Source organism: Ammodytes marinus (assembly GCF_949987685.1).
Source record: "Ammodytes marinus genome assembly, chromosome: 10".
Lineage (NCBI taxonomy): Eukaryota > Metazoa > Chordata > Actinopteri > Uranoscopiformes > Ammodytidae > Ammodytes > Ammodytes marinus.
This window is the reverse complement of record NC_137214.1, coordinates 17,660,229-17,719,606: the sequence shown is the minus strand read 5'-3', so window position 1 is coordinate 17,719,606 and position 59,378 is coordinate 17,660,229. Positions and strand designations below refer to the sequence as shown.

Genomic DNA, 59,378 nt, shown 5'->3' with positions numbered 1-59,378 from the left:
TGCACATCCTAATCCGTGAGCATCTTTGATTGGAGGAAAACATATTGTTAGTCATCAATATCACCTTAGGCCATCATCTAATAATTAGTAAGCAACGTCTTGGCTGGAACAAACAATATGCATATCATCTTGGCACTGACTTCCTATTACATCTCACGTCCGTTCACGCATTAACAAATAAAACATTTAACAAAGGGGACCGTTTTTACAGCACACAACACGAGCCCTCATGTGTCACACAACCATTTAGAATTTTCATACACAAAACCCTCTACATACCAGTCCAGCCCAGAAGAATCTCTGCATCAGGTGCTTCTGTCTATAGTGTGACGCAGTGAATGTCTTGCTCTCCTAAGGCCTCGTTGTGGGAAGCTGAACCGTTCCCAAAAGTTTCACGATTGAGCGTAGAGGTTCAAAATCCTGCAGGACAGAGAGTTGAATCCAAGCACACGCTGGAAAAGTGATTAAGCCTTGAACTTGTGTGGTAGGGGAATCCGCCCAACAAAATCCCATACCCAACTCCATAATTCTGCTCCGGTTCCTCGGGAGACATTTAGCATTTTGTGAACATAAACCTGTTTAGTGTGACATGGGACGCAGGCCCCTGAAGTGACAGATGTTTCCCTTTAATGTGATGGGAAGTATATCTTTTCTTAAGAAGGAGGGGGAGGAGGGTGTTACTTTGTTGGGTTGAATGAGAGATGCTCAGGTTGCATCGGGCTGTTTTAAAATCCTGGGTTGAGTCAGTCTTTCTCTCTCTCTTTGTGAAAGGTTTGCATGTAGATATGGAATACACCTTCTCTGTTTCAAATAAACGGCTCCATCTCTTCTTCTTATCTCTTCCCCTTTAGCATGGCGCAAGTCCACAAGTTCTGAAAACATTCACTTGGGGTTATTTCTAATACTTGGTTGGATAAGGAGCCACTGTGGCCTCCAGCAAGGTGTTCTCAAAATGAAATTGTTTCACATACTAAGTTAAAGTGGGACCACTTTCTGCCCCTACAAAAAATAACACTATTATCCATTCTGAAATTGAATGAGTAATTTCATCGTAAACTTAATTGCTTCTGGAATTTGTATACATCTATTATACAGCTTGGGTGGAAAGTGCCTTGCCCTACACGTTTCAGATGATGGTCCATCTTCATTCGCTAACTGTATGAATTGTGTCACAGATTGTCAAACACTGCAGTGTTTGTTAACTTGTAATGGGACCGCTCAAGCATTGTAGAGGAAGTGAACAAAAACAAAGGCCTCTCTCATGAAGCTGCCGGTCTGTTTGTGTGGCTGCTTGAAGAGTCTTGAGACACCAGAGGGAAACCCACCAGACCTTCAAAGGGCCAGCGCAGTGGGGAGTGTTGGCAGAGTGATGGTTTGGACAGTTTGCATACCTTTGAGCACAACCCCAGTCAAGAGACCAGCACACATAAACACAGCATCACCCAACACTATAGAGGAGCAAGCCATCCACAGGCTAACATTTACATTCACATCAGTGATTCCCCAAAAGAGGTAAACCACATGGTCAACCATGCATTTGTCATGGTGCTAAGTGGAAGGAGTCCACAACTTAACACTTCAATGTGATTGAAAGTGCATGAAACTATCAGAAAGCAAGCAGGGATGTCTGAACAGTTTGCTTACAGTAAAAGACTAATGGTTTATATAGTTAGCTAAAAGTGTTGTTAGATAAGCTTAAAATGGTTTAAATATTTAGTCAAAAGGAATAGAAAAAAGCGATTCCTAGCATTCCTAATTTAACACTGATATTCAGCTGTATGAAAAGATTATTGTAACAAATACAATCTAAATATTGGTTGTGCTGATGAGGTGTAGTTGAGATAATCTGATCCAGAAACTACTGATAAACAACACACGCAATGTTGAATATTTGAAAGCAGAGTTTATATAGCGTATGTACAAAAAATATAAATGTATAAGGCAGAGTAGCACCTGTAATAAATGTGTGGACCTTTCCGATTCAAGTATACACTCTCACACAGACAGGAAGCCACTGAATTATAGATGCAGAAACAGGAAATTCCTCCCTTTACCCTCTGTCACTCAGCTCCGACCTTGCACTAAATCAATTAGTAGTGCTGCAGGCAATCAGCAGACCTCCCGAGAGACTCTATGAATGTACCCTTAATTCAGGAGGGCCTCTTGGACCTCTCTCCACAGTGCCTACCTGATGGGTGGCCACGGCTCCTTCATACAAACAGGACAGTCATTTCTGGCTGGCCAAATCAAAGAGCACTGGGGGGTGAGATCATTTTGTTTCTGCTGTGCAGCATCCTGTCTTGTCCATAAAGGCTCCTCTCCTGTGTGGTCAGGATGGTCTCGTTCCACTCTGTGAACACTGTGAAGGTCTCTCACTGTGTCCTTGTGCTCTCTGCCTTCAGGTGGCTTTTATAGTGCTGCTTCAAGGCTGATATAAAAACAATTCATGGGCTGATTATCCTGGCGGAAATGACCAGGTTATATAATGGTTATTATTATTAGAGCCAAACAGAATTAAAGATACCATCCCCATTGTGTTTAATTGATTAGTGCTAAAACGATTGATTGATAAGTATTGACAACACATTATCACTTCATTTATAAAGAAAAAAGCCAATGTTTGCTGGATACACCTGAATAAATGAAAGGATTCAAGCTTTTTTCCTAGGGAGACGGAATATGTTTATTCATCTGTGAATAAATAAATAAAGAATACATTATTGAAAATAATTAATCATAAAAATTATGTTACATAACCACTAAATTGTGAAATTAAAACTCAATAAGGAGCTTTGAGGGAGCAGATTCATATAATACTTTATCTGGGTTCATGGCTACGAACAACCTCTGTCATACAGTGATTTTATACCTTGTTGATTTTCAATTATTAAAGCCAGTTTAATAAATTGTATAAAACTACATTTTACCCAATAGTTGATAGTGTCAATCAATTAATAGTTGACTCAAATATGCATGAAAAAGAAAAGTCCACTTTGTGCAAAACACTAATGACTCTATACTGCACAGTAAATTACACATTGTGAATGTCTGTCACTCATCAAGTATCAATGTTTACATCACATAAACGATTGTATAAATTATTGTCATATAGCACACATTAGTTCTGCTATTTTGTTAATATTGTGGGGCTTATCTGACAGCCTTCCATTGACCGCTCCAAACTTTATCCCGAGCTGTCTTGGCGTTTCCGTTTGGGGAACCTGACACTCACTGGAGCTTCCAGCCATTCAGTGTTTATCAGCAGGATCAATGCAGCATCTGTGTCTCTCTCCCCACGAGACTCTGAGGGATGTAATCCTTCTCCAGCCGAGCGGATCCTGAATCTTCCCATACACTCTCACTCCCCAGAGGACACAGGGGCCCATTTCCCATGGACCCGAATAATGCTGCATGCTATATGCGCAATGTATCGCAGGACCATTGCACCACAAAGAGCCTTATTCAAATGCTTCTGATATACTTTAACGTGAAACAAGGATGTGTTTTCTTGAAATTGGGGTTCCAAAGTATTCACATCTTATCAGTGGTAAAAAACGATCTAGACAGGGAATCTTGCCCTTACACCCCCGATAGCTTTTCATACATTTTTCTTAAAAAGTATGGAAATGCATCAAATAAAATGCCTTGGTTTTCTGCATGTAATAACACACAGTGCATGAGATCAATCATCACCCTAATTCGGGGTTGCTTCCTCCAAATGAGGCATAAGCTCCACTAGAGAAATTATTTGGGAAATTTTGGAAGGTGTGTGTGTGTGTTTACGTGCTTGTGTGTGTTTGCGAGTGTCATTTTTGCCGTTCACTTCTTTTTTTCTGTATCTTCATCATCATGGACCAAGCGTTAACCTAGCCTATTACTGATGTAGGATTTATGTGTGGCTCACTATTCTTGTCCTCACCAACAAAGTGTGGCAGTGCAAAACTTCACCCATTTTATCTGAAAGATCAGCTAAAGATAAACTTTCTCAGTCCCACTCAGTCTGCACGCTGTGTCGGCATCATTCATTTATCTGTTCTATAAGTCAGATATGGAGAAAAAAAACAGGATCACTATTGTTGTAATCCACCCGGTCATCTGTGATGTGTAATCGTTACAGTAGTGTGGAGCTGCGTCTCATCAGTACAGATGTAAACTGTCACATACTGATTATTGTATGTGCCTAGATAAAACAAGCAGGCATACATGCTTCACAGCCTGACAGGCTCCTTTTTAAAGAACATGTATTTGACTGAAAGACAATGCGTTCAAAAGATCAAGGGGCCTGTGATTTTACACAAGGATTGTGTCTGTTTGAGCACTGTGTTGACCTGCTTGACATGATATCCAATGCCCAAACTAGAAAATAACAAAATAAACTTAGACAAGGCAGTGTAATGCAAGACCAGTTTTCATGTGGCAGTTGGATTTTCTTAGTACTTAATTGTGACTCAACCTTCATATACACTCAGCAAATTAACTGAAACGGTTTGTATTCACACATTCACACACACACACACACACACACACACACACACACACACACACACACACACACACACGCGCGAGCGCGCGCACACACACACACACACACACACACACACTCACACACAATTGTTCAACATTTTAGAAAAAACAACTGTGCAACATTTTAGAAAAAGTTCCAAATAGGGGAGAACGGGGGAATCTGAGGCATCGTGTAATGTGAGCCACCCCCTGTATCTAGGCAACGGAAAACTTTTGTGGTCATGTGAGATATATGTTGTCAAGCCCCTCTCATTTCCCCTTGGCCCTGAAAGACAGGACCTCATGGTGCTGTGGTAAGCATGTGTTTTTCACCAAAATAGGTATTTTGCATGTAAAAGTACATTTTCTTGCTGTCAACTTAATCAACTGTTGTGCCAAAGTGAATGTATTCACATAGAAAAACTTCTATCATAAGTGTTGATGAACTACCAACATATAAAAACCATGTGATGATATTAGCTAAAGATTAGCCTGAAATGCTGAGAGAGTTAGTATTTTCTCAAATTGTGGTGGTGGGGGAAAGTGAGCCAAATGCTGTGGGGGAAAGTGAGACAGTCTCACTTTCCCCCACCACAAGGCACAAGTTAAGTTTAGTCTTGAACATATTTTAATGTAATATTACATAACATATGTTTTATCTTAACATCATACACATTGTAGAAAAGCCATCATGCCAAGGAAATACACCAGGAAGACGACCTGGGGCAACCACACGGAAAGAGCACCTTCTCATCTTTCCCTGTTACCTTCAGGGCTGGAAGGCCAAGTTGTAGAGTATGACAGGCTGATGTTATAATCCAGTTGGGTCTTCTCCTGTGTTCTGAGTCCCAGGCTGTTCTCGCTGGTTCTGATTTTCCTATGCTTTGACACCCAGACACAAGCTGGCTCTAAGGGTCCTGTGTTCTGACCCGCAGACTGTGTTCTAATCTAACTGGTTCTATCTTTTCATTTGAATTTCTTAAAACCTTTTGAATTATAATATGTTGTATTTGATTTTGTTCAGAGTTACTTTCAAGTGTTTAGAAAATTTGCTTTGCTTAATTGACCAAACCCCATCATTATTTTACCAGTCCGACATTGGTCCTGGAATGTGTGGCTAGCTTTCAGGATTCTAACTGTTGCAATATGTGTTGTTATGGTAGTTTCAGAGTGGAACAAGTAAGTGGATCAGTTTAACCCCAGCTGGTTCACTTTACCCCATTTATTTTTCTGGTCTGTCTTTGTTTACCCCACAGCTGGGGTAAAGTGAGCCACATGACAACTTTTTTTAAACAATCATATTTTCACTGCCCTTTGTCTTGAAAAAATTCTGCTAATGCCTATTTCTAGGAAACATCCTGAATTAATGGGAAATATGTAAATTTGAGTGATAAATCATTTTAGCTCGCTTAGAGGGGAGCAAATGTAAAAAGTGGCTCAGATTACCCCGTTCTCCCCTATGTAATTTTTGTGAAAAGACTATAAGAGTAAAGGAGGTTATATTGCAAGTGAGTGGGAAGTGTGGGCAGGGCCGCCTTAATGCACGGGCTTACCTGGGCTGAAGCCCCAGGGCCTATGAAGATCAGGGGCCTATCAATTTTTTTTATTGGCTCAATATAGGCCCTTGATCTAAGAAGGCCCCGAACATTGTCATTTAAAACAATACATTATTGACTGGCTCATGATAGGCCCCTAATCTTCGTAGGAGGGGCGTACGGAGATCAGGGGCCCATCATGAGCCAGATCAGGGGCCTATCATGAGCCAGTAAAGAAAAAGGAAAAAAAATCACATTATTTTTGGCCTATCATGAGCCAGTACATTTTTGTTATTGTTTTAAAATAACATTGTTCGGGGCAACACAGATCAAGGGCCTATATTGAGTTGAGCCATTAAAAACAAAACGAAGAATTCAAAGAGAGAAGTAGCTTTGGGATAAGGGATTATTTTTAAAAAAATTGGAAGGCTGACTGACTGGATTTTTTAAACTTTTATATTTTTGTTTCTGCTTTTTGGTATTTCTGTGTCTCCAAATTATTCCAGAAAATAGTTATAAATAGCTCACATAGGACACAGCTGATTTAGCCTTTGTTTTCCTCTCAAAGTGCACCAGATTGATGCATTTTACTTTAAAAGGTTCAAATTTTTCTTCCCTAGAAGGGCCAGGGTCCCCACCGCAGACTCCTCCATTACTTGGAAAAACACTGTAACCAACCATGTGTGTCTGGTTATTAAAAGTCATTAGACCAGGAGGGGGTTTATGTACATGTTACCTTAGTGTTTTGTATTTCATCAATAGAGATATTGTGGTGTAGACAAACATGGCTTTTACGCATCTGTATTGTAAGACCACCGCCCGGGGGGCCTACGAAACCTCTCAGCCCCGGGCCTAGTGGCAGGTTAAGGCAGGCCTGAGTGTGGGCACTATGAGATCTGGAGCCCAGTAGTTAGAGGACTTATTTATTAAAGCAGGATGAGATGACACTTAAAGCAGATTGCCTTATTATTTATAATGCTCACTGCACGTTATGTGAGAGTTTTTACAATGACAGCTTATGAGAGAGTTAAAGGTAAAATCACGATACATCTTGTCAAATTAATTGACAGGACATTCATAACACAACTAATGTTCCTCTTTTATGCATGACATATACAGTATATACTATACAACATCAACACTGAGATTATTGGATCAGTATATCAGTGCTGATAAGTACCTGATTAAACGGATCATAAGGAATCAGCAAGATGTGATTGTTAAGTTGCCTATACATGCTGTTTCTTACACTTTCTTTATGAAACAAATACAATTTTACCAACCTCTCCTAGAAATAAAAGTGAAATTGTCATTAGCCAAAAACAATGACTATGTTTTTGACCATATAGTGAGGCCGAAAGATTTGAAATTATTTAAAAAAGGAACGTTTGTAATTGGTTCTCTGTGTCGACAAGTCCCAGAATCAGTAGCTAGGATGAAAAAGTAATCGTTGAATACCTAATCTGAAACACATTGATTTTTAATGCACCCCTTTGTCATAACTTTCATCTATAATCTATGAAGTAATGAGATACACTGCACACAACATTGAGTTTATCACAACGCATATACAGTATATGCATGGAAACCTCAGGGCAGTATAAGAAAAGCTCTGAAGACTTCAAAAAGCCTTCAGAGCTGAATATTATATGAGTAAAAGGATCACATCTAGTCATCTCAGGCTGAATCACAACAGCCAACACATGCCACCGAGATACATCATACATAGGAATTAAATATGCAATGACCTCCTGCTTGTTTTTGTCTCGTCCGTGCTGTCTTAAATGTGAACACTTAAATGGTCATGTCCCTCACCTAATGTCAAGTATTCCACCTGTCTTGTCCTGTATGGCATCATTTAAATTAAAAATCAAAAATAGTAATACAAATAAATAAATAGGAATTAAACAGCAAAAAATGAATCTGCACATATGGACACATAATCAGTAATTTTAACTCACAAAATAACACTTTGCAATTCCTCCTCGGCTAACAGAAAGCAGCTGCTACACTTGTTTATAGAAATCAACCAGTATCATTAAAATTATAGCAGAAAAAAATAAATAAATAAGGGCTTACAAACAGTTGTGTGAATTTTCACAGTCGCATCCATCTGTACTGCCAAACAGCTAATCTAATTAGGTACTTCTTTGACGGAAGCGGGGCTCATAGCAAATGGCAAATTAATTTTCATGCTGAAGAGAGACACCCCAACATCAACTCATTCTGCAGCCTATTAAAGACAAAAAGGCAAATAGCTACTCCAGCTCGTTTGAAGACAAACAAAAGTGATAATGACTTCAAAGAGTTTCAGATACAATCAATTATGGAAATGATGTGAAATACCCTATCAAAACTCACATACACTGTAGAGTGAAAGAAAAATCTGTATGCTTGTGTGGGTCTTTGACGTTTAAGAAATTAAATGAGGATTAAAAAAAGCGGGTTCATATGAAAGTCAACTAGTCAGAAAAAAAAGTCAAATTAACTGGTTTTCAATTTAGATGCTCAAAAAAACCTATTCTGCTGGGCTGTTTGCTTAACAAACCACATGGAAAACAGCATAGGTTCACCTTTTAACCTTTGACCTCACCAGATTTTGCCTTATTATTAGGCTAATTGTCTTTTCCCCAAGGGGCCGCACACACTACCCGCCATGGACAACATCAATGAAGTGGCGCCCAGGTCAGGTCACTTACAAAACATGGTTCACGACAAAGACGTGTGCTTAAAATGGACTCCATCTCTCACTGTCATCCCAGAAATACATTATTAGGGCTGCATATCTGGGAAATGCTCTTCGCAGTGTTGGCTTTTTCATAACATCAAGGACCTCTAAAGGGAGCAGGAACTGTCTGCATTTCACTCGAGCAGCCAATTTCTTAGAACAGAAACACTTTGTAGGTTAAAAACACATTGTAGCATCTGTATAGTTGTTTGCTCAGGCTCCTTTACTTTCCCGCAGTCAGAAATGTCTGTTTACACTTTGGGTAATTCAGTCAGCGTAGACATAGGTTAAATAAAGTGGAGCGCGGTGAGGTCATACATTTTAGATGGCCACTACAAGTTCAGCCGTCAACATAATGCCACCTACCGTACACCGTTAGAAGGCTGAGGTGGACTGAAGCTCGTACCCAAGCTGAATGATTCAAGACACAGCCATCTCTTATAAATGACAGACAAAATCCAGGCTGAGAAAGTTCAGAGAGAGGACATGAGCAGCCAGCACTGACCAACCTGTCCCATAGGGACACAGTGACATCAACCAGGCAAAGCTCTGAAGTGCCTACAGTGACCAGTAACAACCAGAGCAACAAAGCATAAACCAAAGGAATGTGCTCCTTATTTCAGCTAAAGAAAACACTCCCACTGACAAACAGCAGACCTTGACAATAAGGGACAGTATTGCCATATCATTTAAATCTAAATCGCATTTGAACAATTTTGCTTCCTTCACAAACCCTTTAGAGTTTATTTGACTCATCATGGCATTTTGCTGTTGAGTAAACTCAACATTGAAACAAATTATTATGACTTGTCCCAAGTTTCTAAATGTTGAAAATATTTCAAAGTTTTTACAGGTTGTGCCTGATGCTGTGTTTTTGTAATAGCTGCATTACTTCCAAAATACATTTTAATCGTAGTGTAAGAGAAACAAACTAAATTGTTGTTTGTGAGCAGACAAAAACCTTCACACTGTCACTACTTCAGCCACAATTTAGTTTTTTGTCACTTGTCTGTTCCCATATTAACTCTCTTGTCATTTCAGACCTGGCCACTCCCCCCTGCTCTGCACTCCCTGCTGATTACTTCCACCTGGTCTAACCACACTCACCTGCTCCCCATCAGCTATTAGCCCCACAGTATATATACCGGTTCATTCCCTCAGTTCCCTGCCAGATTGTCTTTGTGTTACATTGCTCTCCAGCCATTCTGAATTCCTGCCTGTTTACCTGCCCGCCTATTCGTGTTTTGACCCAGCCTTTTTGGATTTCGGATTATCCCTTTGCCTGCCCCTCTTGGACTTGTTGCCTCGCTACCACCTGGTTTGATTCCTCATTAAACTTTGTTGCAATACCTGAACTGTTTGTTGTCGTGCTATTGGGTTCTGGCCTGCCATTTTGGTACAATCCTGACAGTACAATCTGGCCATAAGATGAACCCAGCCGACACAAAGGCTCTTAAGGAAGAAGTGGCAGCACAAGGTGCCGCCCTACACCAGCATTCGAGACAGTTCACCGCTATGGAAGTGGCTTTCCAGGAAGCTTCGGAACGCCACAATCAGCATTTTGAGGTTCTGAGCGGCCAGCTCCAGCAGCTCACGCTGGACAGTCAGACCCCAGCGGTTCAACCACCCACCAGCCCTCCTGTCCCTGCTGTCTCCCGTCCAGAGCCCCGCTTAAGTGCTCTAGAGCGCTTTTCTGGAGCTCCAGATACCTGTCGCTCCTTTCTGACTCTGTGCTCATTGACTTTTGAACTACAACCTCTCACATATCCCACGGAGAGGTCGAGAGTGGCTTTCATGATCACCCAGCTTACTGGGCGGGCCCGGAACTGGGGTGCCGCCGAGTGGGAGAAGCAGTCGGCTCTCTGTTCTTCTGTGGCTGCCTTCTCTGAGGGTCTTCGGAAGGTGTTTGATCATGCTACCCCTGGTCGAGAGGCTGCTCGGGGTCTGTTTAACCTGGCTCAGGGGAGCCGGAGAGTGACTGATTATTCCATCGAGTTCCGGACTATCGCTGCAGAGAGTGACTGGAACTCTTCCTCCCTGGCTGACGCCTTTTACAACGGACTTTCTGATGCCATCAAGGACGAGCTGGCGGCCCGGGATCCTCCAGGGGATTTGGACGTTCTCATCGCCACCGCTATCCGCATCGATGGACGTATCCAGGAGAGGAGACGAGAGAAGGTACTGACCAGCACTTCCCGTAGCCTTCCACGTCTTCCAGTTTCACCTTCCACTTCAACGTGTTTTCCTACCGCTGCTGCCTCTAGTGACCCAGTTGAACCCATGCAGCTGGGCAGGACCAGGCTGTCAGCTGCTGAACGACAACGGCGCCAAAGGGAGAACTGTTGCATGTACTGTGGAGAGGGAGGCCATTACGTGTCATCCTGTCCAGTAAAAGACAGGGCTCACCAGGAATCCAGAGGGCGCTGGTGAGCCGCATCAAGAACTTTGAAGGTCCCTCTCGAGCACTACTTCATGCCCAGCTCAACTTTAATGGTCTGTCCCATACTGTCGCTGTCCTCATTGATTCGGGAGCTGACACCAACCTTCTGGATCGGGGCCTTGCCATGCAGCTGGGTGTTAACCAGGAACCCTTGGCCGAGCCTATTGAGGCTACTGCTCTCGATGGGCGCCTCCTCTGCACTGTAACCCATCGCACAGTTCCTATTCATCTGGGCATATCAGGTAACCACACTGAATCACTAACCTTTCACCTGATTAATGCACCTCAGCAGCCAGTTGTCTTGGGGTATCCTTGGTTAATTAAACATAATCCACACATTGACTGGAGAACCGGTTCCATTCTACAATGGAGTGATCAATGTCTTGCGGTCTGTCTGAAATCTGCCTTGTTACCTGCCTGCAGCACCTCTTCTTCTAATGAATTCCCAGATCTCTCAGGTGTCCCGTCGGAGTACTACGACTTAAAGGAGGTGTTTAACAAGGTACGGGCCACCTCTCTTCCCCCACACCGCCCGTATGATTGTGCCATTGACCTCCTCCCTGGCTCATCCCCACCCAGGGGGAGGCTCTACTCTCTGTCAGCCCCGGAAACCAGGACCATGGACGAATACATAAACAACTCACTGGCAGCAGGCCTCATCCGTCCCTCTTCATCACCTGCTGGAGCAGGGTTTTTCTTCGTGGGTAAGAAGGACGGATCCCTCCGGCCCTGCATCGATTACCGCGGTCTGAATGATGTCACCATTAAGAACAGGTACCCCCTCCCACTTGTCTCTTCTGCATTTGAACTTTTGCAAGGGGCCTCTGTGTTTACCAAGCTTGATCTCAGGAATGCCTATCACCTAGTTCGCATTCGGGAGGGGGATGAGTGGAAGACGGCGTTCAATACCCCTAGGGGCCACTACGAGTACCTGGTAATGCCTTTCGGACTCACAAATGCTCCTGCAGTATTCCAAGCCTTAGTGAATGATGTGCTCCGGGATTTTCTCAATGTATTTGTGTTTGTTTATCTTGATGACATCCTCATCTTCTCCAAGTCCGAACAGGACCATGTGCAGCATGTCCGCAGGGTTCTCCAGAGACTCCTAGAGAACCAGCTGTTCGTGAAGGTCGAGAAGTCCGAGTTCCATGCCACTGAGGTGTCGTTCCTGGGATACATAATTTCAGTCGGAAGTATTCACATGGATCCCACCAAGATTAAAGCGGTGGTGGATTGGCCGGTCCCCACCACTCGTAAGAAGCTTCAACAATTTCTGGGGTTTGCCAATTTCTATCGTAGGTTTATCCGCAACTATAGTTCTGTAGCAGCTCCCCTGACAGCCCTCACCTCCCAAAAGGTAGCCTTCCAATGGTCCCCTGCTGCAGGAAGGGTGTTCAGTGAGTTAAGGTCACGGTTCTCTTCTGCTCCCATCCTCATCCTACCAGATCCAGAACGCCAGTTTGTCGTTGAGGTGGATGCGTCAGACTCCGGGGTGGGGGCAGTCCTGTCTCAGCGGTCAGGTAAAGACCAAAAGTTACATCCATGTGCCTTTTTCTCCCGCAAATTGTCCCCAGCGGAGAGAAATTATGACGTTGGTAACCGGGAGCTATTGGCGGTTAAGATGGCTCTCGAGGAGTGGAGGCACTGGTTGGAGGGGGCGAAGAATCCGTTTGTGGTGTGGACGGACCACAAAAACCTGGAGTACATCCGGTCAGCCAAACGGTTGAACTCCCGTCAGGCCAGGTGGGCGTTGTTCTTTAATCGTTTTGATTTTACCCTGTCTTATCGCCCAGGTTCTAGGAACGTCAAACCAGATGCCCTGTCCCGTCAGTTCCAATCCGAACATGTTCCCACACATCCTGAGAGCATCCTCCCCACTAAGATGGTCATCGGCGCAGTTACCTGGGACATTGTGGACAAGGTAAAACGGGCCCAGGCCGACCACCCGGCCCCCAGTGCTTGCCCTGATAATCGTCTGTATGTGCCTGTGAATCTCCGCTCTCAGGTCCTCCAGTGGGGACATTCTTCTCGCCTTGCCTGTCATCCAGGGGTTAGGCGCACTCTAGCCCTGCTGAAGCAACGGTTCTGGTGGGCTACCATGGAAGAGGACGCCAAGGAGTTCATCGCTGCTTGCTGTGTTTGCTCCCAGCACAAGATCGCTCGCCATGCCCCTGCGGGCCTTCTTCAGCCACTGCCTGTTCCTCATCGTCCGTGGTCCCACATCTCGATCGACTTCGTCACCGGACTGCCTCCCTCCGAGGGTAACACCACTATTCTTACTATTGTGGACAGATTTTCTAAATCTGCTCAGTTTGTTCCGTTGCCCAAGTTACCATCTGCCAAGGAAACAGCTGAAATTATGTTGCATCATGTTTTCCGTCTGCACGGCCTTCCCTGTGACATTGTCTCCGACCGGGGGCCGCAGTTCACTTCTCGTTTCTGGACAGAGTTTTGTCAGCTGTTGGGGGCCACGGTCAGCTTATCCTCGGGTTTCCATCCTCAATCCAACGGCCAGACTGAGCGGATGAACCAGGAGATGGAGACTGCCTTGCGCTGCATCACATCCCAGAACCCGTCCTCCTGGTCCAAGCAGCTCCTATGGGTGGAGTATGCTCACAACACACTTCCAAGTTCAGCAACAGGTCTTTCCCCCTTCCAGTGCTCTCGAGGATATCAACCTCCATTGTTCCCTGAGCAGGAGCGAGAGGCCAGTGTCCCGTCTGTCCAGGCGTTCGTCCAGCGATGTCGGCGCACCTGGGTGCGGGCCCGTGCTGCTCTCCTGCGCTCGTCCGACCGATACCAGAGATATGCCAATCGCCGTCGGACCCCTGCACCCGGTTACACTCCGGGTCAGAAGGTTTGGTTGTCTACACGGGACCTTCCGCTCCGGGTGGAGTCTAGGAAGTTGGCTCCCAGGTTTGTGGGTCCGTTCTCCATCAATAAAGTCATCAATCCTGCTGCAGTCCGTCTCCGTCTTCCTCGCTCCATGAGGATCCATCCCACCTTCCATGTATCCAAGATCAAACCCGTTAAAGAGTCCCAGCTCCAGCCCTCCTCCAGACCCCCGCCGCCCCCCCAGCTCATTGATGGAGGGCCTGCCTACTCGGTTCATCGTCTCATCAGGTCGCGACGACGGGGAAGGGGTTTCCAATACTTGGTTGATTGGGAGGGTTATGGCCCTGAGGAGCGCTCGTGGGTCCCGGCTCGCCACATCCTGGACCCCGACCTCATCACCACATTCCATAGGGACCATCCTGATCAGCCTGGTGGGACGTCAGGAGCCGTCCCTAGAGGGGGGGGTTCTGTCACTACTTCAGCCACAATTTAGTTTTTTGTCACTTGTCTGTTCCCATATTAACTCTCTTGTCATTTCAGACCCGGCCACTCCCCCCTGCTCTGCACTCCCTGCTGATTACTTCCACCTGGTCTAACCACACTCACCTGCTCCCCATCAGCTATTAGCCCCACAGTATATATACCGGTTCATTCCCTCAGTTCCCTGCCAGATTGTCTTTGTGTTACATTGCTCTCCAGCCATTCTGAATTCCTGCCTGTTTACCTGCCCGCCTATTCGTGTTTTGACCCAGCCTTTTTGGATTTCGGATTATCCCTTTGCCTGCCCCTCTTGGACTTGTTGCCTCGCTACCACCTGGTTTGATTCCTCATTAAACTTTGTTGCAATAGGGGAGAACGGGGTAAGTAGGCACACTTTTTACTCTAGTGAGAATTGCTCATCACCAAAACATCTGTCAATAGCCAATCCTACATTAAATTGAAGCGTAAGGTGTTGGCTAGAAATGTGTGTCTCTCTTTTTTTCCAACTTATTGTAATGAAGAAGTAATTTACCATCAAAGACACTCTGACACATTGTGACAACCAACCCCATCAAGGGGTCGGTTGTCACACACTATGGGGTTGTTTGTCACAATGTTATCTTAATGGGAAAAATCTTAAAAAGAAGGCAAGGAGGCAGAACCAAATTTGAATGTTTAATTGCATTGTCAAGTTGACAAATAGGCCTACATAACGTTCTGTAGCCTTGGCAGCTGGTCTAGTTTGGGATGCACTGGGTTGTTTTGATTTTGTTGCCCTTTTTTCTTTTGCTTGCTAGCTGCCTTTTCCTGCTCTATTCCTTCCTTCTCTGGGGTGTCAGTGAGGATACAGCTTGACAATTTATTTCGTTATTGGGTTCCTTTTCTGGCTGCAGCCTTGAGATAACATGTGACAACCAACCCCCCAAAAAATTTGACGACCAACCCCAACTTGAATTTCTTGCTAGCATCAAGGTCAACAACCATCTGACAACTAATTAGCTTGCTAACCACAATCTAAACTATAGTTTACCCTTCACACTTTCTGAGGGTAACAAGTGTTTTGTTATAAACCCATTGTGTAAAAGCCTAGAAGAAAAATACTGAGAAGCAAAATATTTTGAATTTGACATGAAAAACACAAAACATCCTCTCACCTGAAATGCAGCTGTCTTCCTCCAAGGAAGTCTATGTATGTGACCTCTGATCCCAATTCTGGACCTTTTTTATATCAACATTTCAGAGCTAGCGCGCTCTGGTGACGAGATATAACGAATGTGACATCCAACCCATGTGACAAATTACCCCGTTCTCCCCTACCTGAACTGTTTGTTGTCGTGCTATTGGGTTCTGGCCTGCCATTTTGGTACAATCCTGACACACACACTCTTTCACTCATCCGCACACATTTCCGTGTGTGCACTCCACATTTACAAGTCCCAGGAGATGAGTTATGCATCTTAAAACACAGAGCTGTTGATCCAGGTGCCATGTGATTATTTTTGGCCACCAGGAGTGTCAGGGATTCAGTGATAGATGTTCCGGGATAACCTTATCACCCCCTTAAACCTACACCACAGAGGTAGATAGCCCTCGCTGGGGGAGAAAAAAAGAGTCATGAATTTAACATCTGTCAAGGGCAGCGTAACCTGATCTTTTGTCTCTTTTTCTAAGTCCTACACATTTTTAATTGCATGAGTGATAATGACTGAACCATGCGGTGGCAGAAAGGCAAAGTGCTTAAAAATAACTGGTATGGTCTTTTGATTACGTAGTGTTTGATATGTTTAGCAGTGCCTCCTATGTTTTTGTCTTTTCATGAATGTGTGTGTGTGTGTGTGTGTGTGTGTGTCTGTGTGGTCCAAATTAGGTTAAGGGCACAACTACAAAATAACATAACCGTCCGCACAGTATGCATGAGACACACCATCTGCCATATTAGCGAGAGGTAACAGAGTAGCAGTCTGGCACTATTCAAGCACGGCTCTATTTGGCATGGCATTTTGCTGTGAAACACCATGCTAAGATTGCTGTGACTACACGCACCCAAACGCCCATGCATGTTTGACAAGGTGGATTTTCTCTCCCCTGGTATCTGAAATAGACTCTTCTGCCAATAATGACTGATGCTTTATTAAAACACATTAAGTCTCTTTAAATATTCAAGAGCGAACGACACCATATGACATGTCTGTGTAAAGGAGGTTCTTGTAAGTTGTTTCAAGGCCGTCCCATATTGACCCACTGAGCTGTTAGAGAGGGGAAGGCAGAGAAAGAGGAAACGTCCCAGGGGTTCCACACAGAACAACTACCACTTTGTTCGCAATCAAGTGCAGTCTTGACGTCACTACTATCCTGGGAGCAGTTTGTACCGCCCTGCTTCTTTTACCAACCCTGTGAACACTTGGAAGGTGTAGAGTGAAGTCCAGTAACACATGTCACCAGACTCATTATTTCTCACGGAAACATTAAACTCTCATCTCAACATTCAATCCAGTTACGTCCCGTAAAAGGAGTGTTATGTCCTCATTCATTTGTGTTTTTCTGTCACGCGGTCAAACGTAGATGTCAGAAATACAATGGTGTGGACAAGAGAATACAATCCAAGAATTGACACACTCTTAAGGTATCATTTCTTTGCTGTATAGACTTTCAATTTCCTCCTGCGGATGTCGCATGATTGACAGCAGTTGGAATGTAACATAATACGCAAATCCTTCCAGTTTACTGCGAGTGACAATCCAACCCCAGAAAGTAGCCTATGGAAAAATTGTTTATCATACTGCACACGAATGAATGGCAGCTAACGCATTCTTCCAGGGGAAAGCAAGCTCTGTGATATCCAATTATATTAATTAACTAAAGATAAAAAGCAATTAAGACAACATAATTAAAAAAGCAAACTGGAGGTTTCAGTATAGAGCATGCAATATAAGGCAACGTCAGTATTTGTACAGTAGTCCACACAGAGTTTTTTTTAAACTTCTTTTCACCTCCCAGGTTTCAGTAGGTGTGTACAGATTGCTTTATTCCCCTGACTATTATGTTCTGCGCAACTGCCAAAGCACGGCAGCTTACACCAATTTGCTGCCACAGCTCACTGGGACACTTTACTGGAACAGAGCCATGGTTTGTGTTGTAAGTTGCACCTGTGCCATTTAATGGCCTCGCGTAAATCCCAGCTGGGCTAAATCCCATCCGGGCTCAGTCCAACTTCAACCAGAAAGAAGTCTAATCAGGCTAGATAAGTAAAAACACACGTGTAGCTGTGCCAGGAGGGCTGCAGGAGCTTTAAAACATCCCGAAACAAATCAAAAAATAGGTATGCATCGAATGGGACGCTCTACTTTGAAGCAAAGGGAAATGAGGCCATTGTGCTTTGCTTCATCATGCAGAAGTTAGAAGTCTGCATTTGGCAGTGAGTGTGTGCGGCTGTTACAGAGCCTCTCCTCAAGCCTCTTCATTAGCCAATCCTGGCCCTTTAACATGGCTATGATTATAGTTACAATAACTAATCCCTCGTTAATGTTGTACCTACACCGCTCCGGCTTTCAAGGATAGGAAATCAATGTACCTCTGCCTGCAGCAGGAACTGTGGGCTGTCTATCCCCCATGTTCAAACAGTGCCCGTTCTCCATATTGACATATTGTTAGGAACGTAAGAGATTCCTGGACCCAATAACATTAGCTGAGTATCCCTGAGATAAAATAATTATGATTTATAAGAAGGGCATTTGGTTTCAGAGACTTATCTATGCTGCATTTCTTTTTTTAAATATATTTTTTGGGCATTTTTATGCTTTATTTGATAGTGCAGAGAGACAGAGTTGAAATGGGGCAGAGAGGGGAATGACATGCAGAGAACGACCGCAGGCGGGAATCGAACCCGGGTCTGCTGCTGGGCCCGGCCCGGGGGGGACGCCCTACCAACTGAGCTAAGGGCGCCCCCCTATGCTGCATTTCTACTGTAGAGAAGGTGTTATAGATCATGTTAGATTGTTGTTTGTTCATTTGAGGTTCTAAATCCATTGGGAGGGAGCCAAAGACTCTAATTGTTTAGAAATAAAATATTTTCCCTCTAATTCTTCCTAAACCGTTGACAGGGGCTTATTCATTCTTGCGGAACTTAATGTTGATCTGAATTACAAATGCGGACGCATATTGAAAATATGTACTTCACCAAAAGATCCCCATGGCACAGAGTCGCTCTTTAAAGATTCAGTAAGCATTTTTCCGAGCCAATCTCCCAGCGTTTAAGTACTCTAACTCTCAACAGACATGGTAATGCATTGTTCCAAGTATTCTCACTACAAGCTTGTTTGAGAGTTAAAATTACAATCGTTGAGGCGTAAAGACACTCTTTTCGTTTTCATACAGTGAGTCTTTCCAATCAGAGGCTTTTGCAAAAAAATACAACTAAACTAAAAACTGAAAAGGCTTTAATCAATGCTGCCAGCTCATGCAATTCCAGTGAAGCAGTAGTAGCGCAGCCATGAAGGGCAGTGTAAGATAACACCAGAAGGCTTAAACGGCTCTTCAGAGGTCTTCATTGTGTCTTTGCTACACAACTGGATCATCCTCTTGGACCCCCGGTTTGCTTGACAGAAGCTGACACACACACGCTCACACATACATTAAAGCACACAGACTGAGTCTGGCTGATCCAACATGGTGACCCTTTGTTATCTGCGCCTCGCCAGCTTTGTTTGCATGAATCATCTGGAAACTCCATTTGTTTTTTGCCGTTTTGGAGACGCAGTAAAGGGGTGAGTCAACAAACTCCAAATGCACATCCTGACTGCACTGATGTTCCCTTCAAATGAAAAAAGGGTCTTTGAACCATAAAATGAACAGATGGTGCGAAAGTTGAATTCTTAACACCAAAGAATCAATAACTGTCTGTTTCAAAACAGTGAACAGCCCTGAAAATGGAGCCATGCTGCTTTAGTAGTCTGTAGTGACCACAAACTGGATCTGCTTCTCTGCGGGGGAGAAGTGTTTTTTGCTTTTGTGTGGGACACAGGAAAAAACCTTTGCCCACACACAAGCTCTACAGGTGACTTTCTGGTGTTCCTAACATACACTTTTTTTTGGAAAATGTTTAATTCTTTTAATTTTACAGCTGCTGAGAGTAAATTTGGCCTTAAACTCACCGCCTAAAACTATTTGACTTGGGAGGTAGACTTCTAGAAGCAGCTGCCTGCCTATTTGTATATTATTGAATGACCATTAATGGTGCGCTGTCGACATGAATTTGGGGTAAGAGCACTCAAACTTTGTGCACAGGAAACTAAAAATGAAATAGGTTTCTGGTTGAGGGTGCCCCAAATCTGCCTCCTCTGAGAGTTCTGCTATTTCTTGTATTGATATTAATCTTTTGTTTCATTTTCTGGGTGAACTGTAAGACCTCTATCAGCACAAATTCACCACTTTTAGAGAGGACATATTTAGGCTTGTAACCCATTTGTTTGATAGTGACCTGAGTCAAAATAGTGTCTTTATACAACAGAGGCATACAACAAAATATTCAGAAAGAGCAGAAAGTTATGCCAAAATGAAATAAGAGAAAATACGATGTTCAACTCACTTTTTTACTGTAAAGACATTTATCTGATAATCGAGGACCAGGGAATAAAATGACACGTAGGCTATTATGAAAAGATAAGCCTTCACAAAAGGTCATGAAAATCAAGTCCAGTATGAAGAAGAAAAAAAACACTAAGGTTATGTACTGTATTTCTATTTTGATTATTATTAGGCTATATTAAATTAAAATAATACGATCATACCGACATAGCATACTATGAGAATATCTATGGAACATGTGTTAATATATATCCATTCTATAATATCATAACCTACCACAAAGCAGGTTAAGATCTCTATGAACTATATTATTCCCTGCATTGACGTCATATTAACATATTTGTTGCAGAAATAATCTTACGTGATGCTTTATGAACGCCACAGAAGCCGTGCCGGTGTGTGTAACCAGACTGTTTAATGTCCTGTCCTGCACAAACAGCCTCCCCTCCTCTCCTCTCCCTCCCTCCTTCCAGCAGTGCTTATTCCCGGCAGCTCTCAGCATCTCCCCGGGAGCCGACTCAAGGACTTGGAGCGACCACCTCGACGCGCAACAGAGGGCTCCTCTCTCACTTACACGGGACCATACAGCGCAAAGGACAACTTTCACTCACATTATTACGCATGGCTGTGGCTTTACGCAAAAGCGCCGCTGCAACACCGTATTGGCAGAGACTGATGGGATTTTAAGAGAATTTAAAAGACAGCAACAAAAATACGATTTAAGGATTTTTCAAGATTTCAAGATATATTACTCTCCTATGTGCCAATAATGATCTCCGCATGCATGACAGGATATCCTCTTCTTGTCGTGTAATTATACAGCAGGTCCAACGCCTTATCTGAACATTCTCATTTCACATAGACATGGATCTGTGGGGAGTTTATCTGTTTCATCTCACAACTTTGGGTAAGTAGCCTATAGACTTGCCTTTTTTTCCTCCAAATAAATCTAACTAATGTTGGATTTTTTTTGTCTTTCGGGGAAGAAACAAAAGAAAGCAGTTTGATGTAAGAACTATGATAAAATGGAGCAAACTATGAGTGTGTCGGTCCTTTCCTTAGCCCTTTGGGTTGTTGGCTAAACAGCATATTACATCATGCATAACATACATAACAATTGTGTATTGTATAACTAAATAACCTAATCATAATTTCAGAACACGAATTTCCCGTAGGAGATTTGCTGGGCTTTGCATCATTGCATGGTGTGCTATATGCAAAAATAATCTTTTAAAGTGCACGTGGTTAATTGTGTGCGTGTCTGTATGTGTATGTGTATGTGTGTGCGTGCGTATCTGAGCGCGCGTGTTCCTGTGTGTGCGCATATAAAAACTGAACAAGAACGCACTGTTCGTCCATGAATCAGTGTGTGGATTATATGTTAAGACTTACTGGTTAGGCATATTGACTCAATGTAGAAGCCTGCATCCCATTCACACAATAAGGATTAAGAAGATTTGCATCATATATTTGATGTATTGTGTGTTGTATGTATTGTCCTGTTTTTTTATTGCACCATGAGTCCGTAATAAAGTCTATTATTATTATTATTATTATTATTATTATTATTATTATTATTATTATTATTATTATTATTATTATTATTATTATTATTATTATTATTATTATTATTATTATTATTATTATTATTATTATTATTATTATTATTATAGACCTATATCAATATCCAATAGCTTTTCACCCTTTCACCAAATAATATTCGTCATACATGCTTACAAAGTTTTAATTGTAGCCTCGCTTTGTTGTTTAATCCAGTAGACCCTCCAACAGTGACCATGGCAATTACATCAGTCATTGCAGTGAGTGTCACTGAGCTACCTACGCTCTCCATGTAATTGAACGAAGCTGGAATATTGATTTTTGTGGCAACAATCCACAGCCTTGAGACGAGAGATCTGTTGTTGGCTCACAGTGACAAGTCCCTTTGTCACTATACACCAAAGTGTCAGTCTTACAGTGCTGACTGCAACTCACATCACCTGTAAAATGGCCATGACTACGGAGATAGTCATTTTAGTTGGCAACAGATTCCCTGCTTAACAAAGGCAGGGATATGCATTATATCTCTTCATTCATTATTAATATCCTCTTTGGAGGTCTTCATTAGGCATGTTGATGGAGATGCCATTAAGAAATGATGAACGGAAAGGAATACAGTTTGCTTTTTGAATCAGGTTTTCTGTCTGTAATGACATTTAATGGTCACACTCTATTTGGCAGGATTTGGCTGCTAATGTATGATTAGGAACAGATGGAGACAGGGATTTGCCTCAACCATATGTCTGAAAATAACTCAAATATCTGTACTTCTTTTGCAAACCTGCATATTTTAATATATATCTCTATTTATCACAAAGTTTCTTTTTGTATGGTGGAGATGTTGATTCAAGCCTGTTCCACCATCTGCCCAAGTCAATTAGCCAAGACCAAACTGCAGAAGGTCAGAAACTAAGGGCTGTTAGGATGACTCTGCCCATTTATGTGGCATTATGGGCAGTTTCTAACATCAGGTGCTTAATATGCAAATACACTTGAATAAAAACATCTTCCAACTCTCCTAATTGCTCCAGATACCTGCAAGACATTAAGGGATTTCAAAATCCTGAAACTTGTCCAGCAAGAGCTGTGAATAGTGGCCATAGGGGCTTGGCATTGTTGGATTACTTGGTCTTTGTTGGGTGAAATCCTGATACAACAGTAGAAAACGCATCTTTTAAAAAAAGCATTAAGCTGAACTGCCCTTTTAACTGTTTTAAATGTTTTTATTCTCATTGATTATTTTTTCTTATTTTTATTTTTTCTGTAGCACTTTGAGATTCTAGTAATATAAAGCACATTACAAATACAATTTATTATTATTATTATTATTATTATTATTATTATTATTATTATTATTATTATTATTATTATTATTATTATTATTATTATAATGATAATAATAATAATAATAATAATAATAATAATAATAATAATAATAATAATAATAAAGTGGCTGTGTATTTGTACTCACCATTTACTTTTCTAAACATGGGGCCAGAACATATTCATTTTTTTATCCTTAAGAAGAAATGCCAGTAAATCTTGAGTTTTATTTGTGTAAGTATTAAAGACAGTCAGGTCTTTTGAAGCCCTGCAATCAATGTACTCGACGTCATTGTAAAAGAGGGTCACCCCTCAATTGATCTTTCGAGGTTAAATAAAGGTTACAAACAATACACATTCCTAAATTGAAAAACAACCAAAAAATATAATAACAAAGAATCATGTTCTATCATGGTAAACAAACAAAACAAAACAAATGTTTTCACCAAGCTTGGTGTATTACAGTTTTCTTTCATTAGGTATAGAAGGACTCTATGCTGAGTCAAAATCCTTAAGCAGTGATGATGTTCAGTCCGAGGTTGTTGGTCATGCAGAAGATGTGAATCTAGCAGATGGTTAGTTTATGCATTCAGAGGACTTGTGGAGTTCAAACTGAACCACTCTTGCTTTCACTGCTATGAAAAACAAAAAATAATCCCAGGCAAGTAGTTGAATGCCTTAGCTTAGATCTTATCTGCATTATAAATGTGCACCGCAGCTGACTCTGACAGATCCACACAGAGGCTCAAAATAATATAGAATTAAGCACAAGTGTGCAGTCTCTTTTTCTTTGTTTTTTTTAAAGGCATTCCTCAGTCTTCTGGACCATTTTATATCAAATTGCAGCAAAGTCCGAACTGTAGCAGAAGGTGATTTTACAGGCGTTTTACATTTAGGCCAAAGGAAAGCGTGAGCAATGATCTCTTGTGGCACTCTTGAATTGGCTGGAGTGAAAAATCAGAAGCAGCTGACAATGATATGCAAATTTCTCATTACTTGACTAATAATTTAAATGGTTCTGCCTGTCAAAGCAATTTAGTTTGTCTTCATATTTATTTAGTATTGTAAACCTTTTTCTCAATCAGAGCTGCTTCTTAGCCTGCAGCGTTGGCCTACCATTTTGCTATATTTTTTTGATTTAACGTTTTTGTCATTGTGGGATATGACCTGTGTCTTTAATGGAGACAGATAAGTTCTGCCAAGCATGCTATTACCTGGCATATTGGCTGGCCTCTTGAAGGGGATTTGTCATGAATCTCATTTGGAGCAGGCAGTACCAACCTAGAACTCATGGTCCATCACATGCTTTCCTTATGTGGGAGAGGAAGGTCAGTCATTCCACTCCCTGTAAATTGTTGGCATTATTGGTGAGAGGAGACAGTGTAACCTTCATTGTGGCTGTTTCACCAAGAGGTTAATACCACATGAAGGCAGAAACACAATGAATGAAACCAGACCTATTTGAATCATCATTCTTACTGTTGGTCGGGGTTAAATACTTAATTGCTGTTCAGTCCCATACATATCACTACTAAACCAGATGCTTTACAGCACTGTAGATTCACCATACTTCTTAAGGCCAGGACACACCGGCCCGATAATCGCCGTCATAGAGTCGGGAGGGGGCAGGGACACGAATCTGTTTGGTGTGTGCCATGAAATCGGTCGTCGTAGACAGAGCCGGCCCAAGCCTTCAGGAGGCCCTAAGCGAAATATGATTGGGGGCCCCCTCTCCAATGTTAGCGCTGCTGAAACTATAGATCCTTGTTAAATATCATTCACACACCCAGTGTTTTCCGCTAGTGCCTCCACTTTGCGGCTGTGCGAAAATATTAGACAGCCGAGATTCACACCCTCCTAGGGGGGTCCGGGGGTATGCCCCCCCGGGAGATTTTTTTAACCATTTTAAAGTGAAATGCATGAATCTGGTGCACTTTGAGAGGAAAATTAAGAGGCTAAATCTGAGAAATATTGTGTGAACAAATAATTTGGAGACACTGGGTCAGATGAATTAGAAGCTATTGAAGAAGGACACATGGATTTTCCATAAAAATATTAATATAAAATAAAATATTATGGGTTGGAATTGGAGCTCTTTTTCTTTTACGGGACATATTTCTCTATAATATAGTGAATGCATTTAAATGCAGTGTGAGGAACGAAGCAGAAGAACTCTGTTGTCCAGCTACTGTATCTTTTTTTCCACAGACAAGGCTGACATAGGCTATAGACTATACACAGTGCATGGGCAACTGAGGGCAGCCCCATTTCCAATTGTTTTTAAATAAACTCAATACACACTGTGCATGGATGTGAACGTGACATGATCAGATAATTTCGGATGTCCTCCCAGATGAACTGATTAAATTTTTAGGCTATTAATTATCTAGACCAAAAAATATTATTCCTTTTTTTGTATGATAACTCACATTTGCATAGTATGATGTTAATATCAAACACACAAACTAAAAAAAAAAAAAAAAAAAAAACATTTTTTTTTTTTTTTTTTTTTTAGGGGGCCCCCCAGGCAGTCGGGGGCCCTAAGCGGCCGCTTAGTTCGCTTATGCCTCGGGCCGGCTCTGGTCGTAGATGTCGTCGGGCTTCTTTTGAGCCGATTGAACCGGCGGCGGGCAGTCTTTCAGTTGGAGCAATTTGATTTGTGGAGGGCTAGCGAATCAGTGAAGCCCGGAAGTGAGGCGGGTAGCACAAACAGCTAACAACAGTTAGCCATCGTTTTAATGTGTTTGTTTGTTTGTTTCGTTTAGCGAGTAGCCTACTCACATGCAACAACCCTTGTTGACTGCTCGACACCATGCTCGACACTCTCTGCTAAAAATGGTGCTCTTTATGGTCCATAAATATAAATATGTATTTCTATCTATGTTTAAGGTCTAGAGAGCCGTCCCATCATTTCCGGCTTCCGTATTTTTTCGGGCCACAATACAGATTAGCGCCGCCTGCTGTTATGGAGACATTACGTCCCGCGCAAGCGCAGAGCGTACGGAAAGTCAGCAGTCGGTTTGGTGTGTTCTTTGCACGACGGGAAGACTGGAGCTCCCTGAATCTGCAGTCTCCATTTTCGGGTAGTCGGACTGTTGTGTCCTGGCCTTTATTGAGCACAAACCCATGTCAATTATCAACATTTATTTTGACGTCTTTTGAAATGTTACCGGAACGACTGACATTATGCAGTCATTTCTAAACATTTTGTGATTAGGTATGGCATATGATATGGATTAGAAAGGGAGTTTTGGTTTTGATTGTATGGAACCTGCAGCCCTTATCCAGACCTCATAGTCTCCCACATCTCTCATATGTATGTTTGCAGCGAGTCAAGTGAACAAAGTGAAACCAAATGGCAACTGGGTCCTTTTATCCAGCAAGGGAAAAATGCACTCACTGCACATTTTTAAATTCATTTCTAGCTAGGCGTAGCATGTTTTTGCTCTGAACAGGGACATACAGAAGACTTTAGCTGTGATGTTAAGTGTTTGGGTACAAGCAGTAAAATCAAAGCATATGGAGAATAAACTTTCTAACTGTTAGTTTTTTTTTCCATTTATATCAATGAGAACAAACTAAATATGAGGACAACTTTAGCACACTTCAACAGCACCACACACCACAGCCTCCAAAATGACTAAACAGTTTAATCAACATCTCATCTTAACTCATGTTACTTCATTGATTTCTGTCAGTTTTTCTAGTGATGAAGAAATTGCCGTTCATTCAAGACAATTAGTTGGAAATTAACAGCCGCTCATAAAGTTCACCAACATGCTCGTCTACTTCAGTGCATAATATTGACTTTATTACCAAACTAAAGGACCCATAAAATAAATTGTGACCTAATCATTGTTAGTATATATTATAGTGATATTATAAGAATACACTAGAAGTTTCATATCTATATTTAACTCAACTTGGTATCCAAGTAATTAAGCCAGGTACTGTAACAACACTGACATTGTTTTGAAATAGACATTACAGATACCAGTAAAAATCATTCAACATATCTGCCCAGCTGAAACACTCTATCACTGTAAGCCGGTAAATCTTGAGGTTTTGCTTCTGTTTTTGAAGGGGGTTTGAACTATGAACCTTAACTGTTAAAATAAATAAAGATTGTAACACATGAGTAAACATTGGAAAATGCTATAGACTTTAACTTATAGCATGAATGACTAAATGCATCATTCTTGACGGAACCTTTACTGAACTTTGAGAATAACTGATCTTGAAGAGTCAGTGTTCAGTCATCTGATGAGCCCTCTCGTTCTACGGGAAATTCCGCTCTATAAAAGGATATGAATTTTCCATCTCAATTATATCAATACATTTGAGTACAACCCTCACTCGCTGACAGGGCTGGGGGGTTAAAAGCTTCAGAGACAGAATGGCTGTTTAACTTTTTCCTGTAGGCTGCCTCAGTTCTCCAGCCATTGTCAGAGGCTTTAAAACTGTAGTTGTGTTGAATTAGTGAGGTCTTAAAATCTGCTGTTGATTCTGAACATTTCCATTCACTCGCTGTCAGTCAGTCAGTCAGTCTGGTGGCTCTGACCTTTAATGGTGACAGTGTTCAATTTCTCACATAATCATTGGCCTATAATATCACATCATAATAACTTCACACAGTAAATTCATCTTTTTGTAAGAGCAGCTCGCAGCTGAAAAGTGTAAAACACTGAGGCGAGCAGTCAGGGTTAAGGCCAAAGACGTTCCATTGATTAGGCGTGATAAATGTGGGTGAAAAATAAATGAGCCTGACTTTAAAGCCCTAATCCATTATTGCAGTCGAGCGCCTGCAGTTATATCCTTGTTAACTCATTACTGAATGTGTTTACATTTCCAGATTTATATGTTAGAAGGCATTCCATTCTGTCAAGACAGAATGGTCAATCACAAGTAAAAAGGAGAAAAGAACAAAACTCTAGTCCTTCTTACATTTATATTTATGTTGTAAGAGGCTCATTTGATAATTGAAATAGAAAAAACACTAATTTGGAGTTGCTATATATATAAAACCTAAGCTGTAAAAACCTTATCGTCTATCCATTCATATAACCACATTTCCATCCTTAATACCAACTCAATGCTGGAAAATAAACAAAACATAACCAAATCTGCCCCTTTATGTTCCAGTGTTTTATTCTCAAACCAGCCATGTATCATTTGTTTCAGGATCTAATGATTTATAGGACAGTCAATCAATATTTTCTTGATTTAACACATCAATTTACTACAATAATATGAAAGGTCTTGATTATAGTGATGGCCCTGCAGATCATTTATCAAATAACTTTCTCAGCTCATTGTTTTGTTTTTCCTCGCCCTCAACTTTAATGTTTTGGTTCACTCTCATGAGCTGTGTTTTTTTCCACAAACGGCAGCCAGCCATTTTCAATCAAAAAGGTATTAAAAACTCACTGTTCACTACCTGACCTACACCAAACAGCATGCAGACAAAGTTGACCACTAGTTGGTTAACATAGTAAAGCATTTAGCTCCTTATACATACCATATTTCCACCCACAGTTAATGGGGAGCATAGAGTTATTGAACAACATACTTATTTCAGTAGACTCAGTCTGAAACACGACTCCAAAATTAAAGCCAATGTTTCTCCATAACTGCTCGACGTGCACATAAACAAATCCTTGGTAGGAAAGGTTCCCAAAACTTTTTAAGTGAAAATTTGTTGATGTTTCGTTTGCAGCTTGTTTCCATTGCCCCCAAGCTTTTAGAGGTGCTGTAAAATAAGGCAATGAAGGCACAATAATGACTCGAGGGGCAGCTTTGAATTACAGCTTTCTTCTTAGCTTGACGTTCTCCTTTTTTATTTTTAAATCTGTAGTCTAGTTAATTACATCTCTATCCATTGACTACACCTCCCCAATAACTATAAGCAGACTTGTAAGAGTAAAATGGAAGTCTGGTGTTCTTTAATTTACCACTGCACCTGTGCTTATTAAATGCATATCTACAGTGATAATGTAAGCTGTGGAAATGTGAAATGGCATGTGGCCTTACAAAAATGTGTAAATTGGTTAATAAACTATAAACGTGATGGACCAGCAACAAACTAGTCGTTGACCCCTTTGGACAAAAGTGGTAGTGTTTTTACTACATCAGCTGTTGTACCTGGGTGAGCATACCCATGACAAAGGCATTAAGAACTATAATAAGAAACTATATAAAAATAGCGTTCTTTGCAATGATGGTCTTATTTGATGTTACATGTCAAAAAATGTAACTGTTTCAGAAATATTAAAAAGTTCCTCGTAGCACCTTTAATTTTAAGGAAGTTTTATGATATCACACTATAACACAATGAACAAACATTTAAAAAACACTCGTAATGCTTTAAAGAAATAAAAATATTGAGAAATATGTACTATAGTGAAATATTTGATTGAAATTTCAATATAAATCATGTCCAATTGTTATTTTGTTTTTTTGATTTTTTTGTGGGAGGAAACTGGGACACTCGGAGGAAACCCACGCAGACACGGTGGAACATGCAAAGTCCTGACACATAGAAACCAATTTGCATCTGTGTGTGAGGACTAAATACTGAACCTTTGTGCTGCCCTATGGACTGATATGGTTGGCTCTTGGACCATCTCTTTTGGTGATTTTGTAGCCTCTTCTTGTGATTTCTCCCAGTGTGGGTAGAGAAAAAGCGTTGGAGGCTTTTCGGGTGGATCCTGGGCTCCTTGGGTAGGCTTTAGGGCATCTTCTGTGGGTGTGTTGAACTCTATTAATTGATTCTCAAGCTTTGGTTGTTGCTGGTCCTCTAGTGGTGACTTATTGGCCTCTTGTCTTTCAACCTTTTGCTTTAAAGAATCTTGAAGTTCTTCCCGGGCCTGTTTTGTTGGCTTTATGGGACATTGTGTGGTCTGTTCTGGCACTTGTGGTGTATTATAGACCTCTTCTTTGTCATTATGTTTTTTTTTTCCTGGAACTCCTTATTTGGTTCTATGGCCACAAGCTTTTCAGCCTCTTTTGGTGGAACCTGACCCTCCTCTGTTTTCTCTTGGAACGTTTCTGGAGCATCGAAGTCTGTGATGCCTCCAGAGTTCTCTTTCAGATCGGATGAGGTTGCTGTGATGAGCTCAAACATGTGGAGTCCCATTTCTTCCACCTTCTCCTCCATTGGCACATCGGTCTTTGAGCTTACAGCCACTGGTGTCTGCTCCTGGACCTCCTCTGTTGGCATGTGGTCACAGTTGGAGGATCAGTCGAGTTCATGGCAAGTTGCTTTTGTTTTGGGAAAAAAATCTCTGTGATTCTAAATCAATCGGCCCAACAGTACATTTTATTTTGTTTTATTGCATTTTGGTTTTCTGTGAACTGCTGAGCTACTATAGTTTCCCTCGGTCTAGGGTCATTATGTGGATGAAGCATTGTGGACTGAATTAAACACCTAGGGTGGCTATGGATGTGCTGTAGACTACTGTACAACATGTTCTCAACAACATGCAGAATCTGTTTTCAACCGACCCACTTTCCCTAGGCTGCAACTCCATTTATCATCTTTTAGGTCAACTTTTGAGATCTTAGGTATGTCTAAATAAATAAATAAACAGTGGTCATTATCCTAAATCAAGTGTGAGTTATGTATTAACAGAATAGGTTTCCTTTAATCTGAATAACACAGGTTGTAGATTTTTTATTTCTTTGAAGGAGAGTTTGATTTCCAGAAAAAGCTGGAAACGTCACTGCAACAACTACGTTTTTAGACTGAGATACAGAGAGATGTAATCCTCTTAAAAACAATTTGCAGACATGGGATTATTGTGTTTGTGAATAATGATGCTCTCTCTTATTCTAAAGTAATAACTAGTCAGTTTTGAACTTCTTGGTTTATTATAATAAATTGTAGTTCGTTTTCACTTTGACTTGCTGGCAGTAGTCAGTCAGTTGACTATTTTGATGAACCGATCATTAGTCCCTTTTGCTTCCTCCAAATATAAATGGCAGCTGCTGAACCAATTTTCCTGTGGTAAAGAACTACTGTACTATAAAGTGGTAAGTAAAAATAACAAAAAAAAATCTGTATAATTTCCCATCACTCACTTAACTTATTCTCACCATGAGGATTGACCCATCATATTGTTCTGTAATTTCAAATGACAACATCTTAAGTGATTCGAGCTAATAACAATACAAAATTCAGAGAATAGTTTCTCTACAGACTTCAGAGACAGAAAAAGGAGCTTAGACAACAATGCTTGCAAATGATGGATGCAGTGGCCTTGTATCATTGTGTTCCCAGCACAGGTTTTATGACAGGCAGGATGAATGAGCTCCCTAACTGAATGTTTTGATATCTGGTCATGTACTCTCCACTGTGTTCGTGCTATTATTCAATTAAAATGAATGCATCTTCAATGTTTATAGTATTTAATTACTGTTTCATTGTTTGTTTACATGCACAGGCGAGTGAATTACACTGCAGTTCAGCCAGCAAATGGAATAGTTTCTTATCAGCGTCCCCAGACTAGACCGTATACCAGCTGAGCTATGGCACCAAACCGTTTTTCAATGAAATGTATTCTGCCTCTTTATGCCTGGGAGGAGCTCCTCAGTTAATCAAATCAGGGAAATCAGTTTGTGGCTTCGTCGTATAGCCAAATAAAAAGGAGCGACTGGAAATGCTCGTTTGCAGGATACAAATTCAATGATCGTTTAAACCGGTAAATTCGAAACGCAGAAAATATCAGAGGGGCAATAAGATTGCAACCTAGCAGCAATAACCATGTGTCCTAATTCTAAACCATGTCACTCACGAATGCCGCTTTTCCAGAAGAAGAAACATCAGATCAAATCTCGGTTGGAATAATATAAGCCAACATTACTTACTGTATCTGTACCGCAGACCTGTGGAGATCAACAGGATAAACAAATACCTCTTCATATCAAGGAGTGCCACATGTATCAACAAGTACATGAAATTAGCTAAATTGTCCAATGGTGTTAATTTCTGTCTGTATACTTACAAAAGTAATTGACAAGAGTGAATAAGCCAAATGTTGAAGCTCAATGAGAAGATAAAACCCTAGAAATATGTCAAAACATTACAGATTTTGCCAGGTATTTTACATTTTTCAACAAAGAAATGCAATTGTCTGTGGTAGAGACCAAAAAGCCTATACAAATATACATTTCAAGGACTCTTAACGAATACTGATAAGAGCAACGTGTTTTCCACCAGGCTGCTCACCTTTAGTTACTGCCACAAACACATTATTTGTCTGACTATGTACAATTTTCAGTTGTTGCATCACCAGCTGTGCACTTTCCAAAGCTTTTTCCATTTGTAGTGTATTTAGTTAATCTTTTATTTATTTTATTGTTACAAATATGTGGTACATTGGTTTTTTGATTAGCACTAGTTTGTGCTTTTCTATTTTCACTACTACTGTTTGATTCCACAATCCCAAATAAACAGAACAAAATGTACTGAAATCTAAATGTCCTAAACTAAACATACGTGCCCTTAACTGTATACATGAGCCCTGTAATAAGATTCAGATTGCTTGTTTGTTCTTATGCTCTGCCCCACAGTGACCCAGCTAAGAAGGAAATGGTTGGGAGAAAGAATGATGGATGTTTAAGTTCCGTGTGGAATGCTATGAGTTTGGTCTGTGTCCTTCACCATCTTAATTCATAAAATGTGTAGATTGTATATATAAAGAAGGAGAGTAATCCCTGGCCTAAATGGAGGGGAGGGGGGGGGGACTTTAACAAGTTCAAGATTTATAATGTATATCCATTTCCAACTAACTAAGTATTCCAACGGTTGGTTGGAATAGACCGCCCGCAATGACTCACTGTTGATGTCAATTTTGACCTCCTTACACTAGGTGAGTGTGAGAGAGTTTCTCGGTGAATGCACCTTTGTCATATTTAAAACTAGTGGATAATAAAACTCTGAAAGAGCCTCGGCATGGATGTTCAATACATACTTGTGTGTTCTGTACATTTTGTTCCACCGAGCACGTCTCTGAAGGTGATCAGTCAGTGTGTGTTCCTCTGTATAACCTTGTAAGGTGGAGATGATAGAGGTTGGACTGAGTGCTTTGCGATTGGTCCAGTGTTCAAGAAACAGAAACACGCCATTACCAAGGCAGTAGACAGGAACCGGCTGGAGGGCACCTGTCTGTGTGAGCTGCAGCGGATTTACAACATCATGCTCCATGAAGGAGAGGATGCCACGTCCGCTCACCACCACTTGATTCATTATAAACACAGGCAACAACGCAGCAGACTAATTGGAAATGCTGTGCACAGGAAATTGGCGTCTCAGTTTGAGCTCAATGGCTATTGTCATTTTGACACATATGTTCAAATGGCATCTATTGCATGTCTATCCGTGTTGGGAGACACATCCTGCACTTCCTGAGTGTCTAATTGGGGTAGTTTTTTCCTCATTAGAATCCAAGTGTCATATGCTGTAGAATCTAAACATATGACTCCTAGATTTACAATATATACACTATAGATATTGTAAAGCCCCTTGTGGCGAATTGTAATATGTAGTTGGGCTATATTACTGACACAGTGTCTCAGTACAGTAGATTATTAAATCTTTGTTCAGTAAACTTCTATAATGAGCGTGAGTGATTCTGTATTATGTGGGGGGTTTGCAAGGCTTTACATATGTATATAGTTGTTGGGATTCCTGCGCGAGCATGTTCTACATTCACAACTTGAACTTACCCCGACAAAGCCGGACTTCACATGTCACATTAATGGCCAGTGTGTGACGGGATGTTACCCTCATTTGTATAGGCCTTCTGACTATGTCAGCACCCTGTAGATCCCAGTCCCTCGCCTCTCCATGCCTTGTTAGGCCCTAATTAATCGGTTCAAGAGAAAGCCACTAAGCATTTGACGGCTCCCAGTGAGCGATAACTGTGAAACCAAAGCCGCATTCCCATGGACATGCCCCTGGAGAAGAATCACTCCATATTAAGTCCATTGACTCTCTGCCACACACAGTCCTGTGGGATTCAACAGTGCTGCTGCATTGAGAATCAGGAAAACTTGATTTGAAAGCTGCAGTGGGTTTTGAAGTTATTTTCTGTGGCACTGTGTCAGGATGATTATAACTTCATAATGGTTAGCATCATAGAACAATATGTACAGTACGTGTGAAAAAATATAAGAACACCTCATTAGTGCAAATGGAACAACTGCTGCTCCTTCACATTAAAAGTGTTCAAGTATAGCGAAACCACGGGTCTGCTTTCATTGTGAAGCAGAAACAGGAGAGCCAAGTTAGAGAAGCCTTGAGGCCTGAGCTTTAAGGTTTTTGACAGCATTGTTATTGCGTTTTGGGATGTTGATCCGTTGCCCCGCAGTTCTCATGGTCTGCATCATAATGATACTCGTCTTGGTATACATATCTCACGGCATCACATGTTGGGCTTGTAGAAAACGAACGGAGCTTTTGAGCCAGGTGGAGTGGATGGGGGTGAGAGAAGCGGAAGACGTCTGTATGGCAGGTTTGCAGAACAAGCTGCTGCCTGAGATTACCTGCCTCAGTACTTTTATACATGCCCTTTGAACCTTGGTGCAGCACCTATCAGGGGTCACAGAATCAACATATGGTGGATGTTGTCCAAAATATAAGGTCACGTTGGAGCAGATGTTGCTCTTTTCAAGTCGTTACAAGGCCACGAGACAAAAAAACAAAGGTTGTTTCAGGATGAATATCCCCTCCTAAGTATCTCTTGAATGCAGTTGGAAAGGTTATGCAGAGGGACGAGACAGAGGATTACTCAATAAACTTCTTGGACTAATTGCAATCAGAGGCTTATCCACAGTGCATGAGTACGTCTCTTGATGAACCTAATTCAAAAGATTTTTTTTAGATTCTATTTCATGTAATATAATTATAACAGAGCAACTTTTCAGGGAATGAGACCTCTGAGGACAGCTAGACATTTTAAAGTGTGCATATTTTTTATTGAGTTACTATGTTCAGGTACAGCATCCCATGTGCTTCATTTTTTCCTATGGATATTCATTGTCACATTATCCCTATTTACTGTTTTACGTTTACAAGACATTTATTTCTAGCTGTCCTTGTTTTGGGGTTCCGATTTTGATCAAGTAGCTTAATAATCACATTAAAGCCACTACGAGTAACTTGGTCCCTTGGCGACCCCTTTGGACAAAAGCGGTAGTATTTTTACGAAGCCAGCTGTCGTGAAGCTGTTTTCTAGCTCGTGCCGGGCGTGCGAGATTCAAATGATCAGGAAGCAATATAGTGCATGTCCGTGTGTTGAAAGTGTGAGGCCACCGGACTCTTTTCAGCTCCGTGAGAGTGGTTAGTGACACAGCATCAACTAATGCCAGTAAGTGCTACACACACCTGATTGCAATGAGTTGATGCAGTGTCACCGAAGTACTCTCACGGAGCTGAAAGACTCCGTGTCCTCACAGAAAGCGAATGAACGAGAGACGGCAGTATGGATCACGATGAGGTAATGTGTTTATGTTGTTGTAAATAATGACTATTTCAGATGAATAATGGTCGACTCAGTAAACACTGCAGTTCGCTCCCGTGAAATTGTGTATACGTTGCTTGGCAACGCCCTCCCGCTCGTCTACCACTCTCCCTTTTAGCTTTTCTTCATTGCATTTTCTTTTTTTTCTTTGATGGTTCAACCCCGTTATCAGTCATTATGACGACAAATAACTGTCTCAAACAAAGCTCCTGCTCCCCTTCCCTCACCTGGAGGGATAGGCTCCTCAAATCGCGTTGTTGCGCCACACTGAAATCTGCGACCAATACGGATATGTGACCAAAGAGCCTGCACGCGCAAACCAAAAATTGGACTGGGTGTGCGACCAGACCAAACGCAGTAATAAAAACTATATAAAAACGTCTTTCTTTGCACTGATGGTCTCGTTTGCTGTTAAAGGTAATTTATGATTATCAGAGGAAACATGAGGATGTTTAAAATATATTTAAATGTTACTCGGAGCTGCTTTAATGTGCCTATATACATACATTTTTAAACAGATTTACAGACCGGGAATACTTCAACTAGAATGTCGGGTCGTGTAACTCACATTGTATTCAGTATGAGGTAGCCTTGACTGTCTTGGTATTCAGGGACAATGGAGAGCAAGGACAGCAATCTGTGTGATTATCATACAAATAGTAAAAGACCACACAATGAAATGTTGCTGAAGAGATCTAGAGATATAAAGGCTTTACCCAAGGACTTTGTCTTGTAATGAAGAAGAGGTAAAAATCCATCGCAATTTCTCTTTCCTACCTCCCCGACCATTCAATTTCTTCGTGTATTTGTCCATCATTGTCCCTTGCAGTCACTAAAACATCCATAAAAGAGATGCACAGATGATGTGGGTCCACTCAATGTGCACTGGACCCATTCATATAAGACAGCTGTCACAAGTTAATCTCTGGCTTTCACTGTTAGCAGAGACTCCAGTCTGCATTGAAGCTTCACTTGACTGCTATACCATAAATAACACTGAAATACCTTGAATTATTACCAAACAAACGTCAAGTTTCTGTTCAATTTCTACTCTTTTCCACATGCATGGCTCGCAAAGCCTCTTCTCGCTCTCGCCCACACTTGGATGTTTTCAATTTATCTCTTTATCCCTTTCTCTCCATTCCCTCTCTTTCTACATGGTTTCCAGCAGCTGCTTCGATGGCATTTAATAGCTGATGTCCTTAAATGTGTTCCCTTCCGTAATCGAAAAAGCCAGTTTACCAAAGAAGCATCCAAGACGAGTATCTTCACCGCTTCTCAACAAATAATGTCCCAGATAATGTGACCTCTGCACAGGCTTATATAATGGCCAACTGTAATTTCAGCTTTGTATTTCAGAAATCTGAATACATTTTCTGGTAGTTTGGCATGGATCTTGGCTCTAAATGCTACAGTCATGAACCTCGACTGCCTTTGATAAATATGCCGTATGCCTACAAAATGTTTATAAAATAAGATAAATGATAGAGGGGAAGCCAGTCGGAGGTGTAAAACGTGGGGTATAGTGAATTCTAAATGCTTTTTTTTGCAGTTGAAAAAAAACCTTCACTCTGGTGGCCGAATTGATCAAAAATGTACCTAGCATCCAAAACAGAATACATTTATGTTGTATGCTGTGTCCGTTTGTTCAGTTTTCTAGCTTTTGCCTGCCGTTAAAGATGCACATAACAGATATGTATGTTCCGATTTAATGTCTCTTATCCACTGAGCTGTTCCGTTCCGATCCGTTCGGTACCATACGTTACGGCATCTATTTGCCTTTCCACTGTCAAACGTTGGGAAGGGTACCAAAATAAGCGACCTATGCCGTAACTATTTTTGTCACCCTTTCCTTGGGGAACCAAGATGTCCTAAATGGTCCCAAAAGGATGAAGCTACACACTGCAGTCCGTTGATTGGCTGACAGAATGATCATTTCGGTGTGAGAGATAAACTGTTGTGTGTAATCAACTTGCCAAGAGAAAAAGGGCCAAAACGTACTGTGCTGCTCAGTTGAAACTATGCAAAAATGTACATTGTGAGTTGTCTCACATTACCATTGTATTAACAGACTATTTATTTTATGAAAATATATACTGTATATTTTCAAACACAACTAGTGTTTAATGTCACAACTAGGGTTTAATGTCCAATGTAAGTCTTGAAGTGCTCAAACTATCTCCTGATCTATTGAGAAAATAAATGGGCTAAAATAACTCCTCCAATTTCGTGCTACTCTGTTCGACATCGGTCTAAATAGGTTATAATAAAGCAGGAGAGAAACTCTTTGACATAAGATCTATGAGGAGATATGTCGATTTCTGAAAGTAGTAGTTCTCACCATAAACGTAACTTTGTCAATTATTTCAATATGTATGAATGAGAAATGACTTCCAATTTGCTTGAGGCCCCTTTGAGGCTTACTGTAAGTGACTAATATAAGACATTGCATGAACAGTATAAAGTGCTACAGTAAGTGGCATGCTGTGTTAAACCTGTCTGCTTGTATTTTAGTTCGGCAATAGCAAAAAATACAAATGTATCAAATCTGTCACGTAAAGTGGGGGTGACATTTTGATTACAGTGCAAACCTTGCATGGAACTGGAATGAATCTGGAAACCTGTCATGTATGTGTCAAATGTTATGGCTATTATACAGAGCTTGTCATAAATCATGTTTTCCTTGTAGAATTACACCGCTTTTTAGTCTGTCTCTGAACATGGTAAGATTGTTTACCGTTACCTTTACAGACACACAGCAGACATGGTTATTGAAGCCAATTATTCAATTGTACTTTACATACATTCATTTTTGACCCTGCAAGCTATAATCCAAGCAGTCTGTTTGACTGAATAACTTTGAATTTCAGAGCTGAAATTAATTAGGACATTGTTACGGTTTACTGCCAGTGGAAGTTAAATTGAAGTGGCGAAAAAAGAAAACTGTAATCATTTCATGCATTTCTTTTGTGACAGAAATGTCTAATGGGTTTTTGTCTGTTTTGGCGAGACTCTGTTTCTGTTGACTACAAACAGTGAATAGAGGATAAAGCTGTAGAAGTTAGAGCACAAACAAATGTCCAGTAGAGGATTTGAATACATGCATTACATTTTACATTACAAACAAGGACAATAAAACAGAACGTGCACATATAATAATACTATCATAAAAAATATTATGTAATTAAAATGCACATGGATAATAAAAGATTTCTCCTGGTTTTTCTAAAACCACACAGGGATGCAATCAAATGAATCACCCATCAGACAAGCTTATGAAAGGAGGTTATGTTCAGGCTTTACTGTCATCCTATCCAGTGTGTAATATAGCTGGTATTTATTCAAGACATGGCACAAAACCTCAGCACCTGACTGTAAATTCAATTTTTCACTGTTGTAAGCATGACTGGCAGCTCTGAAGATGACAAATAGTTGGCTATATATTTCACAGGAATGACTTTCACATATCCTTGGCAATCATTTCTTACAAGTACCAGTTTGAAAAAAACACAGCTCAGATTTTTGACACACACTGAAACACGAGTTAAAGAAGAGTTTACAGGAAATTGGTTGTATAGCAGTAGCTGCTGTCAGACTTGTGACTTTATACTTTAGCCTGTGTTGACTGAGGGCTTATGTTCCCTTTTGATCTCCAGGCCATGCTGCCTTTTGGTGTCTCTGATCCCTTTGAGGCTTTTCATCCGAGGCTTTTAAAACAGTGAATCACAAAGGAGCCCAAATACGTCATGTAACTGAGCCCGCTGCAGATCACTGTTCTAGCCCCATATGGTCCCACATGATTGACAGAGTCCTTTGCTCTGGAGCCTACCTTAACAGGGTAACATCTGGTCATGCTGACCCACATTTCACTTTTTTGTCATCTAAACGTTGTCTCTGGGCGAATGATAATTCCCCGCATGGATTTTCTTTTAAGTGGTCTTAGTGTCTGAAGACATACTGCAGATCATGGAGGCCAATGAGAGACACACAATCAACCTTACTGTAGGTCCAAAGCAGTGAGGCTTTATAAAATGTCATGCGACACATTTACATAATTTAATTTACTTAAACAAACTAGACAATTGTTTCACTTCACCAAATGCCCTGTGCATCTGGACCCATAAAAGTGAAAAAACACAGCAACAGATAATCTAAAACAAAGAGAAAAAAAGCACTCTATGGAAATGCCATGTTTCCTCTTTATGGCAATGGAAGCAAGTGGAGGCAATGAGGTGAAAAGCCCTATCGTAAGATTCATGTGTGAGCTCCTGCCATTGTTGCTGCTTCTGGCGTCTTTAGAGACAGCAGACGGGACTCAAGGACTGGGGGCATGCTGGGAGTCTGAGCAACACAGAGGAGTGCTGGTCATGAGTCTCATCAGTAAAAGTGTCTATCAATCATCGTACTGGAATGTGCGGCCCCTCCCACCTCACGTAATGACTCTGGAGAGACAGCCACAGCTGGCAGGTATTATGGCCTTGCCACAACATCAGAGCCGACAGAAGGTTAACACCTAATCACTTTGTTAAGGCAGCACTGCTACTGTTCCGTCTAATTTGTGTGAGTGCTGGGCAAAAGGCCATCTTGTTTGTTCGGTTGCGTTGTTTGGCATCTACAACCGTGCTGCGCTACGAGCATCATTCACACATTAAACTGTTCAGTGCATTCTGGCGATGTGTGATTATACTATGTGAACATATTTCGAGACCTAAGATTTATTTTTTAAGTTTTGATTTCTGAACGAAGATGTGTATGAGAGGAATGATTAAACTCAGTTCAAACCTGCTCAACTTTTAAAATCATCTGCGCTGACATAAGCCTTAATTCATAAGTAGAGGGCTGTCAAGCTTGTGATCACTGCCATATAAACTGCAGGCTAGCCTCCTTCCTCACCTTCATCTTTCTTAACTCTGTGTAAACATCATAGCCTATAGGTCATCATGCAAATGTTGTAAAAATCTTTGAGCTTCAACCTATAGCTATCTGGCAAATAGATTTCTCAAGAAAAAGTGACCTTTTGAAAGGCTTTGACAGGCTGCTTTAGTCTTAGTATGAGTCAAGTAATGGATCAAGTACTATATATATATAGGCCTAAATATATCCTTTTACTATTTTCTATACCATATATACATTTTTTTCTTCCTTTTTTTGAAACATTAAAAAGTCAACTGGAGACAGTGTTTTTCTAGCCAATACAGTATATTGCTACAACATTAGCTTAATTACCTAGCTAGCTAAAAGTGCTAGAATATGCCAATGACATACCAGTCTGCAAAAACAATGGTTGCCCATTTGGAATAAGAAACTGTTTTTTAGCTACCTCTGTAAAAAAAGGATCCATTTTTCAAAAATGATTAAAATTTATATCTGCTACCATTATTGTTAATGGTATAGGCGCCATGCCAGAAAAGAAAGTTTGGTAGGGGCTCAGCGAACATTTATAAAACAGGTGTTCTAGAGCAGATAGGTGTTCATGAGCAGGTAATCTAAAAGTAAGAATCTGCTCACATCATGTGATTAATAATATTGATGTGTATAAAGTTAGTGCCGGTAGGCCTATATAAGTCATTCTGACTTTATTATATAAGCGAGATATGGTTGGCTGGCACGAGACCTGCTCTGTGCTGCAGACAGCCAGCACTTTGAGATTGATAGCCAAACATGATGTGTCACACTCTCTTTCTCTGCAAGTGAAATACGATATGCTGATAAGTTAATTGCAACCATTAGGTTCCAATAGTCGATGCACTCATAATGTCACCATTTCCAAGTAAAGATAAAGTAGTTTTTGTTGAACAACACTGAGACTGAACTTGACACGCCTTTACACCGACATGCAAATTGGAACACATAGACAGAAATTCAATCGTTCAGTCTTAGTCATAATAATAATCACAGCCTTGTGTTTTTAAGCACAACTGGTAAGATCAATTAAATGCACTTTTTTTATGTCAGACTGTTGGAAACTGTTCTGCATATCAAAATAAAGCCTTTCATAACATCCTCCCTCAGTAATAAGATGCATCTCCTCATTCCATAATAAATGACGCCTTGTGTTTGGATATGACTGGAATACAGTCACTCCATAAATCAAGGCGAAAGAAGTACCTTAACTGGGTGACCTTTACAGCCCAATAAGTCTGTGGAAACCTCCAACAGTAACATCTTTCGACCAAACACAATTTAACCTTGTGCATCATGTTAGCATGAGGATGAATTACAAAGTCCTCACATCCTGTACACATTGTTGTGGCCTTCTGTCCACACCTAGCCGACACTCATCAAGCCTCAAATGTGTTTCAAAAATCCAAATGGATCCATCTAAAAAAAAAGTTACACTTTTTATTAAGGGTACACGAATCATTGTAAAATCATGTCCGAATCCATGCATGGAAATGTATATTGACTTCTTCATGGTTAAATCTGCAGTTAAAGTAAGGTAAAAAAAACTGACCTGTCACACCAATAGAATTTTTTTAAATATTTTAAAAGTTCCTTGTAGCACCCATGGTTTGTTATTGTGGACCAGGTTAATCATGACTTACACTAAGCATAGACACTAAGCATTCAACAAAATACATGTGTATTGGTGTGACGGCTCTATCTTTTTGGATTGTCATTTTATCAGCCGACTTACCCATGAAAAAAAATTGCCCCACACTTTAGTAAGGAGAAGGAAAACAGAGGTTTTGGAAATTATATACAAGTCTGTTGAAATGGGGGCTGTTTGCCAGTAGTATTAGGAAGCAACTAGCCCTCTCTTGAATTACTAATTTTAAATTTTAAAGAGACCAATAACACAATAAAAGTGTTGACAATCTGTGTTCATTCTAATTCTGTGAGATGACTTTGCCATCATTACATAGTGATTGATGTCTGAGTAAGGGTTGAAATAATTAGTTGTGAGACGGAAAATGAATATGCAGCGATATAGATAATTGATTAATCTCTTAATCCTTAGTGAAACTCAAATCTCTGAGCAGAACAACTGGAAAGTATATGTTTCATAAAATATGTAGATAATGTTAAACAATGACTTTGATGGTTTTAAAACACAGTGAAACAGTCCGTTAGTTTACCAAAAGAGAAATAAAAAAGATTTGGCTGTTCTCAGTCGTGTTGCGGAGTACTGTGCTGTACTACATACCTTACAGTAGCTTGCTGGTAGTTCAACAAAATGTATATGTGCACAGTCATCAAGTTAAATTGTGTTCTTTTGTCATTTATAACTTCTGAAACTACAAGGGCCATAAAAGTAAAGGAATGGACTTAATTTTAAAATGTTCTCTGTAATTGAACCCCCATTGATGAGCCCTTTCCTCTGATTATTTTATCCTGACCGCTGTGAACGCATCAGGTAACATATGGAGACCAGCTTCATCTTGCAAGCTTCACAATAGTTTTGCTCCTGTATATCAGTCTGGACTTTCTCCGAAATCCGTTGGGAGGAGCATAGCCCCATCCGTTTGTGGAAGGCAGCCCTGATTGGTTCCTTTAATCGTGACGTCAACAAGGTTCAATGAATATGCTCGTGAGATATGGCTTGCGAGGCTAGATTGATGACTAGATGAACCAATCAGAAGCTGCTGCCTTCCACTAAAAGGGCCTGAACGTTAGATCCGATTGCAGGCCGTGATTGGCCTGGTAATTTTTTGACATTCCCATGCAGATTGGAGAAAGTCCAGACTGATAAACCGGACAGAGACCATCGTGAAGTTAGCGAGATCAAGCTGGTCTCACTGGACAAGGCATCAGGGAGGCATGCGCAGGCAATGCATTTCTCGGGCAGCCACTGGTAGTGATGTGCATGCGTTTGTCAGTGCACTCACTCAGCCAAGGCAGTCATCTCAGTGTGAGGAAAAGTCACTATGCCAGTGGCCATACTAAAGAGAATACGTTAGATGGATACATTATTTATCCGCGTGGGGGAAATTAAGAGAAGTTACTCTGACAAGCCGAAAGTAAAAACAAACCCTTTACTCTACTGCATCAAACCCAAAATCTAACAACACATATTAAAGTAAGTGAAATTAAGATAGACTTTGCTTGCCCATTTGGCGAAGTCTAAATAAGTTATCTTGTAGTGTACATGACACCACATGTACATTGCCAATTTGATAATTAATCTTAAAAATTTTATAAAGAAGTTTGAACACATTTTTACAAGTAGCTGAAAATGAAACTATATGCCTCCCTATGGTAGCTTTGCTGTTTTTGAAATTCTTACTGTGTGAAGTAATTGGTAGTTTGCAAAGCTATGCTTTAAAAAAAGCTTTTTAAAATACCTGTCAGGTTGTTTTGATGTTTCAGTGTGGACATACGTCTCTACAAAACAATCCGCAAGTATTTTTTTAACATATTCTCACATTACAAGGAAAGATGTGTGCAGATACTGTAAGTGTCATCTTTCCACTTATCTAAACCTCTAGAGATGGTCTTTACGGTTGCCACTTGACCTTAAAGTTACAACTTTGTCTCACTTTGTCTGCATGTCTTCTTGTGTTTCACTCAGTTGGGAGTGAGAATTGTTTATGGTCAGCGTTGAGATCATGTTACCTGCTATCCCCAACAAAATAACTGCGACAGTATCCAACAACTGTTGCAGGAAATAAATTGTCCGCCACTAATTATGCATTGCCAGTGGAGTGAACATGTTCAAACACAGGCTTGATCCTGTAGACTTTGTAATGGCTCAATAGGAACACATTTCCGCCTGCTAGTGATATGAGACTCAGGTGGTTCAGAAATCCTTTCAAAGCACCTGAGGTGTGTCTATCTTTTCAAATAGACACAGCTGAAGGAGTGAGTTGATGACGTTCTTTCTCCCTAACCTTTCTTCCACCAATTTAAATCATTTTTATTTATTTATTTATCTTTTTTTCAATTACACAATATATCAAATGAAAATGTGAACACAATGTCAAAGGGGTTGGCTTGCTAATAGTGATGAACCTACAGAAACTTAATTTTTTTGCAAAAAAACGGACTGTATCGTTGTCAAGCAGGCAGCCATCAGTGGGGAATTAAAGCCGCTAGCTTTAATCCAACTATCAAGATCATTTACAAATGCTAAGAGCACTGGAACAATAGTAATAGTCATTAAGTGCACTATACATTAGCATTTAGCCCCACAGCGTCAGCCTCACTTCTTTGTAGGTGTATAGGACTGAGAGGATCATTCCAGCTGACTTCATTAAGTTTCATTTTCCATTTTATCTCTCCTGAAGTGGACCATTAAGGGTGCGCAAGGGTAACTGATCAGACAATCTGTCCGTGATTTATGTGGCAGGGAAACTGAAGACTTAACTGAGCCTCAGAACACATTGATTACTGACATGGTTAATTGGCTAACCCCACCGGTACATTGAGACAGGCTTATTGGAAATGTCAAATCAAGCGGCTCATTTGCATTCATGATGTATGGTGTCTATTCCAGCTTCTGCCCAGGCAGCACAAACTGACACACATAGGAGAAAAGGCTTGGGATCTTGAATTTGCAACTGACCATCTGGCCTTCCAATATGTTGGCGTTGGTTGGACCTTAGTATATCTGATGGCCTCCACATGTCTGTATTGGATGCACTTAGCTGACATGTGCTGAATAGAGGATGAGAGATTGGATAGCTACTGATGTGAGGGAGAGGCTTAATTCACCTGTGGGCTTTGAGTAAAGATCAATCTTTGAACGCAGTGATTGAACAGCTTTGAGGAAATGGAAAGTATATTGGTTCATAACTTCCTTCTATCCTTTTCACTGTGTGGGTGCGTGAATGCATGCATGCATGCGTGTGTGTGTGTGTGTGTGTGTGTGTGTGTGTGTGTGTGTGTGTGTGTGTGTCTGCGTTTTGGGGACAAACACAGGGGCTAAGACCAATCTCCCTAAGAAAAACCTAAATTGTGTTGAATTGATGAATGCAGCATAAGATTGATTTTTTTAAATTCAAGCAGATAGGTAAGAGGCAGGCAGAGGTGGTATGAATTTATAGGGTTTGAATAATGGGATCCTCTTGTCTTATGGCAGGTCATGCTTAGTAATATGTTTTTAGATTAACTTGAGAACACACATAATAAGGATACAATAATTTTAAAGGGGCACTGTGTAAAGTATTTTATTAGCTAAAATCAATATCCTCATTCATAAATATGTCCTCATTGGTGTAAAATCACCTCTGCCAATAATCTGAATTATCCTCCTGAGCGGAGAATTACAAATATTAATATTACATTTTGTACATTGAGCAGGCAGGTCTTATGGAGGCATCCATGTTTTTGGAATGTCATCAGGTGCATTGTTTAGAATTTCTTGTCCTTGAAGGCCACTGTAGCTTTTGTTATTATTAAAAAGGGGTGGGATTACCCAGGGAGCGATGCATTCTAGAACCTTCTAGAACTTTTCATATTACACAGTGCCCCTTTAAAAACATACATTTGCAACAACGTTAGCAGAAACAGCTACAAAGTGTCAGAAAACAATTAACACACATATAATATTAGAGAGCATGGCTACAAACCAAACATTTTATTTCAAAACTCAGAACCGATTGTACATTTTCAGTAACAGTATGATAAAATAAAACTTCAGAGAATGCAGCAGAACAAGACTGAAATTAAGAGTGTCAGCACTTTTAAAACTGCTACCTTCTCAGCAATTAACTCCGCCACGGTTCTATATATAATGAGAAAAAAAGAAAAAGAAAACTCAAATGAAAATGTTTGACAGCTAACTGTCTACATTGTTTACACCTGTCAACAACTTGATGCCAATAATTATGTTTTTCTCTTGCTGCATGTTACTCTTTGGGCTGTAAAGTTCTGCTTCCCAGCTGGTTGTAACAAAGTCTGTTTTTGAAGTCAAAATCCTTATCATTGCAAATTATACCGTTACCCAGAGATTATGTTTATGTTACTTTTTACTAAATTGCAACATATAAAAAATGTAAACTAGCTTGCTAGAAACAAATTCACCCCCCTCAGTGTTGTCATGGAGATATGACCTAAACATACAGACTGGAATGTTTTTTTGTACCAGGCCTTAAATAGGTTTAATAATGCTGTGAAAACGGCATATTTAACATGGGAGTCAATATGAAATTGCTCCGTTTTGGAACCTGCCCTAAGTGGCCACTCGGTGAACTGACATTTTTGTCACTTCCGCATTGGATGCTGGTAGAAGTCTCTGTGGTTAGGGCTTGGTGCTGACACAGACGTGGTTACGGTTAGGGGAATATCACTGTCTGGTTCAATACAGAAAAAGTTCTGTAATGGCTGGGATCACAAGATTCAACGTGCTTATCAACATTTAACTGAACTTAGCCCCTATATTCACAGTAGTGCTCCAAGTGCTCTCGGTGCCTATTTCTAACCAAAGTGGGACTCACGATGCAGTGTTACAGTCCTGGGGTTTTTAAGTCCAACAACCATCCCGGCGACCTCCCTGCGCTTAAATTCGGTTGAATTCTGCCCCTCAAGCCCTTTTTACACAGTAAAAGGTACACTGGTAAAGGTAGTTATTGTGAAATTATTATCAACTTTATTGAGGTTTTGTGCAATAGTCAGGGGATCATAAACGACTTTGTGTTGAGTTATATTAGTAGTTACTTGAGGTTGTTTATGTCTGGAAACTTGACCAAAGCGATGCCAGACAAGACCAGCATTGGCATAGAGCTAGACTGTTTACAGGGCTAGGAACACAACATGCTGCCATACAAAATATGCAGTAAATCTTTCTCGAATGTTCCTGAATACCAACACACACACGTACACACACACACACACGTACACACACACACACACAATATCTTACATTCCGTCTGGAAGTTTCATTAAAGTTAAGATGCATGGTGCAGTTTTGTAGTTACAGAGCCATGAAATACATCAATTAAATCCATTGAAATTGCATTGGTTGGTATGAGAGGAGTGCTCTAATGATTAAATACTTTCAACAGAATCTCAACTCCCACAATAACATGAGCCTGTCAGTTGATTTAGCCTAATTCCCATTTTACTCTCATACCCCGCCCCCCACCCATCAAAATGTTCTTTCCTTTCTTATTCCTGACATTTGTGTCAGACTTTGCAGCTTGCTTCTCTTTTATTCGTAAACCCCTGTCTCATCTTGCAACAACTCAAGTGCCATCTCAAAATCCCCTTATCTTTCTCTTTCTCTTTCTCTCGCTCACAGCTCTGTTGGAGGTTATACTGGCTGGCAGAGACTGCTTGGTGGCTGGAGACTCATGCTCGAGTGATGAGACCTGTAGTCCACGTCTGAGGACCCTGCGTCAGTGTGTGGCCGGCAATGGCAGCGTCAAGCTGGGCCCCGGTGCCAGGAGCCAGTGTGCCAACGCAGTGTCGGCCCTATTGTCAAGCCCCTTACACGGCTGCCAGTGTAAACGGGGCATGAAGAAGGAGAAGAACTGCCTGAGCATCTACTGGAGCCTTCACCAGTCCATCATACATGGTCAGTGCTCACTGGATAACAGGGCTGTCTATACTGCTGCAAAGCTTGAAAGTTCTAAAAAGTTTACAAATCATAACCAAGGCTTATCTCAGTTGAGGAAAGGATAACATGATAATAACTTATGTTTCATATTAAATTGTGATGTTCAAAAGATTCAAACCAATGTTTCTACCCGTGTCTTATGTCTATTACTCTTTTAGGACTCAACCTGGTGGAGAGTTATCCCTATGAGACAGTGCAAAAGGATTACGACTATGTCCGCTTGGCCTCTATAACAGCTGGCAAGTTCACTCACCTTCATTAAATTTCACCTTATTTAATACAATTTTAACCTTTAAAGATGTTTTGGTCCCTCACCAGTACCTGAGTGAACTGAATTATCCCTGGAAGCACGCCCAAGGCATATAAAGTTCCCCTCTGTTCCTCAGACACAGTTAGACAAGCATTACCAAATTATATATCTATTTTCAAGTTGTTGATGGAAACCTTATTTATTTGCCATACTTAGTTGAAAACACATATTACACTATTGTCAATACATAGGCATTGTTTCTTATAGCCTTAGGCTTATCTAACTATGCAATCCCATAGATTTTGATTAAAACAAACCCAACAGTATATGTCGTAGATATAAAAATGAGAAACCCTGTATTAAATGACAAAACAAATATGCAGTAGGCCTATGCCTTTTTACATGCTCACCACGTTAACAATGTATCAAAACTTACAATAAAGCAAGTAAAACAACATTGAGGTTAAAATAAAGGCAACAAAAACACAAGGTTTTAATTTTACATTTGTAATGGTTGTATAAGAAAACATATAGCAAAAATTTAAAAAGTGACTTGTATTGGAAAGTTTCAACACAGATTCAAAGGCTCCTATCAACCAGAACACCTATTTCCGCACTGCCGAAAAGTGATGACTCATCCCTGAAGAAACAGTTCAAAGAGGTCAGCTGGACTGCTCATTGTCCAGGCAATACGCAAACGAAAGGTTCATTCAGAAGTTGCCTGGGTTCACTTTCACACCAAACATGACCATTCATAAATCCCGGCTTAATCTATTCACAGATACAATAAATGATAGGGCAGGACTACTTTTATAGTAATTTTTGCGGCCAAGCACATAACATTTTCAGGACTCTTGTCTTCAGCTCGAAATCCAAATTGGTGGTACCATGGCCCTTCGCTGACTACGAACAAGCAGTCTGTGGCACACCGTAGGTTTGAAAGGCATGGAGCTGGTTCTTGAACTAACTGTAAACTTATGCAAAGAAACCCAGTAGGTTTTAGGACATTTTTATTTCAAGTAATTGTTCAGACTCAATTTAAAAAGGGTTCTATTTTTTATGTACAGAAAAATCCACCTTGTTGCTGAATTCCAAGCAAACTATCTAAACCTTTAAGAACACTTTAACAAGATGAGATCACAACACATTGAATGAATGAACCGAGGTCACCTACAGTATGCACACAGTTATTCACATAAATAGTAGATGTCTTTTTCCTTACACTTGTCTTTAAACTCACTTCAATTCACAGACTCTGATGTTGGCATGACAACTGTGAACCGCTGCCTGGATGCAGCCAAGGCATGCAATGTGGACGACCTGTGCCAGAAGCTGCGCACGGAATATGTCTCGGCTTGTATCAAACCCACTGCCAAGTCGGGCCTGTGCAACCGGCCCAAATGCAATAAGGCTCTGCGCAGGTTCTTCGACCGTGTCCCCGCCGACTACACACATGAACTGCTCTTCTGCCCCTGCACGGACACAGCGTGCGCAGAGCGTCGGAGGCAGACCATTGTTCCCAGTTGCTCTTATGAAAGCGCAGAGAAACCCAGCTGCATTACACAGATGAGGATCTGCAATGCTGACTATGTGTGCAGGTTAGAACGCATGCAGCAAAATGGATGCATCTAATAAGCCTCTTTTCTTGTCTCTTTATATAACAGATATTAAAGTATTTTTTTATATTTTAGCCAGGGTCTCATATGGATACAATAACATATTGCTCTAATATGAAGATAATCCCTAGTTCTGCTTGTTAATGGTCCACCTGCTTTCTCAGTATATACCAAATCAGCAAAGCCAATGTTGTATCATTCCAAATGTATTCAAGTATTCCTTGGATAGAGATTTTAGACCTACTCACCATACATGTTTGGACCCGTGCTGGTTATTATTATGGCTCTTTGAAAGCAAATAAACAGCAATTTAATCAACACAATGGCCCACTGTTTTACCCTAAAGCTTTCTTCCGCCATGGGTTAGAACACCCTAGAGAGCCTGTTGGAATAACACATTAAATATTTAGCACAGATAAAGAGCCAGATGGATCAGAGTTATCGCTCATTGCTATCTCTGGTCATGCCCATTACTTTTCACAGCCCCATTACACTCAGAGGGCTTTGCTAATGATCCTAGGTCTGGGGGATGAAATATATTACTCTTTCTATCACTTTCACATTACAGTCCAATGCTTTTAGTCTTCACCACAGCCAGCAATATTTCTTTATGTCAGAGGGGCAAACTCTTAATTAAGTGAGCAAGGGATTGTAGATAAAATGTATAAGAAAGAACCAGTTAACTTTTTGCATGAAACAAATCCTGGGATTTCTCATATTCTTACTCACCAGTACAAATGTTTTTTGTAGGTCTCGTTTGGCCCAGTTTCAGTACGATTGCGAACCATCCGAATCGTCTGCCAATGGCTGCCAGCAAGGGAACCATGGAGCCTGTCTCCTTGCCTACACAGGGCTCCTAGGTAGGTACACACCTGAGAGGTCACACACACACAGAAAATACATGGAGGAGAGGGAATAGTGCAATGAAATTAACAGATGGAGGGGTAAAGAGACAACATACAAAATAAGGAATAAGCCAAATGCTGTGTTAGAATGAGTGAAAGTTATAGAGGTTATATTAATAAATAGAAAACAGGTTCAAAGTGAACGGGAGAATGCAATGTTACCCTTAATTCTAAACCAAAAGATAAAAGTTCAAGATGGTTAAAGAAACAAAAACAAAACAAAAAAATATCTAATTTCACAATGTTTCCTTTGTTTTACAACATACCGTAAAAGAGAATAACTGCCACTTTTCCCCCCCACACACTGGAGAGAGGACCTAATGCATTTCAAGAACCCCAAATGGTGCCCCTCAGCACAAACACACACTTGGCATTTTCATGCCTGTCTTATATTTATTAAAGCACTTGAGATCCTACCTTGGCTACACTGAAGAAAAGAAAACATACAAAATAAACTCAATGCCAGAGACTTCCGTGACCTAATACGGAGAAAATTAAGAGTATGTATCTCTCGAATATATCAGACAAGTTTGTGCTTGGTCATTCTAACCATGTTATATACCATGTTATATTATATAGGCCTAATATATACAGCCCCAGAAAAAATCAAGAGACCGGTCTGGATTTTTCTTCAATCTTCATCTCTACATTATTTATTGAAAATGTTCTAAATGAAAATATTTGTATTGTGAATTTGGTAGAAATGTTGTCAGTAGTTTATATTATAAAACCAAAATGTTAATTTCCTCAAACATATGCCTAAGAGACACTGAATATTTGGAGTGGTCTCCAAGAGCTGCATATATATAAACTGTATATACCGTATATATACCGTAAATATATATATATATATATATATCATATATATACCGTATGTATGCCGTATATATACCGTATATATATATATATATATATATATATATATATATATATATATATATATATATATATATATATATATATATGTGTGTGTGTGTGTGCAATATAACTTGCTAATATAATATAAATATATTATTAGCACAGTGTTTCAGGTCAGCATAGAGGAAAAAATGCAGCGTCCATTAATATTTCAGATAATAACGCGCTATGAATGCAGTGTAACAACCCGGTGGAGAATGAATATTTAATAGTGATTGAGTCCTGGTGTGTTCTCTCTGCAGGAAGTACCATCACTCCCAACTATGTGGACAACTCTACGTCCAGCGTGGCTCCGTGGTGCTCCTGCTCTGCCAGCGGGAGCCGCAGAGAAGACTGCCATAGCTTCCTGGGGTACTTCACCCAAAACATTTGTCTCCGTGAGTGCCTGTCTCTCTACCCACAATGTACTGGAATGTGCTGACTTAGTTTTTAGGGCAGGGGTTGTGTTTGTACAAAGGTACTGGATGGATCTTCTTTTATACAATGATGTCTGCTTCAGGTCATGAGTCAGTCACTGGAAAAAAAAAGTATAAAACTAGGACAAGTTTGGCAAGCCAGGGCTTTGGGGTTTCAGGGCAAAGAGAGACAAAAAATAAAACTTGATCACTGCAGAGCTGGAACACATACTGTTCCACACACACCTCATGTGTTTGTTTAGATTTCTATGATTTCTTAAATCCACAGTGTATCCACAGTTGATACAGCCATAGTAGAGTACAAACAGTGTTCACTATTTTGAGTCATTTGCACTGTTGACCTGCAACAGGGGACATTCGAACAGACTTGACATGGAAAGCAAAGTAAATAACTTATGCCAAGTGGCAGAACATGGCGGCTGGGAGTGTGTGAGACAGATGTTCCCCGGCATCTATTTAAATCCAGGGCTTTTTGAAGAATTAACAGTATAGATTCTTTCTCTCTGTTAGTGTCTATCTTGTTTTCCTTTTCTTCATTTACCTGCTCACTTCATCTTCTCTAGTTATTAATCAGCCTCTTCATGATGTTTTCTTGGTAATATTGCCTGGCTGTTCAGACAGCCACTTCTGGGTTTATTATGAGAAAGCTGGCCATGTCATTTTTTTTTACATCTTTTTATAAATTAAATCTTCTTCAAACACCTGATGTGTTTTTTTGTACACACTCATTTCTCCTTACCCTTACAATGCATGGGCATTTGGGAAAACATTAATTTGTCTTTACTAGTATTTAGTATGCTGTTACTTATGTCACACACTGACTACATATTGGCATATTAGCCTGGATGACAGTGTCACATGTGTTTAAGAAGGTGAGCTGAGCAATTTCGGAGCAGTAGAAATAGCAGTAGTAAATAAATGATATTACATGAATAATGGAAGCAATAACATAGAGCAAAGGTTGAGCACATAAGATAATTTCTTAATGGGGTGCCACACCGGCATTTTGGGCTTTCTATTGACTTGTGTTCTGCTGTGTTTGCAAATTGTCACACAAACAAATTGTTTTCATTCCTCTCATGACCTTTGCTCTGGAGTGAGAATAACATGATTGGCCTAACGATTGACCTCTGCGAGTATCGTATCTGTACATTGAACTTAAACACACAATAAGTGTCTTTCCTCTGTGTAAGCGGCAAGGCAAATCTTTATGCAGTCTTTCCTCCGGCCCCCCATGCCCTAGAAAAGATACAGAGAGGGGTCTCACGGTTGTGTGGCCAGTGCAAATGGTCTGAGTTAATGAGGTCGATGTGGAGAGGCAGGTGCAGTTTGGATACTTGACGAGAATACTGAGCATTTTCTGTTTTCTTTTTTTTTTTTTACGCCTCTGCTGACCAAATCCAAACTAGCTCTGGCCCAGCAAAAAGCTCTCGTGCAAAATGTACTAGTCAGAACCGGAGGCTTCCTATTCAATAAGACATAAGTGGAGCTTGATGAAGGCATATCGAGGCAACGTTGTGTAAGTCTGATTTGTTTATTACTCTTATGCCTCACGTTTCAGGAAATGCTCTCGAGACGTTTGGAAGTGCAACAGACCAGCAGCCGACTCTCAGCCAGTCCAGTGCACCCAGCCAGGGCTATGGCAGCAGGGAAAGCAGGAGCACCATTTCTCCACAAGAAACCATAGAAACTGTGAGGAACATTCTGGATACAATAATACCAACACAGGTGTGCAGTCGTATTGGCTCATTCAGAGTTCAGCAGATTCACACAGTTGTACTGTACATCCTCTATTGAACCATCTCTGACAGTAGGAGCAATCAGCTAGTAGAAGCTATCAAACATGTAAGCCACTTTGTGTGGAATTTTAACATGACAACTATATTTTTTTTAATGGCATTTACTGGACATGTTTTTTCTGAAAGGATAAGATAATCCCAGTAAAAATGTATGTAGTATTTTGTTACTGGATGAATCTATGTGGGGAGTTGTAGTACATGAACTTTTGTCATGTTAAAGTTCCACAAGAGTAGCTTTCATTTTTCAACTTTTCCCTCCGAGTCACTGCAATCATGCTGCTTCTGATTGTTTAAGACTAACTATGATATGCAGCATTTGGAACAACCACAGTAATAAAGTAATGCTGAGATAAGACTACACTACCCACTGTATATCAGCCAGTGACTGTAACAGACTGACCCTATTTTCGGGCTTTGGGGGTTCAATAAATGACTATCGAACCAGGACACCACTCAAAATTGTAATGTTGTTTGCCTTCCAAATTACTTACACCTGTGGGTACAACATTACCCTATGCTCAGACACCCCCTTCATTTGGACTGTTGAGAAAAAAAAGACTAAGCCCACCTAACTATCAAGTGACGAAAAATGGTCTAAGGTTTAAATTTCTTCTTCCAAAAAACTTAATTACATACATAAATATTCATTATAGCAGTGTATTTGGCCCATGCATGGCACTTCAAATATCATCTATGCGCATCTTGCAAGCTGTGAAAAACAGAAAGCAATGTGGTCCAGTGTGCAGTTAGCAATGTTTCTCACCATAGAGATGACAATGATTTATCATTGTATAAATCTAAGCCAACACAGTGACCATCTCAAAGACAAAAATATTGTGTAGTCTGGGGGTCTTGTTACTGTTCACTGCATCCTTCATATTGCATACACCTTAACCCTAACCTAGCCTACTTGCCTTTACCACATCCTTGTTTTTCAAATCCTGACCATCATTTCTAAAGTGAATCTTGAGACCGATTATCACTGGCCTGCTTTTACATGATGAGTACTGATGACCAGCTGAAACTCAACAGGTTGTTTGTATAACACTAAAGCAACATAAGCTCATCAGCTATCCAAAAAAAGCCATTTACGTATCTGTCTGTCTCCTCCTTAGGCCCTGGGGAATGAATTGCTAGTGGACCCGTCCACCCTGCCATCCAACAGCCTCCCAAACTCTGCATCATCTCCCGGCCTAATGCTTCAAGCTGCCTTCAGCCTTCTGTTGCTGCTCCAGTATCTGCTCATCAATAGACACTAAAGACGACGGGACATGTGCAGAGAACCCTCCACTAGTACCAAGCAGATGGGAGGATCAGTGCAGTTCAGAGGAAAATGGACCATGTGGCATTACTCCTCCCTCTAAATATGTACAGCGATTCAGTTTCTTTTCTATTTTTGTGTCAACGTGGTCCGGTCCGAACTGCCAGTGTTATCTCTTACAGTGCGTGAGACCACTGCAGACAGAAGCCAGTCTGTACATTCATCCATTGTCGTTCATTGCGATCAAGTCAAGCCAAAATGAAGTCCGAGTATACCGCTTTTGGGGACTAACCTAGCTATCAGCTATCAAACTGTATCCATCTCAAGGGTTATTATAAAAAAATATATATACAGCAGATATGTTTGAATCGAATACATGAAATATGTCAGTACATGTGAAGGATTGTATTATCAACAGAAGCGCTTATTTGAAGATGTTGTATGGGAAAATGGTCGGAGTACACCAGTGAATACATTTGTGTCCTGCTCTGTACTAGACACAGTTGATTGAAAAGCAGCATACCCTCGCATGGGGCTTTATGGGGCTTTATTACCACTTTCCTCCAGTGGCTGAAAGAGGACAATTATTCGGATCCATACTGGAATAGCGAAGGGACAGAGAGACAATAAAGCTAGGTTTTGCTCCAACATCTCGGACAGAGGCCGGATTCCTAGATGGATCAAGAAGATACGTGGCAAACCAGAGTACTGATAATGACATGACTATATAGTCTTCTCCATGAAGCCCTTTGTTAAACTCTCTCGCACCACTTCATTTGTTATTGCTAAAGCTGTTCATAGAAAAAAAAACTTACACAAGAACTTGTCTTTCTCAGCAAAGACAAAGTTCTTGGACCGAAAAAGCAGTTACTCTCAATCTGTAGCTGCTGTAGTATGTGTTTGTGAGCGTAATACCCTTTTTATTTCTCATTGTATATATGTGAACAATGTTGTACGGGGCTCTGAGTCTTTGTGCCAGAGGGGGAAGCTAATGGTTTGACATATGGAGTGTCGCCAGCACCAGTACGGACTGGAGCCTGTTTGAGATTAGACAGTTATGAATGATTCAGTGTTTTCTTTTCTGGCAAATGAACCAGTGAATTCTGAGCATGACCAGAGGTGCTCTAAATAAAAGTTCTCAGATCATTATGTTTACACATTAGCATCATTCAACCTTTTTTTTATGATAAATGCTTTGCTCTGTGCTCTTGAAGTGAACAAGCTCAGTTCAGTATGTGGGGAAGACAGAAGCATCTGTGAATACATGTTGAGCCAAAACTAAAACTCTCTTGACTTTTATGAGTAAACTGGAACGATTTTTTTAAGGCGAGGCATGTTTATTTAAAAAGCGCATCTCAGCAAGGCAATTCAAAGTGGAGCCAAGAGAATAGATAGATAGAGCCAAAATCAAGAATAGAAATTGAAGTGTTGTGTAAGTAATTAATAATTATTTGATTTAGAGAAAAATGAATTGAGAATGGCTATCCAGAAATTATGCCTCACTAGCTACTTCACTTGGAAACAAACTGTACTTATATTTTGCTTTTCTGGACCTCAAATACATACCTATAAGTCCAATAGAAACACCTTTTAACCCATTATGGCCTCTCAGCATATTAATTAAGTGCCATATGTCTAGACTAACAATCCTGAAATCAATTTGCCACAAGTAGCATGATGCTGTTTGTTTTAGACTGGTCTCAAAACATAACAGGCCCAATGGAGTAGTTACCTCAGGCAAGAAATTAACCAGAATCCAATGTAATTTAAAAAAACGTTAATAGATGGAAAAAACTGTTATACTTGGGCAGAAAAGTTATGACTTTAAATGGCTGCTTTCTGCTGACAATCACTAATAACTTTCCACTGATTCACTGTTTACATTTTACCGTTAATGTTTATGAGACGGTACTCACAACAGTCCCCAAAATGTGACAGAGGATGATGTAATCTCCTTTTCAGCGTTGTTAAAGGATTATGACTGTGTCAGATGGGAAGAGGAAAAAAACACTACAAGTGAATTAACGGAAAAACTAATATAAAAAATAAATACATACATTTTAAAATGTACATGCATTACATCGATTCAAAAAGGACAATGAAAGTGGGAAAAGGGTTTTTGCTTGTTACTGCATCCACTTTGCCCGTTTTAATTAAATATACAGCAGTACTTTTATGAGATGTCCTCTCCATTTGTTGCGAAAGTCAATATTCTGAAGTATTGCCGTTTAAATAAAGTATGTTTATAGTAACTTGTAATTGTGGAGGAGATATAATGAGCCATAAGTACGCCTTGTTTATGGAAGAGGAAAAAAAGTTATCATGGTGTTACAACACCATTCTCAATATTTGATGTCAAATAGGCTACTACAAAAACTGCAGGTTTGATTGCCCTCATTGTGAAGGTGGTGTGGAGGTCAATCCGGTGAAGATATAATGTTGTCGATTATCATGAGTCTGTTTGTGCTCTTCTGCAGGGGTAGGATCAGTGTACAGCAATCTAGCTGCTCTGTGAGACTGTATAAGGGTATGATACTAAATGCTAAGGACAACATGTTAACATGCACAATGACAGTGTCAACATTCTCATGTTTAGCAGTTATCATATTTACCATGTTTACCCTCCTATTAAGCATTTACTGATTAACATTAAATATAAAGTGCAGCTAAAGCTGATTGTTTCCAATCATATATATAAGTATAAGTAAACCAATTACAATTGGAGGACGACATTTTATCAACATTTTAGGTGTCACCGGTTATTTGAATTCATCCTAAGGGGAACATGAATGCCTGTATCAAATTTGGGCTGCCATCAAAACTGTGGACAGATGAACATAACCAGCCATATAGAGCCACACTGCTAACTTGGCTACAAATAATTAAAAGCAACTGAATGGCCTAAAACCCAGCTTCAAATGTTGGCCGTAATGTATGACAGCTTTTTTATCAAACTGTATACGCCTGATATGCTTAGTGGTTATTTTCAGTGTTTGACCCATGTTCCTTTTTGGTGATGTACAGCAGATGGTCTGTTTTTGGCATATGTTGTCATGATGTAAGTGTTTTCCTTGACACATTAAAAATCATTGTTCAGTCATTAAACTGATATACTTGCAGTTTGGGCTCACACAACTCCCTATTTGGTCTCCCGTTTTATTTTTTATAGAATAAATAAATATCTGTAACTATGATTACCTTAAATAATATATATATCATTTAGTCGATGAAGCACAGAATAGTAAAATATCCCATACTATAAAGAGAGAAAATGTAACATGTATTAAAATACAGAAAAGTAGGAAATCCTCAAAATTCATTTGTTTTTGCTTGCTCTAACATTTATGGGTATAGGTAATTGATTGTCAAAAGTGTTGTGAATTGACTTATTGACTAATTGCTTCAGCTGTGAATTATAGCCTAACAGGGTTTGTTACTAAATGACTAATTGACATCGAATTTTAAGTTCCTGATTTTAAAATTACTGTACAATCAAATTTCATAATGACACAAATATTATTTGACCAAAATGTATGAACGGGAATGCAAATATTATACAGCACTTTTCAATTAAAGCAGAGAAATAAACAATGGAGTCAAGTGCTATATAGAGTTATAGCCATCAAGTTCTGCTCAGGGAGAGCAACAAGCCAGGTGAATTGTACTTGTCTGAGGCTCAGAGTTATAATTCCAGAGGTGAGTCCTTACTATGCAACACTATACCTGCATTGTGGGGATATTACTCCATGGGCATGACATTGAAATCAGCTGGTACAGTGATATCCAAAAGACAGCACTACGGGGAGGAACTCTTCTAATTATACCACACGTTTAGCTGCAAAATCTATTGCTGTGAGGAATCTGAAAATCATTGCAGATGATTCTTGCTCGAAATATGATCTGCCCTGATTTATAACAGACTCATCACTCCATGAGTGATGCATTTTCATTTTCAGTGTGCAGCGTTCTGGAAAAAACAAACACAGTTTGGAACCAGTCTTATCTTTGATGACCCATGATGCAATTTGTCAAACTTGAGGTTTCACTCCAATATAATCTTGTCACTCCAATTATAACCACATTATGAACAAAGATTTTAAAAATCCCCCAAAGAAAAACTCCAGATAGCTGAAATATGCAAACAAGAAGGAATTTGATGTTAACATTCATGTTTTATGAAGTCAAACATTCAAACCCCATTTCTTT

At 40.4% G+C, this 59,378-nt stretch overlaps 1 protein-coding gene across 2 annotated transcripts; it reads left to right on the top strand.

Moving 5' to 3' along the window:
* The first annotated feature begins 20,658 nt into the window (after positions 1–20,658).
* Positions 20,659–58,357, top strand: gfra4b (GDNF family receptor alpha 4b). 2 transcript variants are annotated; one of them, XM_080035136.1, is made up of 8 exons: positions 20,659–21,011; positions 47,690–47,965; positions 48,166–48,246; positions 49,510–49,855; positions 50,624–50,733; positions 51,939–52,073; positions 53,674–53,804; positions 55,027–58,357. In XM_080035136.1, the coding sequence occupies exons 1-8, from the start codon at positions 20,969–20,971 to the stop codon at positions 55,168–55,170; spliced, it is 1,266 nt and encodes a 421-aa protein (XP_079891262.1). In that variant the 5' UTR covers positions 20,659–20,968; the 3' UTR covers positions 55,171–58,357. The 2 variants fall into 2 exon arrangements, with proteins under 2 accessions (XP_079891262.1, XP_079891261.1); XM_080035135.1 differs by having other exon boundaries at positions 53,674–53,840.
* Positions 58,358–59,378: the final 1,021 nt, after the last annotated feature.

Excerpts from the sequence above, each read along its gene's own strand:
- gfra4b (XM_080035135.1), top strand. The coding sequence starts at position 20,969 with ATGGATCTGTGGGGAGTTTATCTGTTTCATCTCACAACTTTGG. Across the intron at positions 48,247-49,509 it reads CTTGGCCTCTATAACAGCTG|ACTCTGATGTTGGCATGACA; the intron begins GCAAGTTCACTC and ends TTCAATTCACAG. Across the intron at positions 49,856-50,623 it reads AATGCTGACTATGTGTGCAG|GTCTCGTTTGGCCCAGTTTC; the intron begins GTTAGAACGCAT and ends TGTTTTTTGTAG.